Below are 72,089 nucleotides of genomic sequence, written 5' to 3'. Positions count from 1 at the left end.
TCATGCGACCTAGGTGAGCCCTTGTTTTGTGTTAATTATAAGCCAGAGTTTGATTATATTGAATAGATTTATATTGTGTAAATTCTTTTACTGGCTGTATTTGGTGTATTGTCTGAATAGACAACGAAAACTGTTTGATTTTATTGTGTAAGTTGTTTGGTTGATTGTGTTATTTAACTTGACTGATTTCGTAGTGTAGATGATTTGTGATTATATTGTGTGAATAGTTTGACTTGATTGTGTATTGACTGTTTGTGTTGTGTAAATTGTTTGACAGGACTGTGTAAATTGTGTCACTGAATATATTGTTTTAATTGTATTATGAACATTGACTGTGTCAAAAAGATTGTTTGACTGATTGTTACATATAAAGTGATGGTGTTATGTAAACTGTTTGAATTATGTGAATTGTTTGACTGATCGTATTATTACACAGTATTCAGCTGGTTGTATTATGTAAATGGTTTTGGATATCAACAGTAAAAAATCATAACACAGAAAACAGACGCTAAGATCTTCTTCATTCTGGGAAAAATCCTCCTTTTCCATGTCAACTAAATCCATGTTGGAGAGAAGTTCAGATCTGGAGGGTAGAGTCTTGTTGATTATTTGGTAATTTTGTACTTCCCCTTTTTTCTTCTATCGTTTCCAGTGATTTCAAGCTTATTGCACGGGGATGGATAAAAGAGAAATGTATCATTTAGACAGGTGCTTTTTTCTGAAAGCATGAAAGGAGTTCTTAATTAAAAAAAAAAGTTTAAAAACTTTTTTTTTTCATTCATAGTAACTGGCTACGTTTAACCTCATCACCATCACTTAGCGGTCCTGGCTGTACAATTCAGCACTGTTTCTGATTTGTTTGGTTGTTGGTTATTTTTGCAGACAGTGTATTTCTGAAAGACCATGTCAGATAGAAAAGAAAAGAAAAAAAATCAAACACAAAATTCATACACTGTATGTCTGGTTTCTGTTCACCAGCATCACTGTTGTATTTATTGAAGTCTGCATGTCCTGCTGAGAGGTGCACTCTGTAGATTTTTCTAGGGTAGTGATGATACTTACGATGATGATGATAGTAATGGTGACAGTGACGATGATAACGGTAATGATGATTTTCTCCAAGGAATGGGAGGCAGGGTGACAATCTGTAAGTGGCACAGTGTTAATGCATGGCAGTTTTGCGACTTGCTTGCTAAAGATTTTTTTTTTTTTTTTTTTTTTTTTTTTTTTTTTTTTGCTGTTCCCTTAGTCTGCGCCATTTCAGTGGTGTTTCTCTCACGCCGCTTTTCCCCATCCACAATTGCTTGCTAAAACTTTTAATGCTGTTACAGGAATGACTCTCTGGTTCTTTGCTCTGTTTCTTTTTTTTTTTTTCTTTTTTTTGTAAGCTCAGATTTTGGAATGTTCTTTTCCAGTAGGTTTCTTTAAGAAAGATAAAAGAAATAATTAAAAATATGCCTGAATGTGCATGTCTCATTCACACTCAGTTTTACTTTACAGCATTCTGCCAGTTCATTAATTCGCCCGGCTTGCTGAGTTTGAGAGAGATTCGGGCAAACAGGGTCAAACCAGTAAGCAAAAAGACAAAACAAAACTTTCCAGTACTGTCATGAATGATAAATTTGGATGCTGAACTGTTCATCTACATTTATTTCATTGGCACCAGAATGTGAAGGAGAGTGTCAGAAAATAAAACTCCTGCTCTGCTTTGCCTTCATGACAGATTGCTTCATCACTCACTGTATCCTTGTTTCACTTTAAAGGAAACATCAGTATATAGTGATGAAGGTTTCTGTACTGACACCAAACTCTGTCCACTTGTACATACAAATGGACATGGTAGTTGCAGACCATGAACGCAGAAGAAGTGAACTCTGGGAACTTGGTCCAGTGCCATCGCAGCATGCCTCAGCTGCTTCCAGTCAGGCATCTTTGTGCGTCACTGCTTTTCTGGTTGGAAGCAGGAAGGCGGCAGATGCTTACCTGCCAATACAGTGTCCATGAGAGTCTTTGTTTAAATCCTAGTCTCACCCTTTCTCCCAAGTTTGTCTGGAAAATCAAACTGAGCATCCAGTAATTCGTATGAGATGATAAACTGAGATCCTGTATGCAGCACACACCTGGCAGACTGAAAAAGAACCCATGGCAACAAAAGTGTTGTCCTCTGGCAAAATTCTGTTGAATAAAACCCATTTTGATTGGCACACAAATATATATGCATGCACTCAAGGCCTGACTAAGCACGTTGGGTTATGCTGCTGGTCAGGCATCTACCTATGGATTTGGATGTATTCCTGAGAAACTGAAACTGGTTGGTTGCAAGTAGTTGACTGTGGTGGCTGTTGAAGTACCACTCCCTGCACCGTACAACAGAACAACCATCAGGCCAGGAGCAGAGAGTTTGGAGAGGGATGGGGAAGAAGTGAAGGTCCCACTTGTTCTCTGCAAGGAATGGAATGGTCCTTGTAACAATGCATGCCTGACAGAGGATGTCTCATTCGCACAGCAGTTCATACCCTTGCATAGATGTTCAGGCAGACAGGTATTTAATCTTCAGTGATGAGTCATGTCAGAGAAGGTGGGCAGTCTGAAGCAGGTGATGATCCTGCTAGGTGTGTGGTAGGTAGTGGTGGTTTTCACATTGCTGTGACTGGTTATTTGGTTGGGAGTTGCTGTATTGTGGAGTGGAGTGGTGACCTAGAGGTAACGCGTCCACCTAGGAAGCGAGAGAATCTGAGCGCTCTGGTTCGAATCACAACTCAGCCGCCGATATTTTCTCCCCCTTCACTAGACCTTATGTGGTGGTCTGGACGCTAGTCATTCTGATGAGACGATAAACCGAGGTCCTGTGTTCAGCATGCACTTAGCGCACGTAAAAGATCCCATGACAACAAAAGGGTTGTTCCTGGCAAAATTCTGTAGAAAAATCCACATCAATAGAAAAACAAATAAAACAGCACGCAGGAAGAAAAAAGAGAAAAGGGTGGCGCTGTAGTGTAGCGACGCGCTCTCCCTGGGGAGAGCAGGCCAAATTTCACACAGAGGAATCTGTTGTGATAAAAACAGAAATTCAAATATTTAGGCTTGTTTTCTCACAAGGAGTTTGCCATTTCCTGTTAACAGAATGAACTTGCTTTTTTCCCCCTCCATTTTTTCCTTTCAGGTTTTTTTTTTTTCTTTTAATGAATGAGAATGTTTTATCTTCATGATTACATTCTTTATAATGACTTTTTAACTGTAGATGCCGAGTGAATGATATGTGTGTGGTGCGTGTATATATGTATACAGTTGCTGGTTGAATGCCTTTGCAGTGCGCTGTCAGTAGTTTCATTATCTATAAGAATACTTACAAATAACAGGATAAGACTGAGTGAAAACACAGAACATGCAAACAGGGAAACACGCACTGAACAAACAGGAAACCATATATAAGTAGATAACTAGTATTTTTCACAGAGACGATTTAGTGTACACAACATTCAACAGGTACTTTGTACATATTGTGACGAGTTATGATCAGTTATGATGTGTGTGATGAGAATTCTCACAGATCTCTTTGTATGCATATTTTAAACATGAAAACAAAACATGTTAAGAAAATTCTTAAATATTATATGTTGAGATTGTTATGTCATTGGATTGACGTTTGGTTCTCTCACTTTGGAAGAAAGGTATTGAATAGTTCTCTTCTATAAGACTCATGGCATGTATACTCTGTCTCAAAATAGGTGCGTTATTTTTGGTTTCTTTTGCATCTGAAAGTCCAATGAAAGAAGCTGTATTTATCACATTAGTATTAGTGATAATGTAGATATTTTGTCAGCAACCATTGCAAAAATATGTTTTCTTACACATATTTGAAGTGTATGTGTGTGTCTCTGTGTGTATGTGTGTGTTTGTGTGTGTGTTTGTTTGCATGTATGTTCCTGTGTGTTCTTCAGTTTATGATATTTTGATTGGAAGTGATATTAGATGGGGGAAAAGGTCATGTTGGTGTACATGTGTCTGTGAGGGGATGGAGGCAGGTGGGGGTAGGGGGGTGGCAGCGGGGTGAAAGGTGTGTGTGTGTGTGTGCATGTGTGTTTCTTTTATTGTTTTAATCAAACACAGCAGAACGAATGTAAAGGGCCTCTAGGCTTTCAAGTTTAACTCTGAACTACTTCAAACATGATCACATCCTCAGTCAGTTTATCTTCAAATATGACAGCAGAATCACAGTCATTGTAATTGATCAACGTAGAAAAAATTTTAGTTGCTCACATTGAAGAATGATGTGTACAGGCATGAGAATCACAGGATACTTTGATAATTAATCAATTTCTTTATTAGAGCCCAAATCTAGATATAAATATAAGGCTTGTAATTACATTTTTGCCATTACACTTGCTTGGACACTACATTAAATGACTGGTATTATTTCTGAAAGGTGACCCATGCCATCATTTGTTGATATGATTCCAAAAGGCTTTTTCCAAAAGACAACAGCCTTCTTGGAGACAAAATGGGAATATTTAACCCATTCAGTGCCCACAAGACATCACCTGACGTCCTGCTCAAAGTGTTGCCATAGTTCTGTAAGATGTCCACTGACATCCTGCATCTTTTTTCACTTTTCCTTCATCAGGGTTGGTACAATGAACATAAATAGATTCTGAATGGTTTGTTTAATGTGTCTGGATTATAAACATACTATTTAAGTGAGCACTCATCAGCTGGAAGACACCTTTCTTCTCAATAATGATTTGCTAACTGGACCACATGGAGCAAATGTGTAAGAAGGATATGCCTCACATGCCAAAAAGGTATCAGACTCTTTGTCAAGGGAAGACAGTGGACCTTTAGAAGGTCAGCATAACAAACATTGAAATTCTGAGTTTATGTCTAGGAACTGTAGAAAAAATGATAGTCAGGCAGCATGCATGTGCACACACATGTGTGTGCGTTCAAGCTTGCATGTGTGGATGCATTTGTTTGTGCATGTGTTTGTATGTGTACATGGGTGTATCTGATAATCATAATTAAAACAGACATATAAAAAAGTTATTGGTAAATAAAACTTAAGTACAGATATACTTTTGCATAAAATGATTTATTCCAAAACAGCTAAATGTATCTGGAGGTCAGCCGTTGGGTGAATTAAACAGAGTGGTTTCCCTCTCTTGTGCACAGGCGTGGTGATCCCCCTTTGAGCGTCATCACTCAGGATTCCATGACAGTGGAAGAAGTTGGTAGGTGTGACTGTTTGCTTTCCATGTGCTCGCTGTTGATCTCTCTCTTGATAACAATATAATGATGATGATGATAATGATATAATTATGATGGTCCTTTATACATGCTTTATCACAAATGTCTTAAAGCACTTTGTCTTCGGTCAGTGTATTCATCTGAATATGGGCTCTGGTTGCCAGAATGGCAGAGTAAAAATAGTCATAGGTGTAAAAGCCCATTTATAAGTTGGACTGAATGTGAGAGAACAAGAAAGAGTAAATCTGGGTACTAAACCACAGGGAAAATTGACAGGTATGGTCACTTTGTGACAGGGTATAGTAACATCTCCAGTCCTTACCACAGGGTATGATAACAGATCTGGTCATTTTGTCACAGGAGAAAGTGACAGAACTGGGTGGTTTACCACAGGGTAAAGGAACAAATCATGCTACTTGCTCACGAAATATAATGGTTATTTTATCACAAGTTATAGCAATATAATAGATCGGGTAACTTTGTCTCAAGGAATTGAACATATATCACTACTGGCAATATATACTAACCGGTATGGCTACTTTAACAAAGGTACAACAACAATTTAAGATCTGGTTTCTTTATCACAGATTTCTTCACTTTATGACATGTTACTTCCTCTGGATCTATGTCACACACTAAGTTTGATAACTTTATGAAAAGAAAGTTGAACCATATCTTACCACCCATTTCCCTTCTGAAGTCTGTAGCTTATGTGTGTTTGTGGGCAAGTTTCTTTTTTGTTTTATTTTTGGTGTGTGTGTGTGAGTGTCTGCACATGCATGTGTGTGTGTTTGTGTGTGTGTGTGTGTGTGTGTCTTGGGGAAGAAGCTGAACAAGTGTTATGTGTTAGATAACTGTCTTGATACTTGGGCACAAGGTGTGACAGGTGATGTGTTGCTGTGGCAGAACACCTGTTGAGGAGCACGCTACACAACGGGTTCCCAGTGGTGGTGTCCCTGGAATCCCAGTACCTGGTGGGATTCGTGCTGCGGAGGGATCTCAACCTGGCTATTGGTCTGTTTGTTCTTCGCTCTTTCTGTTGTTGTCTTTTGGTTGCTTTCTCTTGTCTTTCTTTGTGGTGGTGGGGGAAGGGTAGTGTGGTGCGTGGTGTATGCATGTGTGTATCTGTGTGTTTGTGTATGTGCGCATGTGTGTGGGTCTGTGTGTGTGTGTTTGTATGAGAATGTATTTGTGAAACAGTGGTGAACTGATGTGTGTTTGTGTAGTTCTAGTAACACTGCCCCCTCAGGCTGTCATGATACATGTTTGTGCATGTGTGTGTGTGTGTGTGTGTGTGTGTGTTTATGAGTGTCGTAAGAGTCCCCATATAAAGATGAATCGATGCTGGTGTGTCGTGCAGTTTTTCATGTCATATGTATGTGTTTTGTGTGAATGTATGTGTGAGTGTGTGTGTGTGTGTCTGTATGTGTGTGTGTGTTTGTGCGTGTCTGTGTGTGAGTGTGTGTGTGTGTGTGTTTGTGTGTGCGTGCACTGTGTGTGTGTGTGTGTATGTGCACACTCTGTGTGTGTGTGTGTGTGTGTGTGTGCTGTGTACAGCGAATGCTCACAAGACCACAGAGGGCTTCAACAGTCACTCCATCCTCTACTTCACAAGTCATGTACCTGTCGGCAGCCCTCATGATCCCACTCCCCTCAAACTTCGCAGAATTCTGGACTTGGTGAGCTTGGTTTTTTCTTTAATATATGTATATACATAATTAATAGAAAGATTATGAAATTGCAAATAAGTAAATGAATAAATTGTATTAGAAATAGTAAAAAAAAAAATTAAACAAATGAACACATGAATGTGCTTACAAAGGACTTAATATGAGTTTGTTAAAATGTGTTCATAAATGACTCTTTCAGTAAAGGAAGGAATAAATTAGTTACTAAATCAGAACATTCATGCAAAGACAGTAGAATGAACAGATGTAGACATTGAAGAAATCAGAGTACAATAAAAAGGAGATTATTTAGACCTGTCTGTGGTGGTAGTTCATTTCCTTGCTGACATATGCCATGAATAAATGAATAAGTTCCATAAGTTCAGTTCATGGGTTACAAACTGGTGTGTGTGTGTGTGTGTATAAAGAGAGAAATAATAGATAGATATAGATATGCCAGATTCACCAGATTCCATCAGGTCTTTCAGTTGTATGTCAAAGCCTGGTTCTCTGCATGACTATGCATTATACAAGAAAGATTCAGTATTGTTATTAATATTACGGTGTGAATGCAGGCCCCGATCACCATCACAGACCAGACCCCCATGGAGACTGTCGTGGAAATGTTTCGGAAGCTGGGACTGCGGCAGACACTGGTGACACACAATGGGTCAGTGTTGTCTGTGTGTCCATTGTTTTTTAGGATGGTACAGTGTATGTATATGATATCACTTACAGTGTCATCTCCATTGACTGATGGTTAGTAGAAATGCATAAAGTATCTTGAAGAACTGTATCATGTGTTTAGTTTACAGACTGTTAGTAGAAATATCTTTACTGGCTAATGCACAAAGTAGCTATTACTTTCTTGCAGATATGTCCTGTTTATATTTTACATATGGTTACAAAGAATGACTTTATTGACTGATGCTTTGAAATGTGTGAACTATCTATTATTTATTAGAACTGTACCGTTTAATTGTTTTTACAAATGTACTCAAAGAATGACTGTACAGAATGATATTTTAACTCACTCAGTACGACCAGTCCTCTCTTCTCCTCTACACGGACCCTTCGGATGTCCAGTGGGTGTCTCAGTGACCCAACCTTTAGCTTCCATTGTCAGAATTGTGGTATTCTTTGTCAACATTCACCTCTTCAGTACAAGAGCCTTCCGCTTGCAATATTTTGATGGTGGTAATTGGGGTGAAACGCTGTTAACTTCGTCTCTTTCGCTGTTCGTATGGAGAGAGTTAAAATGTATAAGAATCTGTCACTTCATTAGAAATGTTTTATATTTGTTTTACAGACGGTTGCTGGGGATCATCACGAGGAAGGACGTCCTGCGTCACATCGCAGAGCTGGAGAACCAGGATCCGGAGAACATTCTTTTCAACTAGTGCATCGCCACATTGTCATAGCCCCCTCAGTTCCGTTCAACATCTGGTGCATGCCTGTACTCAAAATTCCCCCTAAAATCTGTCTCGGTATTCATCTCCAAATCTGTTGTATGTCTGGTACAAGTCTGTACTTGAAATTACCTCTTAGATCTGTCTCAATATTCCCCCCGAAATCTGTTTTAAACGTGTACTCAAAACTTCCCCTAAAAAAATAACAACAGTCTATAGCACTTGAGACAAGTCTATCAGCCCCCAGACTGCTCTGTCACCCCTTATCCCCTTGATTGCCAAACCTTAGTGAAATGAGATCAGTTTGGCACACATCCTAGGTGTGTTTACAACTTTTTGTATGATTTAAAGTGCTATACCTGATGTTCATGAGCAGAAGTAAGGCAATCCCAAGAAGAAGTTTAAATAAAGAATGGTGACTTACAAACTGACCCTTTAGTTCAGTCTTACCTCAGCAAGGTGACAGCCCTTCATTGACAAGCGTTCTTGTTGGTGGCTGTCAGTGGGTTAAACTGGTTTCTGCCCATCACCACACTTCACCACAACAGGTCCAATGTGGAGTTCTTTTCTAACCCTTTTCTAGCCCCCCCAGTGCCAGTCTGTCATCTCTTAACCCCAGGTCTCTGCCTGTCACTGCACTGCATCGTAGCAGTTTCAGGGTGGAGTTCCTTTCCCAGTGCAGGCTGTGCAAGTGGCCAGATTATCACTTGGACATAGACATTCACTCAAATTGAAATGGTGGGTGGGGGTTGTGGGGGGGGGGGGAGTCTTCTCAAGGCTCAGTGTGTGTCCCTGCTCAAAATTCTTAAGCCTGAGGTAGGACTGGTGTGGAAATCGTTGCTGGGTCAGTGTGTGTATGTGTCTGTGATCAAGGTTGTCTCACACACTCAGCTTCCCCACACCTACCTTCTTTCCCTTCCCAACCCTCACCCCTTTCTTTTATTTTTGTTTGAAGTCTAACATCACCAAACAATTCTGATATATGACAAATCAGTGAAATAAGTCTCTTACACTATTTTCTTGTTGTTTTTTTCCTGGACTGATGTCCCATTGAAATGATTTCAGATTTAGTTGAAATATTTTGAAGACTGATTTGTGATTTGTTTGCAGTTCTTATCTTTGTCTCTTTTCTGATCTATCAACATCAGTGGTAAAACTTTGATTGATCAGAAAAAATCTAAGTCTGTATCTCTGCTGTACTTTTAGATTCTATCTAAAACTCATGTTCTCAGCTCTGATCAGACTTGAGACAGATATTCATAGTAAGGACATATTAAAAAAAAAAAGAAAAAAAAAGATAGTTCTTGTGTGATCTGTAGTTTGCCTTAAGTTGGTTTTTTTCTGTACATTCTGCTGAAAACAGTCCCCCCCGGCCCCCTCCCCGAAAATGGAGTATGACTGCCTACATGGTGGGGGTAGAAACGCTCATACATGTAAAAACCCACTCTGGTATAGGAGTGAATGTGAGAGTTCAAGCCCGCAAACTAAGAAGATGAAGAAGCAGAAAGCAGTATATTGCTTAAAAGAGATAGAAAATATTTCAAGCATCAAAATAACTGTACTCCCATACCCCAGAGATATCAATATCCCCTTTCAACTTTTTTTTGTTTTGTTTTTGTCATTGTTTCAGCTTTTTGTATTCTACATGTGGCAAAACAGTGAGGTTATTAGATGAAAGTGTCAAAAAGATAATTGTGTATTTGAGAGCTCTGATATACTGTGCAAGGAAGGGACACCTCAGGGAGACAATGAGAATTACATATTGAACAACAACAAAATATGGTGACTGTTTCTCTTTGAAATAAGTGATAGGCACACATTACAGCTGTTTGCAGCTGTGTGCCTTTGTCTTTATTAAAAGAGTAAGATTTACCATTTTTCTTTGTTGTTTAATAGTTCAAGAAAGGCTTGGCTTCATGATTCTAGTTTGATTTTTGTATTTGTTTTCAATATATGCTGTGATGGTTGCTTTTGACAAGTGCCAAGGAACTGCCAGTACATATTTGCAATACAATGAGGCTTGCTGTTCAGAGCTTTGTCTCTTGTAGCCAGTGGATGTCCAGTTTTATAAACTTTGCAACAGCTGAGAACTGTACTGGTACTTGAACATCCAAATCTCGTTTAATCAAGAAGATAAGCAGAATCATCCTCCAGCTCCTCTCCCTTGGCTCCTAGCTGCTAGCCATACTCATTGACCACATGCCCCCCCCCCCCCCCCCCCCTTTTTTTTTTTAACTTTTCGGGGACCGCATTTTGGTTGGATTTTGGTATTTTTACTCCGCTTTTGATAGATGTGATAGATGTTGAGATTACCGCTCTGCCTATTTTTTAATCAACTCTTTTCCCATATGTAGCTTTGCTTTCTTTCTTGTCATTTGCCTTAAAGATAAATGTGTGTGTTGTATTTTTTATCAACTCAGCTGGTCTGTCTATTTCTTCCAAGACCTGAGCGGAGATGCAGACTGAAAGGAGTGACACACAAGGAGCTGGAAGGACATGGGGGACAAACTCTCTGAGAGTCAACACACTGCCGTTGTGTGGTGTGGAGAGTTAGCCAAGCGGTGGATGCTGTGTACATTCATGGCATTTTCATCCTTCATGCCTTTGTGTGTGGACACTTCTTGTCAAGTCTAATGGAAAATCAAAAAGAGCGCTAGCAGGAGAATGATACATGTTTTATAAATGGACATTCTAATGATGTGCTTGCTGCCACTGAAATTTATCTATGCATTGGTGAATATGTGTTCCCAACAGTATTGTATATATATATATATATATATATATATATATGGAGAGAGAGGATGACTTGGTTTGTCAATCATTGGGGCAGAATTAGTAAAGTATACATGAGAGGCTGTTTTAGCTGGATTTACAATGGATCTGTCATACAGGTCTGATGGCATGGATCAGGTTGTGGCTTGGTTATCTGGAAATGATTGTGTGATCAGGATGGATTTGATTAGGTCAGAATTTGTGTGTGTCACCAGTGTTATGTGTTTTTATTGTTGTTTATATTTTAATTTTGGCTGTAATACCTGTGGTGTCCCTTTACAACCCCCTGTGCAGGGGTAAAAAAAATCCTGATTCTTGATGTTTGCTGCATTTGACACAAAATGTGTGTGTTGTTTCCATAGGTATGATATTTTCTCCTTGCATTTTTCATTCTTCTTGTTTGCAGGTGTCCATGTGAACACACTACATCAGTTAAAGTTCTAAGCTGTTGATGGATCGGAAATGATAATCACCATGATAAAGGATTTGTGACCTTTGCAGCATAATAAACTTATTTCCTTTCTTATCTTCCCTCTTCAACTTTAAAAATTGTTTCAGATTTCTTTACAAAATATTGACATAATTATGATTTGCATATTTATTTAGAAATATTGACGGCTTCAGCATAAAGCATCATCACTGGTCACTGTCAAAAAGTATAATTGTGAAAATTCAGTACACACATTGTCTTCAGTCAGTATCTTTTGTTTGTTTTCACACATTGTCATCAGTATTGGTGTCTTTAGTCTGTTTTGCATAAAAGCCTCACTTGCATTCTCATTCTCATTGGTATCATAACCCTGTCTTGCAAAGAGGCCTGACTTGTCATGGTCATTGGCACCATTGCTCCCATTTTTCACAGGGGCCCATGTAGCATAGGACCTCCATGATATACCTCAATTTGGTGAAGACCTTGGCTTTTATGAGGAAGTTGGCAGAATCGTTAAGATGCTTATTCACCAATACAGTGTCCATGAGGGTCTTGGTTTGAATCATGGTCTCACCCTTTCTCCCAAATTTGACTGGAAAATCAAAGTAAGCATCTAGTCATTTGGATGAGATGATAAACCAAGGTCCCGTTTGCAGCACGCACTTGGTGCACTGAAAAAGAACTCATGGCAACATAAGTGTTGTCATCTATCAAAATTCTGTAGAAGAAATCCACTGTCAAAGTTCTGTAGATGAAGTCCACTTTAATAGGTACAAAAATATATATGCATACACTCAAGGCCCAGACCTGCCTGTTGGGTTATGCTGCAGGTCAAGGCATCTGCCTGGCAGATGTGGTGTATCGTATATGGATTTGTCCAAATGCAATGACGCCTCCTTGAGAACCTGAAAAGTTTCAAGGCAAGTTGCACTGGCTGCCACAAAACTGTTACCAGGTCCAGTTGTGGTTCCCTCTCCAGATCAGTCTTCCCTTCACAGTTCTGATCTAGAGCCCACAACATACAGTGATAGAAGCATGAAGGTTTTCGTTTCTTGATTTTGCCATGTTTCAGTACCCAAAATGGCTTTACTTACAAAATCATTTATTTTTTGCTGAGTGAGTTTTGGGTCTCCTCCTCATGAGACTTTTTTTTATGGTAACTTCAGTTTTTTTGCCGAGTGAGTTTTGGGTCTCCTCCTCATGAGACTTTTTTTTTATGGTAACTTCAGTTGTAGGGGTGTTACGCTTATGTGACATGATACTTTTGTTGCTTCATAGGTCGTGTGATCAACACATGCAGTGTGATGGTGAGAATTTCTCAAATGGATTCAGCAAGATTTTTAAGTTTTTGCCCTTTTATTCTATTGTCTAGTGATGCTGTTTGGCTGCATAGTGAGATGTGACCAACCAAGTGCCATTTTCTCCTTGTGATGTTGGTGTCCAGAGGCTTTCATGTGTTCCCCCCTGTCAGTCCATTAAATACCATAAGGCAGAGAATGAGAAAGGAAGACAAGATAAATGAATACAAAAGTTATACATAAAAAAAGAACAAGAAAAAGAAGAAGAAAATATTTAGAGAGAGTGATAAAACAGAAGGTATTTCTAGCACTTATTTTTTCCCCAGAACGTCGGGATATGATTTATACTTATACTGGAAAGAGAGTCCAGTATTTCTTTGAAAGGTAGCACGCAGGAAGTTATTTGGCTACTATACAAAATAACTTACGATCAACATTTATATAACTGTAAACGTTTTTTTTAATAATATTTATACATGTCGGGTTGCTCGTCTGCTTTTTCTTGTGAAATATTCATCCTGTATATTCTTGGTGATAACCTCACCCCTCTGTGATTGCCCTTTCACTCATGAAAAACTAAGGAAAGGAATATCTACTATACATCTGGCCAAAATTTAAAAAAAAAAAAATCACTGAAGACCAGGATCTGTTTCATTCAGCCACTGAAGAGAAAGCATAGATCTTCTTGATGCTAGCATCAGTTCTGTTGTTAAACTATAAAAGTGATTGCTGGCTTGCTTGCTGGTCTAAATAAGCATTTACTTTCTGCTTTCACTGTAGACAAGCCATATGTGGCATCTCTGGTCAGCAGTGGCTGCCTTGCATGATTCTCAAAGCTGCTGCTTTTATTTTTTCTGGGGATGCCAGTCTCCATGGCAGAGACCTCTTTTTTCTCTTTTTTAAAATCTTGCATCCAGTGTTTTCCCAAGATTTTTTTTAATGTCATTGATCATTGAGTTTCTGATTTTCTGAAGTTCTGCACAAGATTCTGGACACACAGTTCTGGGGAAGTTCAAGATCCAGCCATTGTGACTGAGCAAACAGTGGTGATTTATTATTTTCATGTGTGTGCAGAAATTCCTTTTGTTATTTTTCACTTTTTTTTTTCCTGGTCATAAGCAGTTGTGTTTATTTGGTTGTGGTGTACTCTGAGCGGATTTTGATGTCTGAACGTTTTCTGGTAAGTCTGTGTCTGGTCCAGAATGCAGGCTCTGGTCTGAGTGTGATAAACCATCAGTTTAGTGGCATTATCATTCTGCGTTTGAACGCTGCATCTTTCTGTGAATGACAATGATTTCAGATAACCCACAGAGCCAGTATCACAGAGTGTTTTTCCCACAATGCTGCAGAATTTATAAAAAAAAAAAAAAAAGAGTTGTCAGTATCCAGTCACATAGATCATGACTGAAGGTCTTGTCTTTCTCTCTGCTCCTTCCTGTCTGTCTCTCTTTCTGCGTGATCGCCATACGGTGTACTTTTCATCTCGTTCTAGGGGCCTCTCTCTCTCTCTCTCTCTCTCATTCACTTGGGAATACAAACATGTGAAACATTTATGAATGTTTATTTTTTTGTAAAATTAACATTCATCTGCACACGTGTATATATCGATATGTTTATATATATACATAAAGCATATACATTGTGTGTGTGTGTGGAGCATATAGATATATATGATTATATAAATATATACATATTACAAATGCATGCATCCACACACACACTAACACTCACTCACACACACACACACACACACACACACACACACACACACACATTTGTGTACACTTACACCAATAAACTGACTGCTGTTGTGTTTTTCATTTTTATTGAAAGTTTCACCCCCAAATCACATTTTAGGGAGTGGTGACCAGTTCACATTCTGCATTTTATTGAAAATACCTGTATGTGTGTGTGTGGTGAATTTTTTTTTTTTTTTTTTTTTTTTTTTTTTAGAAAAGGATTTGGCATAACCACAGTACATATTCTTGGAAAGAATAGAACAACTTGTGATCTTTGCAATCTGATATTTGAATGGCCATAATTCACAGCTATTTACTTAGATTTTGTAAGCTTTCATATTATTGTCACATTGAAATAATGCTTTGTGGTACTTTAATTCGTTTTTTGTGTCAGCAAGATAAGTAAATGTCTGTTGTACTCACATGCTTACGCATATGCACAGGCACGCATACACTCAAACACAGACAAATAGGCACTCACTCAGATGTTTTATATACAAACAGTATTTTCCATGATGAAAACATACCTTTCGGTTGATTCAAGTAAATTGTTAAAAGCAATGATCCAGTGAGTGAATGAGTGACAATGATATTTTGATGCTGCAGGTTGAGGTGTACTTTGTTCAAGTGAACATTCAAAACACACAAAAGATGTTGTGCTCAGTGTGAGGGAACGAAACTCATGGTACAATAATAAACAGGAAATGCAGCATGTTTTGACCCCAAAGTCATTTTCAGGCCGAATATGCAGAAAACATGCAGCTCTTGCATCTTCCACAGACAAACATAACACAGAACATAACACAGAACCAAAAACAAATGTAGAACACTAGATTTTCAGCTTTTTGGCTGATATTTGAAACAGCAAAGTACTCCATTCTTTCTGAGTTCTTTTATTTGATTTTTGTGATTTTTTTTGTACCTGCAGAAGACCAGAGGGTTGTGTGTTGTTTCGTGCCTGTGTTCCTGTCTTGGTTCTTGTGTTGTTCAATGTGGACCATCCTAGGGTTGAAATGTGTTGTTTTATACCTGTGTTCCTGTTCTAGTCCTTGTGTTGTTCAGTGTGGACCATCCTAGGGTTGAAATGTGTTGTTTTATACCTGCGTTCCTGTTCTAGTCCTTGTGTTGTTCAGTGTGGACCATCCTTGGGTTGAAATGTGTTGTTTTATACCTGTGTTCCTGTCCTAATCCTTGTGTGTGTTTTTTGTTTGTTTTTTTGTGTGTTTTTTGGGGGGTTTTTAAGGAGAAATCAGAGGATGCGTTCAAGTTCTGCAAATGTGCAGGGCTGTCTCAGCATCCTAATCCTTGTGTTGTTCAATGTGGACCATCCAAGGGTTGAAATGTGTTGTGTGTTGTTTTATACCTGTGTTCCTGTCCTAATCCTTGTGTTGTTCAGTGTGGACCATCCAAGGGTTGAAATGTGTTGTGTGTTGTTTTGTACCTGTGTTCCTGTCCTAGTTCTTGTGTTGTTCAGTGTGGACCATCCAAGAGTTGAAGTGTGTTGTGTGTTGTTTTGTACCTGTGTTCCTGTCATAGTCATTGAGTTATGTTCAACCTGTGGAAGATCTAATGGTTGAAACATATTGCATTGTATTTTCTACATGTGTTCCGTCCTTATGCCTCATACTGAATACAGAACATCTTAGTGTGTTTTGGAATGTCCTGCGGTCATCGCTTTCCAATGAACCACGTGAACATTGTTGAAGGAAAGCTTGAGTTGTACACATTTCGTTTGGACAAGCTGATTTATTGTGATATATCCATACTGATTCATATGTATACGCACTGCACTGTGCTTTATTGAGTTGTTTTGCGACTTGTTTATAAAAATGTTTATTTGGCATCGATTAATTGTCACTTTGACACTTTGTTTGCGGAACTTGGTAATTATATAATTTTGTTTTGTTGTACTTATAACAGCTGATTTACTGGCTGATTGTCTGGCAGGATCTCACAGCCACATACTGCTGATTTGGCATCAGTAGTGCAGGATGATTGAAGCTGAAAAACATGTTTTATTCCGTTGAAGATTTTAGTACCATTTTTATCATTGTTGATCATATATATGTATATATTAGTGTGTTTCCTTTTCAGGACTTTGCGGATAGTTGCATACTGAGGGCTGTGATTTAAGAAATCATGACAGGGATTTGGGTAAATTATGACTGTTATTTTTGTTTGTTTGTTTTCATGTGCTGCTATGTTATTTTGTGTGCTGAATAAAGTCATTGATACAATATACTGTTCAGACTAGAATGGAGTTTGCCCTGTAATAAAAACAACAACAAAAACAAGGGTGATTTTAGTTTTATTTCACAATAACATAATGTTTGATACCTTCAGAGTTTTACATATGCTTATATTCATGCACACACATATGCACGCATGCACACACACACACACACACACACACACACACACACACACACAAGCACAAGCACAGACACACACACAGATAAATTTTTGTACATCTGCATACATGCTTATTCACACACACAGTACATACAAACACACACATACAGTGCATTGATTCGTATGCTCTATTTAATATGCCAATTTTATACCTTTGCTTGTATTGCCTGTTTGTGGGCATTTTTTTTAATATATTTTTTGATACATCTGACACTCTGTAATCACCTGGCAAAACAAAAAAATAGGCCCATGTTTGAATTTGTGCTCTTTGGCATGCTGTAATTATTTGCCTCATAAATCCAGATGTGTATTTTTTCCACTTTTTTCCCCTCCTTGTAAGAATATAACTTTTAAGTTATCCAGAATGATTATCTGGAATTGTCAGCCGAGACAGAAAGGCAGTGAAAAAGATGTTTGGTCTTTTATAATTATCATCTTTGATTTGTTGTTGGAAGTCCTGCTGTTTTATTTGTGTATTTATTTTGTGCTCATCTGGGTGAGGAAAGCATGCGTGTGTTTGTGTGTGAGAGAGAGAGAGAGAGAAGAGAGGAATATGTGAGAGAGAGAGAGAGAGAGAATGTGTGTGTGTGAGAGAGAGAGTGAATGCATGTGCGCGTGTGTGTGTAGAGAGAGAGAGTGTGTGTGTGAGAGAGAGCAGCTACAAATGTGACGTACAGTAAAACTTTCTTCTTTCTGTAAGTGGACACATTTTTTTTTTAATAACTTTGGCTAGGATTGAGATGGGTTGACAAACCAGGAGGGGGCTGTGAATGGGGGTACTAGGGATGACTGGTGTGGAGGTAATGCTACTGGACTGATGTGAATGATGGGGCGGGGGGGAAAAAGATCGTGTTTGGATTTTTCTCCAGTTCAGTGCCTGGGCATGTAAGTCTGTCTACATATGACCCATACATTACTTCACAACAGTTTCAGTGAATATCATTTTTCTGATTTTGTTGGAGGTATTTTTTGGATGCTATTTGCTTTTGTATTTTTGCTTTTAAGCAGGATCTGAATTCTGACTTCATAATCATTAAAATTCATTTTCAAGGGTAATAGTGAATTGGGAATAGCCATATTGCTGTGAGTGGATTGTAATGTGCTTGTGTGTCATAAAATATTGAAAGCAGAGTTGTTGTGGTTTTATGTGATGCTTTGTGCTGGGAGCTGTGATGGTTACGTAATCCAGTTCTGTGTAGATTCAGTGTCCTCCCTTTGTAACTTAATGCACATTGGTTATGTTACATTAAACAAGAGGCAAAGCATTCTTGATTCATGTGTGATTCCTGCTGTTTACAAATAACAAAAATGAAACATACATAAAATTTGGGGGAAGGGGGGAGTGGTGTTACAAGTTAACACATACGTCGATATTTTTGTTCAGCATCTGAAACAAGCATTTGTTAAACCCAAAGTTGTTGGCTGGAAACCGAACAGTGCCATCAAAACAGCCCATGACGACCAGCATTTCACTGTTTTACAGTCAGGACACAGATCTATCAAAGTTTCCAACTTCCCCTGGTTTCATCATGACTTTGTGGCTAAATTACTTGTAACAGAAATTCCAAATGCTTGTGGACTGCTTTCCTTCCTATTAACATTTAAATTTCTACAGTTAGATGAGTTGTAAATTCATTTAAATTACTACAGTTAGGTGAATTGTAAATTGTATAAGTTGACCCAAATTATGATTTATGCTCATAGTCAAAAAAGAAATTATTGCAGATCTGTTGAAACATTGTGCTGGTTTGTGTCTTAGCCATTATTGGATCCCCTAATATACAAATAACTTTTAGGTGTGTATCTGTCAAACTTTTCACCTTTTCCATGGTTTTACCATTTAGAAACTTCATGACGAAAGTAGTTATTAGTATGCTGAACAATTATTACAGTGATAGATATTCCAGGGAACATGATGGATGAACAAGTTGTAAATCACTGTGGACTGGAATTAAGTCATCCAGTATAGCTTCATCACTGCCATAGTTTGGCAGGTGTGTACGTGGAGAGAAAGAAGCATCATTCTTTAATGGTTGCTGAAATGTAGACTTGTTACCACTGGCCTGCAGTTGGCCAAATATCTGAATTGTGAGTGCTCTTCAGTTTAATGAGTGTACACGCTGAGTGATAACAGATTACTGAATGAAAATGTCTGATGCAAAGTACTGCAAAAATAGTTGTGGATTGTGTAGCCTGGGAAGAAATGCAGATGATGAACATCAGAAAGTTGTCTCTCACAGTGCAGACTGTGTACCCCGTGAATGCTTTGGCCATGTGACTTACAGCATTGTTCTGTATAGTAATAACTGTTTGTCCAATGGTGCTTTTTCGCATCTTTTTTTATTTTATCAACACAGTTTTAAGAGATGAAACCTAATAGGGATAACCAGTTTTACAGAGGATGACTGATGCTGTGGAGATTCAAGCCATAGATTTTTATCCCACAGTGTTATCTGCCTAGGAATTGTGTTCCTGATTTGGGTTATTTTTGATCTGGGTAACTAATACATATATATTTTGATGCACTTGTGTAATGAACCAGACTTCACAATGCTATTGTCACAAACACCATAAAACAAAGTATGGTGGAGTATTGAATGAAAAGAATGAAAGGTATAAGGAAGAAAACACAAAGCACAGGTTTTGAACACTTTATTTATTTGTGATTCAAGGCTTAATACAACCTGGAACTCTTTCCACTACATAACTGTCAAGTAATATGATTACACATCATACTGCTTAACAGAACAAGACTCGTCAAATCTAACACCCAAGCTAGTGCTTTAATATGAACTTAGCAGTTTCCCAAAAAAGTATAAACGCACAACCACATTCCCAAGCGGTTCTTTCAAATTTACTACAAAAAAAGATGATACCATACCAATCAGTCAAGAGGCAAAAATTAAAGTTTGGAAAAAGGGGAGGGAAAAGCATTTCAAGTTGTCTCAAAGGTACCACCACAGGATGAAAGTGAAAGTGCAAGGGCTAAAAAAAAAATTAACAATTATAATATTCCACTGTGTTAGTTGCTTTGCATGCTTGTTTTTAAAAAAAACCCATAAAGCAGTCAAAAAACAAGAATATGAAAAAAAATCAATGATCACCAAAAAGAACGACGTGTTACTTTGACGTGAACAACATTGCAACAAAAGCACCATGATGATGGCAGCAAGGTTTTCCTGTGAACATCAAATGTGCACTCCTTTCAAACAAGACAGCCTACGAAGTATGAGTTGAACCTGCAGCAAAAGGCCATGAATGTTCCTGTGTAAAGTACTGACGTGGGGTGTCCTGTCCCTCTATGGTAAAATGTTGACATCCCCAATGGTTTGCTTGAGAACTGCAGGTTTCGTATTTGTCTATAAAAACATTGAAGCATACTGAAGCTATATATTGAACCTGCACTGCACTCCATTTTTTTTTTTAACATACAGAGAGGAAAAACAACTGGAAATGAGATATGTTATATCATCAAATTATTGTGTGCGTTTTTTATGAGGGATGGGAGGTGAGATCAGTAACTGAATATCAAATAATTTTTTTAAGTGAGATTTATGATTGAAATCATGTTGTGGGTGTGTTTTTTTTTGTTGTTCATTTTTTTTTTATATAGCTCTCAGCTCAAAAATCAGACTGATGCGTTCCCTGGTTATATCAATATTGCTCTACGCCTGCGAGACTTGGACCCTGACTGCAGACATCGAGAGAAGAATCCAAGCTGTCGAGATGAGATGCTTTCGTAGACTACTTGGCATCTCCTACAGAGACCACATCACTAACACGGAAGTGAAGAACAGAATCCAGCAAAGTATTGGACCCTACGAAGACCTTCTGTCCATAGTGAAAAAACGCAAACTTAGATGGTATGGACACATCTCCCGATCATCTGGTCTTGCCAAAACGTTCCTGCAAGGCACCGTACAAGGAGGCAGAAGGAGAGGACGGCAGAAGAAGAGATGGGAAGACAACATCCGGGGGTGGACAGGCTTGACGCTCGGTGACGCCCTGAGGAAATCAGAAAACCGTGAAGAGTGGAGAGGAGTGGTGGCCAGGTCAGCAGCGGTGCCCCAACGGTCTGAACCCAGACTACGGGAGAGGTAAAGAGTGATGTCAGTGAATATCAAATCATAGTGGGGCTTTTTTCATAATTGGAAAGTATCAACTTATTAATCTGAATAAAATGTTACCACATTTTCCAATAAGTGAGCTTTTAGAAAAAAAAGAAAAAAAAAAGAATTAGTACAATTTTAGATACACATACCAGTGGAACATTCAGAAGATTAACATAGTGATAAAAAATTTGAGTGAAAAGCTTATAATGTTTCCCAAATTTATCACACTGTTGTGGAATGTATACTTTTAAAAGCCACATGCATATGTTTACACACACATCACAGACACGCACACACACAGTATGCGCAATATGCAGATATGCGCAACATGATGATACATGCTATCTCCAAATTATTGATTTTTTTTTTTTTACAAATAATTATGGATTTCATGACAGGGGTTTTTCTTTTTTTTTAAGCTTACAGTCATGACTGTACTTCATGATGTGAATATTAATTTCCATGATATGAGCAATCAATAACACAACAGCATCAAATTGCATCATAGAACAAATATTGAAAAAATCTCCTTGGCTCTTCATTGTTGCTGCTAGGTAGCTAACCAGAGTTGATAGGATTCTCCTGAATAAATCTTAAACAATACTGAATGGTCAGACAATGATAATTATGTATTCAGATATTAAGAATTTAACCATGCATATAGACCTTTCAGGTCCATGTAGATTTAGACACTGCATAGATTACAATAAAACACCTTATTCCAGAAGCCAGGAATTTCCTGCAATTTTCTTCACCCGAACTCATGGATATGCATACATGTCATCTTAGACAACATCAACATAAAATTAACAATAATAAATAGCTTCAAGAAAATAATGGCTGCTCCCAATCCCAATGATTTGGCACGAAAGACAAACCAAAAATGCATAATTTTAATACTCCCCACTAAAATGTTACAAGCATAAATATTCACAACACCTTTTGAAAGTATATTTACAAGCTTTCAAAATCTTCACTAACAAGAGTAAAACACTGATAACCAGAAATATAGAAGACTAGAACCATCTGGTTTCTGAACAAGACAAGCTAAAACAATGCACTAGAAAAAATTTTTATCAAGACTTACCGAGAATTGTTCCTCAAGAATTACCAGAAAGTCATAAAAAATAATGAAAAAGAATAACAACATGGAAAACACAGTACGAATTATTCCTAAGAATTCTCCAACAACAATTACCCAGAATATCATCACTTTTTTTTCGTTTTCATAAAAAGAAATGAAAACAAAAGTGAGAATTTCTTCTGCAAAGTTGTCCCCAGTAATTACCAATAACATAAAAATACCAACAAAACCTGATTTAATTCAAGAATAAAATCAAGATGATTTTTCCTAAGAAATCTTCCCCCAAATTCCCAAGAAAATTATTCAAAAATAAAGCACAAAAACAAAACTGAACATTAAATATTTAAAAGATTTCAACACACTGAAGGAATCAGGTAACAGAGACTTGACAAACCCTGAAAGACCTGGTGGTGATGGTTTGCACCAAGAATAAGGATGAAAAATACTGACAATAATCATTAAATTTCATTAACAATAACAGGACATTTTAAGTGCCTAGCCAGATAAGTCTAAGCCCTTTATGAATCTGAATTAAATTCAAAATACAAAACAACATTTAGACTCTTCCATTGCCCTCTGAAGAAAGGGAATAACGAAAACAGACTGACAGAGATTGAACAGAAATGCTGTTAAACAGTGCATAAGGAGGTTCTGCTTGTCTATTGCTTTCCCAGTACTGAATGTAATGTTTTTTTGTTACTGCATAGTGTCTACACATTCAATCTGTCATTCTTGAAACGCTCTAATGGCAAGATTCAGAATTCTGATTACACTGGCAGAAAAAAAACAACAACAGATGATTTTTCAATCTCTCTAGATGATTATACAATCTCTCTATCTTTTTTCAGACTGTTTCAGACAAACAAAGGGCGGGCAATTTTTTTATTATCATCTCATTTTTAGGTTGCATTTTTTCTTTGGAAATGTTGCTGTCAAGGCACAATATGTAATATGTTTTTGTATAAATCTCATAAAATGTTTCAAAAGGAAAATGAAAATATAATAATACTAAATATTATTACCAATAATAATCATATCAAATATATAGTCATAAAAAACTAAAACACAACACAGACCCAAAATCTTGTACTCTATTTTCTTGAAACATGGGTTCCTTTTTTTCTTTTCTTTTTTTGTGCTTATAACTTGCAAGTTTTTCACATGTGGATATGTATAATTAAGTTTTTGTCTGGCTCTGTGTGTGTGTGTGTGTGTGTGGGGTGTGTGTGTGTGTGTGTGTGTGTGTGTGTGTGTATGAAGTGCACAAGTTTGCAGAAATATACTTTTTTTTTTAATGTGTGTGTGTGTGTGTGTGTGTGTGTGTGTGTGTGTGTGAAGTGCACAAGTTTTGCAGTAATATACATTTTTTTAAAAATGTGAAGCATGAAAATTTAATTTTAAAAAGTAATAAATACACCGTCTTTTTCATCTGGTCTTTTCATAATATCAACAATCTTTCAACATTTACTGCACCTGTTTGAACACTCTGTACATGATTTCATGTTTTGGTTTGCACCTGGCACAAGTCACAGTGCAAAAACGCACAAAAAATGCATCCTCACACTCATCTTCTCTCTCAGAAAAAAAACAAAACAATAAAAACCCATAGGCACACAAGAAAACATTCTGTCCTGCTCTGAGGCACATGACAGAAAGGTACCACCATCACAAGCCCTGCCACCAGCTGCTGTTCACCAAAAACATAATTTCAGTGACAGCAGAAAAGGCACGCCGACATTTATAAAAGCAAGCAACACATGTCGTTATCCCCAACTTACATTCCTCTGACCTTCTGCCATGCATCGCACTTCCTGATGGTGGTGGTGAGTCAAATGTATGTCAGCTGGAGGAATCTGGACACCTAGTTGATAAAAGTAAACCAGCAGCCAGTAACATATGTATTTGGAATTGACACACCACTGTAGTGGAAACAGGGTTCTGATCACAAAGGCAAACAGAATAATAATAAGGCATTCTCAGTTATAAGGCCAAGGGGTCAAGTTCAAGAGGATAAAAAACATTGTCTTATGGTCTGAAAATTACCATATATGGCAAATAGCAACTTGGGTATTTGTTATTTTCATTTGCACGTAACACCAGGCCAACAGATGTACAAAAGGAAAGCTGGAAGCCCCAAGAGTGTAGTATGTATATAATCCTTTGGGTGTTGCTGGAAACAGAATTCCATATCAGTGCACTTGAAAGGGCAAGAATAAGCAGTGTTGACATCTGCTGAAATACAATTTGAACAAAAAAGCTGGCAAACAGATAATAAAATGGCAATGAATGAAATGCACCTCTGTCTATTTTCAAATACTGATAAATGACTAGCATAATGACCAACACACTATGCAGAAACAAACAACATGCAATGCATCATCAACAAACACTTCTCTTACTGTTGCCATTTCCATAAAGATCACACACAAGTTCTTCTCTGTAAATCAACAAGAAATAAGTTCTTTGTCAACAAATGTCAAGAGATCAACATTCTTCTAAGACGCTACACCTTTGAATACTGTCTTTCCATTTTCATATTTCCATAATTATGTAATTCTTACCATTATGACTTTCCTGAAGATCCCCATTTATTGAACATTTTGATATAAAAGTTTTATTAACAACCCTTTGCCTTGTTTTCTGATTTCATTTCTATATTAACAGAAAATGGGAAGGGGCTGAAAAAAAAGAAAGAGCTTAAAAAAAAAAAAAGAGACAAATCTTTGTGAATTAAAACATAATCCAAATGAATCCCATAAAATGTTTATGGCATGTTAATATTGCACTCACAACTCTGCTGAAAAAAGCTGGTTCAGTTTTTACAGTATTGCACATCATGATACACCGACTTTTCTACAGACATAACTCCACCATACATATCGATACAGAAGTAAGATATATTGCACACTGTACCTGTATGTAAAAACTGTGACTTAAACGAAATTATGCAAAAAGAAATACAACACAACTTTCTGAAATCCATATATAAATAAACCCTACATTAAATGTTTTGAATATGGCATGTAACATCCATGCTCTTACCTATAATCACAATCAGTTGATCCAACCATTAATAATACTTCAAATTGGATAACACACTCCCCTTTAGAAGTGAGAAAATCTTAAGAGCCTGGTTTGCATCATGCATAAGAAAACAGCATCTGATACCACACTCAAATATGTTCTCAGTGAAATAACTTGCTTTGAAAATTCCACCTGATTATTCTAGTAATTCAATGCATTCAAATTTCCATGGAATCTGATTACCTATAAAGATACAAATATTCAAAAAGTTACTGAAGCAGACTGAGGCATTTGATAGTTCTACAGATTTAGTCTTCTTGAATGTCAAAAAAACTGGAAAAAGCTTTTGATTTCTTCTCAAACTTGTTCTTCTTTAACAGATGAGTATTCTCCAAATTGTTCTCTATCAATTTCCAGAATGTGGAAATGGAATGTCCAGAACTTGGAACTGGCATTCAGTTATCCACCATTTTTGTTCTCCACAGATTTTAACATCATGAAATAGCATCATGATCATTTTTCAGGCATTTGTTCTTGAATTTCCCATATTGAAACTGGTACGAAATTATTTTCAAGATTTTTCATTTTCATAGAATTTGCAAATCCACTTCTCAAAATGACATCTGGCTCCAAAAAAAATTATTCTCCTTTAAATTTTCAAAGCCTGTAATAAAAAATACGGTTATTCTCAAAATGTGTTGTCGTTTAAATTTCCCATGCCTGTAAATGTCATCTGGTTATTCTCCAGACTTGTTTTCCATGTCACCTTTCTGAACAGTACACATTCTGACCCATCCTTCAAAGCTGAGTAAACAAGAAATGCTGAGCACTGACTCAAGCTGTCATCAGCCAGATTCTTCCTGCACCACCTATTACACAGTGATACTTTACTCAGACAGAAATAAACACCAACTAGCTGTAACTTTACTTCATTAAAAAACAAAACAAAAACACACACACCAAAAAACACCATATTAGCAAAATTGTATCCAAAGAATAGGAATTTGAAAAATGCCAAAAATTCGAGATTTCAACAACGATAAAATGTACAACTGACTGAGTAAAAGGATAGATACACAATACCTTCTCTCTCTCTCTCTCTTTCTCCCACTACACCCCACATTAAGTAATATTTTATGTACAACTCGTTGGCACAACAATAAGGATCATAAGTATTCAAAAGCATTGCAGTAGTTTTAACTATTAAAAACAAAAAAACAAAAAACGTTTATTCCTTAATCTAACATCACAGAAAAATAATATATTATCATTGCAAAAAGTCAAGAGTTATTATTACTGAAAACCATGACACTTCCTCATTATCTTTCACTGAAAACGGAACTTCTAACTTTCACATGAATATGAATTGAAATGTTGACCCTCAATTACAAGTATTTCTGAAGTGAGAATATTTGTCCAGTTTTTGTCTTATTTCAACTTTTGAAACTGTACACAGCCTACACATAATTCATGTAAAAAACACACACCAAAAATATAAATGTCAACATAAATTTCTCCATCACTAAGTTCTCCCCACCAAAATCCAGACTAATCAATGCACTAAACACCATACCAATGCATTATCATGACAATATGCTCCTACTAAGAGCGGCACAAAAATCACTGAGATAAATACACTGTATAAGCTGAATCCATTTCTCAACAGTTGCCACCACCCACCTATAAAACGATCTTACAAGTTGTCAATGCATCATAAATACATGTTAGAACATATAGAACAACAAAAAGAAGAGTTTTCATATCAAAGTCATTTATAAGTTAATCTTTTGCTCTTTTCGTTTTCCAAATCACATGAAATGCAGGACACACAACCTAACATCCGTTTTATCAATCTTCGTCGTCATCCTGGAAATCCTCCTCACGCATTTCGCCTAGCTCCTCCAATGATTCAGAAGATGCTGACATCTTGAACTCCTGGAGGTCAGCAGGGTCATACAGTGGCAGAGAAGCCATCATCTGCTCAGGGAAGAGCCAGGGTTTGAACTCCGGCTGATTCTTGCTCTTCCAGGCAGGGTAGTTCTTGGCTGCTTTATACAATCTGTTGGTCACCTTGGGGGCCATAATCTTGGTCAGTTTGTTGATGACCCAAGCAGGCAGGTTACCTGTAAAACAACATTCACTGGCACATGACTAAGACACTGATGTCCTGGACAGAACACAGAGCTGACATGTCCTGGACAGAACACATAGCTGACATGTCCTGGACAGAACACAAAGCTGACAGATTTCTTGGACAGACAACAAAGCTGACAGATGTCCTGGACAGGCCACAAAGCTGACAGATGTCCTGGACAGACCACAAAGCTGACAGATATCCTGGACAGAACACAAAGCTGAGTTATGCCCTGGACAGAACACAAAGCTGACCAAAGTCCTAGACATAACAGAAAGCTGAACGATGTCCTGGACAAAACAAAAAGCTGACAGAATCAGAGAATGTTCTGGACAGAACAAAAAGCTGAAAGATGTAGTATAGATGTAGTGTGGGTGTGTTGGAATGTGTGTGTTTGAGTGCGCGTGCACTTGATCTGGCAAGCATAGAGGGCCTTCAAGATCCCACCAAAGATAGATGGTCCACCAAAACTACAGAGCCTTATTGAATCCTTCCATGCCAACATGTACGACAGCAGCATACCGAACCATTTGATATATATACGCAGTGGCATAAAACAAGGCTGTGTCCTCGCCCCTACACTGTTTGGGATCTTCTTTGCTGTGCTCCTGAAGCATGATTTTGGCACTGCAACAGAGGGAATCTACCTTCACACAAGATCAGATGGCGGGCTATTCAACCTTGCCCACCTCAAAGCCAAAACAAATGTACAGGAGGCCCTGACAGACGGCTTCTCCCAGGTGTGCAAGGACTGTGGACTATCAGCCTAAAGCAGACAGAAGCTGTGGGTCAGGGTGTAGCAGCGCCACCAGTCATCACCATCGATGACCATGAGCTGGAGGTTGTGAACCAGTTCACATACCTCAGGTCCATCATCAGTAGCAACTTCTCCTTAGACAAAGAGATCAACCAGACTGGAAAGGCAGCAACTATACTCGCCCACCTCACCACTCAAGTGTGGGAGAACTCCGAAATCTCTGTCATGACCAAGTTTCAGTTTCAGTTTCAGCAGCTCAAGGAGGCGTCACTGCGTTCAGACAAATCCACATACGCTACACCACATCTGCCAAGCAGATGCCTGACCAGCAGCGTAACCCAACGCACTTAGTCAGGCCTTGAGGGAAAAAAATTTTTTTTAATAAAAAATAAAAAAAGATAAATACATAAAAAACGAACTACTAGTAATAATAATAATATGTATAAGGCACAAAAACTTGATGAAGTCAACTATAAGCGTACAAAAAAAATAATATTTAAAAAAAAAACAACCTAAAATAAATAAATAATACTAATATATTTTTTTTAAAATTATATATAAAAAAAAGATGGCAATGTAAAACGCCTGCTTTGTCAGCACAACAAGGGAAGAGACTGAATGCCTTCCACTTGAGGTGTATCCGCCACATCCTTGGCATATTGTGAAAGGACAAAGTGCCAAACACCTAACTGCTGCCTAGTGCTGGCATCCCGACCATGTTCACTCTGCTCAGACAGCCCAGGCTTTGCTGAGTTTAAACAGCATAGAGTCAATTCACAGTTGTGACATGTGTGACAGAGACTGTCATTCGCACACTGGCCTGTTCAGCCAGAGGCAGCAATGTACAAGGAGGGCTGACATGACCTAGGATTTATCCATGGTCAACACTGACCGACAGAGGCCTATGATGTGTGTGTGTGTGTGTGTGTGTGTGTGTGTGTGTGTGTGTTTATGAATGCATGAACATAAGTATGTACATGTGTGTGTATATTTATGCCACTGTGTGTGTATGCATGTGTGTGTATGCATGTGCAAGTGCAAGTGTGTGTGTGTGTGTGTGTGTGTGTGTGTGTGTGTGTGTGTGTATGTGTGGTATGTATGTATGGATAGTATGTATATATGTAGGTATGTACATATGTGTGTGTATATGTATGCCTGTGCACACACACACACACACACACACACACACACACAACTCACACACACACACACACAAACTGACACAAACACCAGCATACCCTTTGTTCACACATGTGTGTGCTATCAGATCAATGGTAAGGATGGGACCCAGCAGTCTGGCCTTATTCGATACACTGATGTCAAAACAACACACATAGCATGTGTATTGATCCACCTCATTGCTCCTAGCCCACCTGACTGCACCAGTACAACCTTTTGAGTCAGGCGATAATATAAAATGTTCGCACTAAACATCGCATAATCATTTCCGATACACCACCTCACTCGGTGGGGCAGTGGGGAATGGTGTGGTGTGGTGTGGATTGGTGTGGTGACATGTGGTGTGGTGTGGTGTGGTTACAGTAGTGTTTCGTTGGTGTGGTGGGTGATATGGTGTGTGTGTGTGTGTGTGTGTGTGTGTGTGTGTGTGTGTGCGCGCGCGCGCACGTCTATGTGCGTATGTGTGATTGTGTTTATCAGTGTGTGTGTGTGTGTGTGTGGGCACGCGCGCGCGTGTGCACACAAATGCGCGCGCATACATCATGTGTATGCGCAAATGTGTGCAATCGCCATGCTCAAAATCAGTCCAGTATACCTTTTGGGTCACACTGTGACACATAGGTCAGCTGACAGCTCTTGTGGTCAACATGACGGACCAAGTAGCCTGTCAGAAAGGACACTCCTCGGATCACCCCCTTCTTTGTCGGTCGTTTCTGTAGACACATTCATTTCTCCTTCCACAATATCATCAATATAAGAACTTCAGCTGGGCACTCAACTAAGTGAGCTATGTACAATTCTCAATGAAGTGCAAAGACTTAAGAAACAGCAAGTTCCATTTCAAGTTTAAGGTTAAAAGTACCAGACAAATCAAAGCATGTTTCCAACATTAATTTGAATAATGAAGGAGCACAAAAGAGCAGTTGAAACACCTTAATTCTATGCTTAAAAAAGAAACAGCATATGCCAGAAAGGAAAGCAGGATAGCAGCTGTTATTTAGGGGGCGTATCACATGAGCGATTAAAAATATATATATATTGTCTGAGTGCAACCTGGGTAAGGTAAAGGCAGCAGATATCATAAACATTAATCCCCTACTAACAGCTGTCCATTGTGACCCCCTCAACAACATGTGTCACAGGAGGCAAGGCTGATCTGCCTCGAAGCAAAATCTGCAAACCTTGCATTTTGTGCTGCTGCTACTGCTGAAGAGTGATGGGGGCAACTTCATGTGTCCAGCTGTTGATCTGCTGACAGCATTTTTTTCTTTTTCTTTTTCTTTTTTTTGTGTTTGTTATGTTGAAAGGCTGTGAGTCTGCCTGCTCCACAGCTTGTATCGCACACAGCTGCTGCTGCTTGCTGTGGGAGAGAGAACTATCCTATGCAAACAGAATGAAGGGAAAGAAAGGTGGAGAGGTGGCAAGGGGATTTTAGGGGGGTGGGGGGGGTTAGGGGTTGGGGTGTGTGGGGGAGGGTGAGAGGAGACTGGAGCAAGGAACTTAGACTGAGGGGAGAGTGCGAGATGAGGCAGTGGAAAAGAGACAACTGAGAGAGAAAAAGACAGGGAGAGTGGGGATGGGAGTCGTGGAGCGAGAGAGACACAGAGAGACACAGACAGACAGAAACACATAGAGAGAAAGCAGGAGAAAGAGAAAGAGAGAGAGTGAGATTCATCAGACTATTAATTAATTTTAATGTACAGGACACTGTTCTCATCAGGCCATAACATTTCCTTGCCAGTCTGCAACTGAGGTGACTAGGTGCTATAGGTGCTATATATGCGACTAGGTGCTATGTAAGTATCCATGTCATATCATGTCAGTCAGTGCCTAATATTCCTCTGGTATGTAACCACTTGACTCACAGACCTATACAAAACCCTTGCAGTACTATCACACACTACTACCAACTTTGCCATGGAGATTGGCATTTATAAAGTTAACTTTAAAACTGTGCATTACTTGTTATGTTTGCACAATACCACATACAGGCTCAGAACATTTCCTGGAAACTTAAAACTTTTACTTTTATTTGTTATTGTATATTTCAACATATACATACATCCCATAAAATAAAGAAACAAATTACAGGACTGTGAGTATGACCAGTAAGAGACAGATCATGGAGTAACAGTACATTCAATAAGTACAATCATGCATGTATAATGTTACACAACATAGTATATATCATATATGTAATATATATTTTCTAATATCTTCATATAAAGTGATACAAACAGTGAAAACAAACGTCATCTACAGCTGAGAATGAGATACATAACTCAAGCTCAAAGAACAAAAAAAAACCACAAAAAAAACAAGGAAATGCCCCAGTAATGGCCACCTGTTTACCTGAGGAAAGAACAATTCAAAATGTAAATGAACAGGGACAAAAAGAAAAAAAAAAAGCCATGAAACATCTGCTCATTTCAGCCAGCTCCCAGCAATACAAGCAAGTGACGTGGTGGTCTGGTGGTAACACGTCTGCCTAGGAAGTGAGAAAATCTGAGCATATGGATTTGAATCCCACACTTGCCAGTAGTTTCTCCCCCTCCATAAGAACTGGAGTGGTGGCCGGACTATCATACACATAAGATGATAAGCCGAGGTCCCGTGTGTTACATGCACTTAGCATGTAAAAGAACCAACAGGAAGAAAAGTATTTTATTTTCCGTGGCAAAATTTTGTAGAAAAATCCACTTTGGTAGGAAAACAATTACAGACAGAAAAAAAAAGATTAAAAAAAAAAGGGGTGTCGCCGCACTCTAGCAACACACTCTACCTAGGGAGAGCAGCCTAAATTTCACCCACAAAAACCTTTTGTGGCAAAAGAGTAATACAATACAAAACACAGTACCCTTTCCCTCTCCCTGCTACCTGACTTTATGTATCTCTCCCCATTCTTTCACCCAATCAATGAAGAGTGTGGCATACTCCACACTAAATGAGGGGTGGAGACAGCCACACATTTATATGAAACACCAAACAGATGTTGGGATGAACATAACAACAGCTTGGGAGGACAAGCCAATATGTATGAGCTTTGGGAGTTTTTGCCATTTATTTGTTTTGTTTGATCTAAATATCCTGCATTTACAACAACAACAAAAACACATATATATTTTCATATATCACCTGTTAAAACTTCTTTCACACACACAACACCCACCACACACAGACACACATACACATCTGCACATGTACATACACACAAAAACTCATCCTTACCTAAACACAAATATCAATCATTTTTTTCCTCGTGTACTCAAAACACACACACACACACACACACACACACACACACACACACACACACACAGAGCCCAGCTTACACACGCACACTATGATCTGAATGAGGACAAAGACTGAGCATGTCAGACAGAATAAGGGAGTTTGTTCCAGATGACAGGTCCAATGAAAGAGAAAGCACATTCCCCATGGAGTTTCTTTTGCCTGTTTGGTATGCGGAAAATGTGAGTCTCCAGGAAGAACACAGAGACCGAGATGGAATACAGATATGGAGGAGTTCCTGGAGATAAGGAGGAGCAGAGCCAGAGATAACATTATAACAAATAGTGGCAATCTTGTACTGAATTCTGAAAGAAACAGGCAGCCAGTGCAGTTCTGCAAGGATGGGAGAGATGTGGTAATGTTTGCGTGCCTTGTAAACAAGGTAGGCAGCACAATATGCATGAAAAAATTTGCTTCTTTAATTTCCTTAGGTTCTTGTGAAGTACAATTCACAAAAATACCATATAAACACACACTTTACAAATTAACTTAATAAGTTAGGTTTTAAGCATGAAAGAATTTATGTGACCTCACAGCAACTTAATGACTTAACAAGAACTCACAGCATGGTTGACGGAATGATTGAAAATGATGTATTCATCTCCATGATTCAACCATGAACGTTGAGTGACAAAGTCTCGGTTCTTCAGCGGGGCTGGGCATTTAACTGTAACAGGAATAGTCAGAATTATATATCAACATACACATCAAGAGGATTTAAGACTCTAGCAAGGTTGCATATGTTGGAAAGTGGAATAAATTATCCCCAACCTTAACCCACCAGGTACACCACGTGGGATTCAAACACAGACCTTCAAATTGAACTTGAAGTCTAATGGTCAAATCACTTGGTCATTGTGCATGGTGTCACTTAAATGAATCTGTGTGTGTGTGTGTGTGTGTGTGTGTGTGTGTGTGTGTGTGTGTGTGTGTGCGTGCGTGTGCGCGTGTGTCTGTGTGTGTGTGTGTGTGTGTGTGTGTGATCGGGTGTGCATGGGTCCACACATGTGCACATCCACAAGTTTTTTTGTAGAATAGAATAGAATATGTCTTTATTACCAAGTGTACCGGGGTCACAAGGTATGTGCCCTTTCTTTGTTGTGTCAACTACAATAAACAACAACAGCCAAAGACACAAAACACCTAAGAAAACAAACAAACAACAACAAAAAATAACCAAAAAAAAAAAAAAAAAAAAGCCAAAGAGAAGTCACAAAATGCACTGACTTGCATAGTAGCCGATGTCGTTGTTAGGGTTGATGGCACAGATCTCGTTGCCTTCTGACATGGTCCGATCCCAAACCTTACGGTACTGTGGATCATGAAGTACATCGTACACTACTGAGGCAGGCACATCCTCAAACAGTGTCCTGATCTGCAACAATAATACTTCATGAATAATCAATAAACCTACTTGTTGGGCTTTTTTCACTCACTTTTATTTGCTTTTATCTTTAAATATCAGATCATACAAAGCACACAAAAAATGTAACACAAGCACACACACATACACCACACATACACAAAAGCACACACACACACACACACACAAACACACAAAAGCATGCATGCACACACACATACACACACACACACACACACACACACACACACACACACACACACAGAGAAAAGCATGCATGTACACACACACACTCACACAAAAACATATACACACACACACATACATGCACACACACACACACACACACACACACAGATGCATGTACACAAACACACACACACACACACACAAAAGCATGCACACACACACACACACACACACACACACACACACACACACACACACACACACACACACACACACACACACACACAGAGAAGAGATAGCAACCATGGAAAAATAAGAACTTAATCATCCAAACCAAAACTTTAAAAATCTACCTCAGACCTATAGCACAGCTGTAGATGAACGTGAAAAAGCACAACATACATCATGATCTTTTTCCATGAGATGGACGGTACAAAGCATAAATGATTTCCCGCACGCTGTCACCACAATTCTCAGAATGGGGGAAAATCTTAACTTGGAAAAAAATAACATTTTTGTATTGAGATTCAAAATTAGTCAATTTTGAAAACTTATCATAATATACGTTAGCAGCGCTCAGTCTTATCGGTTTCACAGGATCAATATAAGACTAATAATCATTCTCACTATAACACTGCAGTACATCATACATCCTTCTCTCAGTCATTCATTTGTTCTCTTGGCAGTTATATCATCAGCAGTGTGTAAATTTTGTTAACTGATGGGACTCACACTCACAGCCTTGACCAACATCTTTCTCTGTCAAAAGCCATGACATATGATACAGCATGACCAGTTAGGCTCATGAATGTGGCCACTAATTGAGAAATCTGTATACATCTGTTACTTTGTTAGCTTTGACTTTCACAGGAAGATATATATATGCATCTCAACATTCTTAGTATTAACTACTATGTTTCAGCAAAAATACATAAAATCTCTGACGCTGTTAAAGTGAGGCACTGATACAATTTCACAATTTAGAAATCAGTTGTAAGTCTTGCAACAATTTCTTATCTGTATCTTACTTTCATAAAATTTTTAATAATAATAATAAATTCCTCATGGGGTTGGTTAAGTGAAATACCAATGGCATTGTTCTGAGAGCCTTTCTTTTTTTTCTGTATTGATGAGCAGCAAATCCTAACTAAATCACTATGTGCTTGTAATGAGTGTAAAATGGGGTTTTACACATGTTTACTGCCAAGGATGTAGCAATAATTCATTTTTGGGAGTGCTTGTGTGGCATAATCCATAAACTGCTGACAAGGATTATGGGATACTTCACAATCACATACATATATTTCATCATCTACAAACACCAGGGAGATCAGCAAAACTTATCTCCACCCTTAATCTACCAAGCACTGCTACTACTGTACTAGATTCAAACCCGGAACCCTCTGATTGAAGTCCCACACTCTAATCACCACACTCATAAGAGAGCTGTTATTTAAAATAATCATATCAAACTGGCACAAATCATCACTATTCACAAACACACACACACACACACACACACACACACACACACACACACACACATTTTAAAATCAACATCTCAAGTGGACCAAGCAAGTAATACTAATAGTATGGACAAGATCAATGACAGACATGTGACAACACAAGACTAAGTCTAGTTGTAAGCAGGCAAACCTCTTGATTAATACATGATGGACCAACAGTTGATGAGCATTGATTCAGCCTTTCAGGCAATTTCATAAAACATAAGTCTCAATTAAGATTTGTTTTAGTTTTGTAGACTCATATATATATATATATATATATATATAGAGAGAGAGAGAGAGAGATCACATTATATATATATATATATATATATATATATATATATATATATATATATATATATTCACATGCTTCCTCACAGACAATCTTACAGTTTGTTACACTCAAGAAATCAGCAAGTTGTTTTCCGCAAATTCATATATAATTGTGCGTGTGTGTGTGTGAGTGCACATCTTTCTTATCAACAGATGACAATTGGTAATGGTTGAGATTTTAACCCATTCACTACCAGCAAAACTTCTGCCATGGAATTCTATAAGCTGCATTTTTTTTTTTTTTTTTTTTAATCAAAAGTACACACAACATCATCTTTTTTCTGAAAATAAATTTACCGAACGTTCTACTGAAAGCATTTTGACAAAAATCAATTATGATTTTGAGCTGGCACACAGACCATTTCAACCTTATCAGACTTGGGGTATGCAGCAATATGTGCCATACTCTGACCAGTCAGTGTGATCGTCTGCTGACGGGGGTGGCAGCTGGTCAATGTTTTCAGCCACACATCATTCCATGATGTAGCACAAAAGTTAGGAATGTGTTCATGTTTATTCATGACTGGACTGAAATATAGTCGTCTTCTGGACTGGAAAACAGTTATGACACTATTTCTCTTTCTGGCTGAAGGAAAATTTGGGAATGTCCAACGAAAAGTTAGCTCATGTTGGCAATCTGGCCAAACTACAGTATGACAGGTTAACCCGTCAGGTAGGCAGTCAGCAGGTTAACCATTTTAGACGAGAATGTGGTCTGTGCCAACAATCTTCACAACAATACTGAGCCAGACTTCTCCTTGTTGCCAATGTTCCAAGTGAATGATGGGGCAACATGCCAGTAGCTGTACAGAAAACAGTAACTTACAGAACCCAAGGTGAACGCTCTTTCCTCTTTGATGCTGGTCATAACTGGAACAACCTTCCACATCATACCTATCTATCTGACTCCGTCTGTGTGTAATTATTACTATCATCATCATTATTGTTATTATTATTGATGATGAATATGGGGTACAACACTGGGAAGTTAAAACTTTCATGCTTTTCTAAACTCTGAAAAACGGATCTGCTCTGTGCTATTAGACTTATCTTCATGTTTTATAACCAGGCATAATCTATGTCTATTTATTTGTTTATTGGGAAACATTCTATTTTCGTTTTCAATGCCTCTGCTTTTGCCTGAAACTGCACTATGACGTGACACTTGAGGTCAAGGTCGACAGCGTGCGAGAACGAGACGACCGCAGCAGACGAAAATCTGAGAACGCTGGGCAGTTGCATACATCCATCTTTACCTTTTGGAAAAAAAAAAAAAAAAAAACGAAAAAAAAAGTACTGGTTCAGGGGGTAATCGTTACATTTCCCCTCCACATTCATAATATAATATAAATCACAAATTCTAATCCATGTGTTTGAAAGATCCTCAAAATTGTGTTCTAATAACTGGTCACAGCATCAAAAGAACTTATCTTGTCTGATCTACCACTTCAACAATTAAAATGACAAGTTCGAATATACATCAACGCACCTTCATCATGTTGAAATTGGAAAGTTCATTCTTTTTTGTCCACACCATTGTTTTTCGTTTGGTGATAGCCAGGGTCCATCCACCACTGTCATCACAAACTTGTCTAAAATGATTGAAATCAGAGTCTTCCGCAATTTTCACAGTTCCTACTTCCATCGTTATTCTCTGTCAGCACTTTGCTACTAGATAAGAGACGCTATATCTTTTTTTTCTTTCACAACACCATGGAAAATAGTATTGCCAGTTTCCGAGTGATTTTTTTTCTATCTGGTGAACGTTCGTTGACGTGCGGGGACTAGGCCTACCTGGGCGGACACATATCGCGAGTGGCCACGCTGAGGCCATAAACCGTAATGGATTCACGCATTTACGACATTGAGCATCACATACTTCTTTTCCTTTTATATCTCAAGTAAAACATAAACGTTTCTTTAACCAAAATTTGACTTTAGCATACTTTATTGGATTTAAATTAGCTGTCTTCTATTTCTTAAAAACACCGTTCCATCCCGTCATTTTCACGTCTTTCTTCGTAACCTTGACCTCAACCTTGACCTTACGACCCCCCTGCAAGAGTGGGGAAGGCTGGTACATTTGCACATTCGTTTCCTACTGCGCAACCGCGCGCACTGAATTCTGTCAACATGGCTGGGTTTGCAACTGGAGATTCGAAAGTGGATACTTTATTGCAGCAGTGGTTTGACTGGGACAAGGTATGTAATGAGATATTGCTGTTTGCAGTTATGGACAAACGGATTTTGTCATCTGTCTGTTTGTAGAAGTAATTATTAGACTCCCAGTCCCAGTGTATTCATGGATTAGAGCCATTGTTCAAAACCATATATGATGCAATGAATGTGGTGTGAATATAAATGGCAAGTTTATTTTGTCAGACTTTACGGGTCCCAGGTTCAGTGCCAGGTAATTTTGTTTTTTAAGAAAAATGATTCAGGGGAAATAAATGTTTAAAATTCTGGTACAAAAACAAGGTGAGACACATCATACAGAAAGAAAGTAAACATTTTTATGAAGGAAAATAAAAAAAATAGATTCTGAAACTATGAATTTTTCCCCAGTTTGTTTTGATTGTATTGATAACTGTTCAGGCATTAAAAGTGAAGATAATCATAATGATATTGTGTAACAAAAAGTCTATGTTTATTTTACGAAGATAATGATTTTTGTGCAACAAAGAAGTCTATTTCCACCTCCATAGAATGTCATCCAAAAAGAAAACAAAACACAGCTGAAGATAGCATGTCTTTTGTCAGGTTATAACTGTTGAAGAAACTAAAACAGGCCATTTTTTTTTTTTTTTAAATAATAAATGAATAAATAAAAATCACAATATCCGGGCTATGTAGACGAGCTTATGAAATGATGTTGATACAAAGAATTAAGAAGCAGAGAAGGAAAACTGGGCATACTTTATGAAGAAGGCATTCATAGAAAAAGGATTTATAATTGTGTGGTTGTGCCAGGGTGTAGGGTATGAAAATGGATTTACTTCTGAACTTTAAAATAGACTGATTGCTTCGTACAAATAGAACTGGCATTCACAAATGGAATGCAAAGAAAAATATAGTTGGTTCTTTTCATTCAAAAGTATATTCCAAACAGAAAAATTTGATATTATTATTATATCAAACAAGGAGCACAAAACGAACCTAGCCAGATTTAGACTGAGAACACTTGGCTTTAATGCCAATAAAAGATGGTTTCAAACTAGCACATCAGCAGTCTCCCTGTCCAATGTGTAACTCAACTTTTGAGAATGAAAACCATTTTGTGTTTCATTATTAGTCTTAACTCTTATTATATTATTTGTAATAAATGTATGCTTTTTGAGAAAGATGTGTTGTGGTAAAAAGAGAAGATATGATAATGTTGCTTAGGTCTAATGATGAAGATACCATAAAATCATTGTCCAAAAATATTTCTGAAGCATGGGATTTTTGAAAGAAAATGATTTATAAACAGTAGTTCAGATGCCCAAATATGAAAATAAAACAAAACAATCTAAGAATCTTACAAAATTACGTTGTGACTGTTATTATCCACTCTCAGAAGAAGAAAAAAAAACTATTACACTTACAGGAGATGTCATTGGATGATGATTTGATACATATGCTTGAATGTGTATATGTGTATGTAAGAATGTTCATTCATTATGGCATTGATCTTTAGATCAGAACACTGTGTGTGTGTTTGTGTGTGTATGTATGTGTATAATTGTTGTTTTTCACAACAGCAGGTTCTTCAGATTGCATAGGTTCTACTTAACACAATAAGTGGAGTGATGGCCTAGTGGTAATGTGTCTTCCTAGGATGCAAGAGAAACTGAGCGCGCTGGTTCAAATCATGGCTCAGCCGCCGATATTTTCTCCCCCTCCACTAGACCTAGTCATTCGGATGAGACGATAAACCGAGGTCCCCTGTGCAGCATGCACTTAGCACATATAAAAGAACCCACGGCAACAAAAGAGTTGTTCCTGGCAAAATTCTGTAGAAAAATCCACTTCGATAGGAAAAACATATAAAACTGCATGCAGGAAAAAATATATATAAAATGGGTGGCGCTGTAGTATAACGACTCGCTCTCAGCCCAAATTTCACACAGAGAAATCTGTTGTGATAAAAAGAAATATAAATAATATTAAGTGGAATGTGAAATAGTGTGATATTGCAATATTCCTTTGTAGAATGAAGCCACTCGGAAGGAGATCAAGGCATTGGCAGAAAAGAATGATGTCAAGGAACTGGGGAAAAGACTTGGCAACAGAATGGAGTTTGGCACTGCAGGTATGGGTGTTGTATCATCTGTATTTTTTCTATTATGACCATGATGAAGATGACGGGGTTGGGGTACACTAACCAAATGGTTAAATAATTAGACTTTAATTCTGAGGGTTATAATATTATTATTATACCTCAGCTAGATCTACTGCATCAATACTTCTGATACAGCAGTAACACACCAGAGTGACTTCCCTTGTTACTGCTGCCATGTAGCGGTAAACATCAACAAAGCCAACGTCCATAACAAAGCCCTAAACTTCCCCTTATGCAGCAGGTGTGGCAAACTGAATCACTGGAAGTGGAACCCAGAACAAAAACTAGTTCCATACTTTGCCAAGATACAGAATGTAGAAGGAAAACCAATTTATTCAGCATCGTTCCATCACACATCAGCAACATGAAATTAACGCTAGCCAAGCTGGTGACGATGAAGATGACCTACCTGATAAAATGGATAATCTATATTTTTCTTCTATTGATGACAAAATGGCCTACAACAGAACATATTTTTTTGTGGATATGCAGATGGCCCTTTGGAAGTATTCCCTGTCTATACTTAAAGTGGACACTTGAGCACAAGAAAACACACTTTCTCTGTGCATATACAAACATATCTTTTGTGAAAAGATATTTGGATAAAGAAGGCTATCCACAAGCGGGCACTACCAGAGTGAACTGCACCATCCTCACAGCATACAATGGGACAATCAGTCCAAAGTATGACTGTATCAAAACTTTTATGTGAACATGAGAAGATAAGGCTTGACGCAGAATTCTGTATCACAGATGTATCTGAACCAGCTATTCTTGGACTGACAGACAGCCTAAAACTGAAACTCATCACTGTCAACTGTCCTACCACCACACTGCCTAACAAGCCAGCTTTACCTCCAATCAATGGTCATGAAGATCTCAAACGGCTGTATCCTGACATATTTCAAGGCATTAATGATTTCAAAGTGGAATGCCATATCACCCTGCAAGACAATGCACAACCTGTCATGTAAACCTTGAGAAATTACCAAGTTCAGCTTGTTCCAGAAATCAAAGAAGAGCTATACAAGAAATGGAGAAAATGGATGTCATCACATCTGTCACAGAGGTGACTGACTGTGTGAACTCCTGAGCCTTAAACAGAAAGTTTAGCAGAACACTCAGAACATGCCTTGACCCCAAAGATCTGAATAAAAACATCAAGAGAACATACCATAAGATGCCTGTTGTTGAGGAGGCAAGCAACAAACTCAGTGGTGCAGCAATATTCAGTATACTAGATGCCAGACATAGATATTGGTCCATCAGGCTTGGTGAATCATCCGGCAAGTTGACTATGTTCAACAGCCCATGTGGTTGATATGCTTCAAGCAACAACCTTTAGGGTTCAGTGTCTCTCAAGAAAGTGGGTGAGATCCTCAAGCAATGTCCATGAACAATTGGTATCACTCTATGGCAAAGATGAGAAAAACCATGACTTCAACCTGCATGGCAAAGATGGGAAAAACTATGACTTCAACCTGCATCATCTCACTGAAGTGGCAAAAAGCAAAGGACTTGTCTTTAATCCTGATAAAAACACTACATAGAAATGAAGCAAATCAAAATTTCTGGCATGATGTATGACGCTGATGGAGTACGTACATCTAGATCCAGAAAAATGTGCGGAAATAAAGAATTTGCCAAACCGAGAACTATCACTGAGCTCCAGCAATTTATTGATATAATTCAGTACCTGGCTCCAACAGTCATACAAGTAGATGCATCTCAGTTTGGAAAATCTGAAAAAAAATTAAAAAGATACCTTTGCCCAATTCCAACAGTCTGAAAAAAATATAAAAAATACCTTTGCTAAGTCTCAACATTCAAGAGAAGACGTGATGCTCACTGGGCCACTCTACCCACAATATATAATCTAGAATGCCAACAATAGGTCATCCATGCATGCCACCAAAAGAGTCTTTATACCTAAAGAACAACTAACAGCCTAACCAAGCCCTGGACACTCTATAAAGATGTGAGTTCAAGTTGAAATCTAAACAATTTTAAACATTCAAAATGACGTAAACAATGTTGAAAATGGACTATCATCATCTAAGGGGAATAGAAACAAGCTATCCGAGTATATTGAATGGTTCATTGTAGATTTTTCCCTTAACCTTTTTATGACAACAACAGTGACAAAAAAATAAAACGGCAAAGAATTCCATCATTAAACAGATATGTTCAATACAAACTTCCTAACATGTCTACAGACTATGTAAATGTTACTCTTTGACCAGTGTAACAATGTGAAGTATTCAGGGCCATTGTCAGCACAACCAGTAAGAGGTTAACCAAGTTCTGTTGGTTTTTTTTTTTTTTTTGTCTTTTCTTTTTAAAAAAAAAAAGAAAAAAAAAGTGTGTTGACTGTGTGCAAGGACTCCGGGCCAAGATGGGAGCAGGTTATTCCATGATGAACGACCTCACCATTGTACAGACTGCACAGGTACAGTGTGGGTGGATTTGACTTGCATGTTTAGTCATTTATTTATATACTTAATCTTACATTTATTTTGGTATACTATGTACCTTAAGCCAGTTAATCTTACATTTATTTTGGTATACAATGTTCCTGAAGCCAGTTAAAGGCATTTTTGTTTCTCCCCCCCACCCCACCACTTTTAAAAAAAAATTTTCTATAAGGCAGTTAACTGATTTATTTGTTTGAAACTGATTTTGTTATTTTTTTTAATATAGGTAAGTATATATCTGTAGGGTTTGTTTGTTTTTTTGGCGGGGGGGGGGAGAAGCTTTGCAGGGCAGTGGTGTGCACATGTCTTTGTAAACATCTCTTAAGAACAAATTCCATCGAAATTTTAATGCATTGACGAATCCCTGGCAATCTAAGGTAATGTTATACAGAACTTTCAAAGCAGCTAACGATTTGTCATATTTTGCAATTGCTTTCTTCACCTTTCATGTCTTCTGTTCCGGGGAAAGGGGGCGTGGGGGGGGGGGGGTGTGGGGGGGGGGGCATATGCTTCATTCTGTGTCCACTGCCGCATTCACTTAACTCAAGCTCACATGACAGGCAGACTCGCACACAAGGTTTGGTATCTGACTTCACTCCAACCCAGGGATAAACAACAGGACAAATTAAAGACACTCCTTTAATTTTGTTAAGCAAGTCAAAGAAAAATAAACAAGCATGTCCATATTTTTCCTCCAGTGATAAATCATATCAGTAGTTCATACTCGGGATACGCAGTCACAAATGTTCCATTCTGCCTTGCACTTTCAAATTAGGCTTTAACAGTGTTCATGAATCTTCACATTTAAAATTCCATTTGTTTCTTTGCATGATTGTGTTGTCATTTGGTACATCCAATACTTGTGGGGTGTCTTATCAGCTGAATAACTTTGTCCAAAAATGGGTGCTGAGTGGAGTGATGCCCAAGAGGTAACGCGTCCGCCTAGGAAGCGAGAGAATCACAGCTTAGCCGCCGATATTTTATCCCCCTCCACTAGACCTTGAGCGGTGGTCTGGACGCTAGTCATTCGGATGAGATGATAAACCGAGGTCCCGTGTGCAGCATGCACTTAGCGCACGTAAAAGAACCCACGGCAACAAAAGAGCTGTTCCTGGCAAAATTCTGTAGAAAAATCCACTTCGATAGGAAAAACAAATAAAACTGCACGCAGGAAAAAATACAAAAAAATGGGTGGCGCTATAGTGTAGCCACGTGCTGTCCCAGGGGAGAGCAGCCCGAATTTCACACACAGAAATCTGTTGTGATAAAAACAAATACAAATACAAGTTACTTCAAAATCAGCTTTCCTAAAGCTGGACAGCACCAACATAAAGGACTTACATTCTCTCTCAGAATATCAAGTGTCCCATGACACAGACCCCAAGGTGTCCACCAGGTCACTCCTATGACGTACACTACAGTGCACCCAGAGTGGAATGACATAATTTTGGTGCACCTTACTATGCATCAGTTCATGAACACATATTGACCTCAGCACCAGAAGCAGGTGCGCCACTAGCCTTTCTCCACAGTTCCAAGTTCAGACCTTACTACAGTCAAGCTGTACAAAAAAATCTTCCCCCCTCATGCAGACAGCACATCAACCAAAACTCTGTGACATTTTGTGTACATATCATAATTTTTGTTAGTGTTGCTTTCATCATTGTCAGACTCATTCTGTCTTTGGTAAGCTCATATTATGGTCTCACATATGGATTTAGAATAACACTTTCTTTGTATGTGTTTGTATATATATATATATATATATATATATATATATATGTGTGTGTGTGTGTGTGTGTGTGTGTGTATTTGCTCATGTGCATGTATGTTTGTTTGACAGGGCCTGATACAATATGTATTGAAGGCTAACCCGAAAGTGAAAGAGAAAGGCATTGTGGTTGGTTTTGATGGACGATACAACAGTGACAAGTAGGCATAATAATTGTTGTTATTGTACTTGTGTGTGTGCATGTTTGTGTGTGTGTTGTGGGAGGTGCTGAATGTGGGAATGTGTGTGTGTGTGTGTAATGTGATAGCTGGTGAATGTACATGGGTGTATGTGCAGATGTGACTGTTTGCATATAAGTAAGTGTGTACATATGTATATTGGTGTCTCTTTGTGAGTATTAGCATGGGTAATCCCGCTGAGTGATGCTTAATGTTATTGTATGTGAACGTATGTTGTTTGTTGTTTTATGTTGTTGTTTTTTTGTTTTGGTTTTTTTAGAGGGTGTGGGGGGTTATGCCTGATCAGTGTGTTGGGTTATGCAAAATTTCAGGCCTCTGCTCTCTCTTTTTTCTTTCTTTTTTTTCCAGCAGATGTGTTGTAGCATGTATGGATCTGTCCACACTCTGATACTTCCTTGAAACTGAAACTGATATTGTACATGTTTGAGAAAGTTGTGGTTGAATTTTTCTGTTTTCTGAATTTACGCTGTTTTGGTAATTGCTTTCATAAGGGTTTGTGTGAGTGCATGTATGTATGTGTGTGTGTGGTGTGTGCTTGTTTGTGAATGTGTTAGTATGTGTGTTTGTGTATGTGCATGTTTATGCATAAGCTGATTTTTTCCATAGTAGATGGTGCACTGATGATTTTATGTTTTACTTCTGAATATAAATCAATTTTATATTGTTCCAGTATCATAAGTATATCTGTTGGCATTGTGTGTTCACATGTGTTTGCATGTGTGTGAATGTGTACATATGTGAGGATGTTTTTATTTCAAGACTCTACTGGTTTATTGTCTGTTCCAAAGGAAGACAGGGAGCTGTGGTTTTGTAGCATGAACACTGCTCCCTTGCCCTAAAAGTGCAGGCATTTAGAGATATCTATGTTCAATCTGCGGTCTTTCAACTATGTTCTTTTGAATTGCTTGCTAAGATCTATTTTTAACCCATTGGTGCTTTCAGGTGTGTTTGCTTTGAATTGTGTTTGAAGTGGCCACATGTGAATTTTTTTTTTTTTTTTTTTTTTTTTTTAGGTTTGCCCGGACTTTCTTGCCACATGTGAAATTGTCATGGCACATAATGTTTACAAACAAAAACAAAACAACAAAGAAAGAGAAGAAATTTAGCATGACCATCATGATACCTTTAAAACTGGTTAGTGTTTCAGAGTGAACTAAAATGAAGTGAAAGGTTTTAGAATCTTTTTTTTTTTTTTTTTCATCAAACTATTTTAGTTACACTTATTTTAAATGCAGTTGGCTGTGGGCTTTCCAAACAAATGCACTGTGAGAAAAAGACTGGCAACGCGCACACATTCACAAACACATGTGCACACACTTATGCATGGCATACAAGCACCCACAGTCACTCTGTCTTACTAAAACACCCAAAACACACACACTCACATGTAAGCAAGCATACAGATGAGTGCATGATGCATATAATGATACATACATACTATCACTCTCTGTCACTCAGAATGAACACACACACACACACACACACACACACACACACACACACACACACACACACATTTTTTTCCATTACATATTATGTGTATGTATGTATGCATAGAATGTATATAGAGAGATAGATACGGATATATATATAGATACATAATGATACATGTATTTGAGCATGTATATGTATTGCATTCACAAACGTTATAGAAAGTTGTAATTAATTTAACATTTTTTATTGTTGCTGGAAGAGCATTTTATACAGTTTAACTGAGAGGCAGATCAGGTGAGAATGCTGAAAATACATGTAAAAGAAAATATCACTCTTATGATATGATAACCATGTTGAAAAAGACATACTGCCATATTGGCACAAACCTGATAAATAGTTGAAATATTATGTATTGAATCAGATGAGCTTAAAATTGAAAAAGCCAAATGACCATATTCTTTTTTCTTTTAGATTGGTTTAATCAAACATTTTCTGTGTTTTTTTTTGTTGTTTTTTTGTTTTTGTTTTTTTTTACTGTATTTTTGTTGTTGCTGTTGTTGTTGGTTTTTTGGTTTGTTGAGTGTTTTTTTGTTTTTTGTTTTTTTGTTTTGTTTTGTTGAGTGGTTTTCTTTTTGTTTTGTTTTTTTAATAGATTGGGGGAGTGGGGATAAATGTGGGGGGTTGGGGGGGGGGGCTGAGGGGGGGATGTGAACTATAGGAATTTCTGTGTTTCACCAGGTGGGCAAAGATCTCGGCAGCGGTGTGTATTGCCAATGGAATTCCCGTCTATCTCTTCTCCAAAGTCTGTCCGACGCCTTATGTGGTGAGACCTGCCCATCAGTTTGTTTTTAATTTTAGACAGTGTTGCTGGACATGTTATCTTTTCTTTTACTCTCTTTGTTTCTGCCTTTATCCATTTCCTCTGGTGCGTGACATCATGGTGCTAAAACATTAATAGTTTTGATAGTTCTTTGTGGACTGCTCATGCTGGGATTGTGACAGAGTGAACCCAGATGTGGCTGTGTTTGGGAGGTTTGCTGTGAGTGATATTGGGGTATTGCCACTGAAACTGGAAGAGGGACAGCTTTTAAAAGGTAATACTAAAAAGCTAAAACAAACAACAACAAAAAAGAGGAGGAAAGAAAAATCCCTGTGGGTGTGTGTTCAGATCATTGGAGCTGCCATTCAAAGCACTTGGCCTGCTAGCACTTGACCTGCATAGCAGCTGTGATATGAAGCACTGACATGACATACATACATGACACTGTTAAAGCAGTTCAAGGGACGTGGCTTGAATTTGTCGTTGCTGTGGAAGCAAAGTTTTATACACATGCACAGATATTCGTTCACACACACATCCACACACATGCACATACACACACACACACACACACACACACACACATATCATCTGTCTAAAAACACTTAGTGAATAGACGTTAAATTGAAGAAGAAAACACACATATCATGTATGTATGCTCACAGTGTGCACACATATGCACACATGATGGCAGGCACACACATACACACACACACACACATACACACACAGGCAAACACACAGAGACACACGCATACAGAGGCGCGTGCACACGCACACACAAACACACACACACACACAGGACACACACACACACACACACACACCACACCACACCACACACACACGTACACACAGGTAACCAATCCCAGGTTAAGACCTATTTTCTATTCAACTATTATCAAGAGTCAAATGGTCCACACTGTTGATATATGTGTGCCCGCCCAGACTGAGAACCAAGATTTAAAAAAAAAAAAAAAAAAAAGCCCAGATTAGTTTGACCTAGTTATAAAATTGGTCCTAGGTTTAGGTCAAGTCCTGGTGATCAGAATTAAGGAGAAAGAACAGCATGACGAAAGAAATAATTATCAACAGAACAGTATCTTTTCGTTTGACAAATTTGTCTTTTGTTTCTCTGTTAACGTGTTTGCTGTCTGTCTGTCTGTCTCTTTCTCTTACTCATTATGTGTGTGTGTGTGTGTGTTTCTCTTTTAATCTCTCTATCCCCATTCTTCTTTAGCTATGCAGTAGTGTAACTGTTGATTTACTTTTCATGTATCCAAGATTTGTAATGTATATGCTGGTTTAGTGCATTGACTTTTTTCCCTTTTAAGGGCTGGATTAAAAAAAAATTTTTTTAAACATTGTCCTACTCTGTTATGCTTTGAAAATAGAATTTAGTCAACTCAGTTTTCTCTCTATCTCCCCCTCTCTCTGTTACTCCTATAATCTGTCCCCAAGTCTATCTTTGTATGTGTTTCTCTCTCTCTCTCTCTCTCTCTCTCTCTCTCTCTCTCTCTCTCTCTCTCTCTCTCTCTCTCTCTCTTAATTTCATTTTTCCATACTACATCAACAGTATGAATAGATCGCTTAACATCAGCAGTAATTATCATTTTTGCAAAAATATCAACAGTTTTCGTGACAGAAATTGAATTGTGTAAAAAAAGATAATGTAAAAAAAAAAAAAAGAAAAGATAGATAAAAAACAGAGCAAACATAAATTTTCGTCAGGTATCAGTGTGTATTTGAGCTTCCATACATTTTTTTCTGTGTGTATGTTTGAATGCATACACATTCAGGTTTGCAGTGATTTGACATGTTTTGCCTGATGACCAGTTAATTCAATTAACTTTCTCCATTCTGATGCATCACTGTTTTATGTGGGACGTTAAATCCTCTCTCTCTCTGGAGGTATAAGTTAACACTGTCGTTTGTGACTGTGCATGCGCAGGTATTGTCATATTGTTTTTTGATGTGTTTTCTTACAGAGCTTCAACAGAATTTAAAGAATTTAATGTGGTCAGTGTTTTATTGAAGCGGTAACTTGGTCCAACAGCCTCTCTCTTTACACACACACACACACACACACACACACACACACACGGCACACCACACACACACACACACACACACACACACGCACACCACCACACACACACACACACTCTCATACACGCGCGCACACACACACACACACACACACACACACACATGGATATAATTCTATACATGTATTTTCAGCCATTCTGTATCAGACATTATGGGGCAGCATGTGGAGTGATGGTGACAGCCAGTCACAACCCGAAACAAGACAACGGTTACAAGGTTGGTTGCTGACCCATTTTTTCTCTTATCTTTTCCCCCTGACTTTCTAGTCATGTAGTCATTTATCTGGGAGGTAAAGGCTTGGTCAGGTAAATGGAGTGAATAAGCTCATGGGGAAGAGGTGGGAAGGGTGAAGGGTGGGAGTGTGGATGTTTTAGGTGACAGCAAGTGTTAGGCAACAAGACTAGACAGTGAACCAGCTTTGGATGAAGTCTTGAAACACCTCAAGTTCAAGAGAATTTGCAGCACCTCAAGCTCAAGAGAATTTGGCTGGGGAAAATGCATATTTTTTCGCAGCTTATGTGCTCATGGCACAAGGGATGCTGCACCAAAGCTCATCTTGCAGGTAGCATAGCTAGTCAGGGGGAGGAAGGTTACAAGATGCCAGGCTTGTGGGAAGACATCTGGTCATGTCAGTGGACGCTATGCTGAGAGCCTTGATTCTGTGGTGAACGGAATTGCTTGTGTGGTCAGTCAACTGAGACTTGGTCTTACTCTTAATGCTGCGCTGTTTTATCAGCAGTTCCAGTTTTATCTGTCTATTCTGTGCATGCATGTGTGTCAGTATGTTTGTCACCATGTGTGTCTGGGGTTGTGGGGTGTTTCATTGGTTACTGGTGTATGTTTTTGTTTGTGTGTGTGTGTGTGTCTCGTAGGCAGAGGGAGGGAGAAAGAGATCAGTTTACCAAGTCATGGTATGTAGGCATGGTAAACTTAACAATGGCATTTTCTTGGCTGATGCAGGAGGTATGGAAACTGTTAGATATTGATAAGACCTTAAAAAGTTTTAAAAGTTTTAAATGTTCTGTGAAATGATTTGATTCTCTGTGTGAATGTGTGTGTTTTTTGTGTGTGTGTGCTTGCATGTGTATGCGTTTGTGCATATTGTTCAGAATCCATTGTTTTGACATTATTGCTTTTTTTTTTCAGGTGTACTGGGAGAATGGAGCACAGGTTGTGTTGTTTTCTTTATTTTCTGTGATAAAACACTGATGCATACAGTGACACATAGACATCTTTTAATGTACATAATAAATGCATTCACTTACCCATACATAGATACAACATACAATCATTCATTCATTGATACAGACATACATATACATTACACACACATGCACGCGCGGAAGCACGCGCGCGCGCGCGCACACACACACACAGATGCCCTGCACACATGCATTCATTAATGACATGCAGACAGATGTATTATACATTAATAAATATATTCCAGTATATGATCATTTTGATAACGTCATATTTTAATTTATCTCACATATACTTTGAGCACATGATCTTTGATGCATGAATCACTATTGTTTTACTATAGACATGTTACAGATATACTTCATACAGCCTTCATATAGAGGATCAGGTATCAGTCGTATTTCATAATTATGGTCCGCCAATACAGTAATGAAACAAAGTGATGATTATTTCATATTGTGCTGCATCAAAAGTAACGGCCATGGCATAATGTCTGATCTCATTTTATCTATTCAATCCTAAACTTAAAATGAAAGTCATCACTCATCCAAATTAATTTTTCATTTCATTTGTTGATATAGCCAGCAGGGTAATGTTGCGTATTGCTGACATCCCTACAGATTTTCTTGTCGGTTCATAGAAACATAATTCTGTTTGTCAGCGTTACTCATTGTCATTGGTAACACAAAGTCATCATTATGTTGCAGATAATTTCGCCTGTAGACAAAGGAATCTCCAAGTCCATCCAGGACAATCTGAAACCATTGGAATCATCCTGGGATATCTCTGTTGTTGAAGGCCATCCACTTTGCAAAGACCCTTACAAGGATGCTCTTAAATACTATAATGCAGCTCTTGATCCTGTATGCTATCATAGGTTGGTGTTTTTGCTGAACATGTCTTCATCTTTTCTTCAGGGGTTTTTTTTTTTCATACACCTAATCAGTTGGTAATGGATGAGGAGGGTCTGGGCATGGACTTAAACTGTAACTGTGTAAGCTCCTTGAGGAGTCTGGGCCTGTAGCAACACATTACCAGCTGCCGGGGTACTTGGCTATCATCATCCCTTAGTTGGATATGTATCAACTGGACATTGGAGCAATGGTCAGTAGTCCAATAAATGACTTTGTCTTACAACAGACAATGAGTGATAGTGACACACTTGCAGTACAGACAATATGGGATCTCATATGGATAATTTTGTGCGTTTATTGATCATACAGTTATCCATCTCCGATCCCTATAGACTGTACTTCAAGTCTGTAGTTATTGACCATTAAGGTGTCCATCTGAGCACCTCAAGAAATTCCCTTGACAATTAATTTGGTTTTCTTCGGTTGTCTAAAAGTGATATTTTGTATTGGATTGATTATGTTTTTAATGTCTCCAGAGAAGAGAACTGACAATACAGTGGGGCAAGTTGTCTATCCTAGATGCTTTGAAAGTTGTGCTTTGAGTTTGCACTTTATCAAAATTATTTTTTATATGATGCGCTAAGGAGCTGGTGCTGTGATGAATTTGTACTTATCGTCAATAAATTTTATCTGAGATGCTTAGAAACCTATGCTGTGAGTTCATACTTATTGATGATAAATTAACCTTAGATGATTAGAAACTTGTGCTATGATATATTTATTATGAATTTTATCCTAGATGCTGAGAAACTGTGCTTTGAGTGTGTACTTATTGGTGATAACCCAGTGAGTTTGGTTTATAAATTATCCAGGCTTCTGCTCATCTCTCTCTCTCTCTCTCTCTCTCTCTCTCTCTCTCTCTATCTATCTATCTTTTTAGGCCAGATACAGATATATAGCATATTTGGATCAGTGCACACTGTGATGCCACCTTGAAACTGAAAATAGATTGATCCTGGATGGTTAGAAACTGTTGAGAGTTCATACGTATTGATGATGAAATGATCCCAGATGCTCAAAAACTGTGCTGAGTTCATGCTCATTGATGTAAACTCATCCCAGATACCTAAAAACTGTTCTGAATTCATACTTATAAATGATCAACTCATCCCAGAGGCTTAAAAACTGTGATAAATTCATACCTATTTATGATAAACTCATCCCAGGTGCTTAGAAACTGTGGTGACTTCATAAGGTGCAGGGTGTCATGCTTGCTTGCATCACTTGTTTTGACAAGAATGTTTGTGTGTGGCAGAGAGGACAATGCCAAGAGCAGTTTGCGTGTGGTGTACACAGCCATGCATGGTGTGGGTTACCCTTACGTTCAGGCAGCCTTCAAAGCCTTCAGCCTTCAGCAGCCTGTACCTGTGGAGGAACAGGTAACATCAGTTGTGGAACAGCTGCGGCTTTCGTTGTAGCCATATTTAAAGAGACGAAAAAGTAGACCAGAATATAAAGTTCTGTACAGTATCGTGACAGTTCAGGGGAGAGTTTTTTGTTGTTGCTGTTCAGAATTATCAGATGAGGAATCTGGTTTATGTGTGTATGTACATGGATCTTCACATATGTGCTGTCAGGATAACATCTTTTTCTGAAAAGTGATGTTAGACTTTAAAAGGGAAAGAGTGAGTGAGTGTGTGTGCGTGTGCATGTGTGTGTGTGTGTGTGTGTGTGCGCCCCATGGAAACACAAAACTAATAATCTCTGTATATATGTGTGTGTTGTCTCTTACATAGAACTAGAAATCCATAGCTCTTAACGTCAGATTTACAACTGAGGGAACATTAAAGCTGAACTGTACAAGGGTGTGGTTGCAGCTTTTTACCTGATGGTGTGCCATGGTATGTTGACAGGTTGAACCTGACCCGGAATTCCCCACAGTGGTGTACCCCAACCCTGAAGAAGGCAAAGGAGCTCTGGTCAGTGCTTTAGACTGCACATCATTATGATCATGACCATAACATTTTTTTCTGTGATGTGTTTGATCATGTTTTCGCCTTACACTGCCTATGGAATTGCACCATATTGTAGTGTGCAGTATTATGTTGTATTGTACAGTGTTGTAGGAGGCACCAAGGTAGAGTCAGTTAAGCTTTGGACTTCTGATACTGTATTATCAATGTCAGTGTTTGAGTTCCCGTTTTGTTTGTATTTTGTATTTCTTTTTATCACAACAGATTTCTCTGTGTGAAATTCAGGCTGCTCTCCCCAGTGAGAGCTCGTCGCTTTTCTACAGTGCCACCCTTTTTTCTTTTTCTTTTTTTTCCCCCCCTGCGTGCAGTTTTTTTTTTATTTGTTTTTCCTATCAAAGTGGGTTTTTCTACAGAATTTTGCCAGGTACAACCCTTTTGTTGACATGGGTTCTTTTATGTGCGCTAAGTGCATGCTGCACACGGGACCTCAGTTTATCGTCTCATCTGAATGACTAGCGTCCAGACCACCACTCAAGGTCTAGTGGAGGGGGAGAAAATATCGGCGGCTGAGCTGTGATTCAAACCAGCGCGCTCAGATTCTCTCGTTTCCTAGGCGGACGCGTTACCTCTAGGCCATCACTCCACATGGTGTCATGTCCTTGAGAAAGGTACTTCACTCTGAATTTTACAACTCCACCCAGGTGTACTGACTTTGGTTTGGGAAGGCAAAAACAGCGGAAGGAGAGGATTGGACCATACTATTCTTTGCCAAGTCCTAGACACAGTGGATGTGAATTCACTCCTGTTAACTGCTGTGGGACCATTAACTTTTACAGTATTGCATTGTCCTGTGCTGTGTTGTGTTGTGCTGTATTGTATTGTGCTGCATTGTGTTGTGTTTTACTGAATGATGTTGTACTGTATTAAACTAAGTTTTATTGTAGTGTAGTGCATTGTGTGTGTTTGTGATATAATTTACTATATTGTATTATACTTTATTGTACTGTAATGCACTGAAATATACGGTGTTGTATTTTACTGTGTTGTACTGTTCTGTGCTGTATTGTACTACACTGTATTATGCTGTATTTTACTGCACTTTAATCTGCTTACACTGTGTGAACATTATTACTTCTCTTCTGATTAGATATTTGTGAATTGTGTTATCAAAAGTTTATGGGGTTTTGTATGTGTGTGTGTGTGTGTGTGTAATTTGTTGTTGTTATTGTTATTAATTTTTCTTCACACCGTATGCTGTTTGAGCCAGTTGTATGTGTGTGTGTGTTTGAACATATGAAAGTTCATGGCTGAAAGAGTGCATATCTGTGTGCAGTCATTATCAATAAAGAAAGCTGATGCAGTTGGCTCACCTGTCATCATTGCTAACGATCCAGATGCTGATCGACTGGCATTGGCGGAAAAATTACCCAGGTATACTGAAGTAATTGTTTTTTTGAGTGAGAGAATAATGGGGATTGTGTGTGTGTATGTGTCAGTGTATTTGAGAGAGGTAGACACAGAGAGAGAAAGAGAAATTTAGTGAAATGTATAACTTATTAGGCAGTTCCCCCCCCCACCCCCCCTCCCCCATCCTCCCATGAGCCTGTTATAAGCATTTAGAGTTGAGTTGCTCATTAAAGGCAAGAAATGTGTATGTTGATGTGATGCTGGTGATGTGATGCTGGTGACGATTATCAATTGTTAATCGATGGACATTACATTTTGTACCTGAACCCGCTTTTGCTGTACATTTTCTCTTTTATTATCACTCTTTTCTATGCTTCTGTCATGGTTTTCTTTTCTTTTTTTCTGTTTTTCCTTGTTTTATGCACTTCCAATCCATTCACATCTTTTTTGGTATAGAATTCTTTCTACTTTGTAGACTGCCTCAAGACTTCATAAATGGGCAGTTTTCTTATGTTGTTTTTTGCTCTTTTTTTTAAATTGTTATTTTTATTTTATCCCTTTTTTTATGCCCAAGGAATTAACCTGTGTGTATGTTTTTTGTTGTTGTTGTTTTTTTTATCCTCTTGTATGATAATGTGGCAGAACAGCACATGCTAGATGTATTCTGCAAATTTTATTTGCTGTAGTTGTGCCCAATTTTCTCTTCTTTTTTTTTTTTCGTCCAAATTAAGATTTTGTTACACATTGTTTTTGTTTTGTTGCTTTGTTGGACAAATGTTTCAACCCTGGTAAAGCCCTGTGGGGAAGGCTGGCTTCTCAGCCAGACTGAATTAGAAACTGCTTTAGAAATGAACTGAAGGAGAATGGTTATACCTGGAGAAGGCTAGCTATGACAAGACAAAATAGGCAACAGTGTTTTGGTTTTAAAAGAGACGCCATGTGGTTTTCTTTTATGATAGCTTTTTTTTTTTTTTTTTTTTTTTTTATTTGATTGCATGATTCTTTCTAGATAATTGGGTTGAATGAAAAACTGATATCAGAGCAAGAGAAAATTAACAGCTGGATGTTTGTCAATGTCAACAGTTGTTGGAGGCAAATGTTTTGGGTTTTTTTTTTGTTTTATTATTTTCAGTGTGCTGAGGGAGATGGTTTTTGATATGATTGGCTGGATGTGAAAGTAGACCAGCTGAGTTGGTTAGAGAGGAGAGTGGTTGTCAACTGGAAGGATGTTTTTCTGTTCTCTTTCTTTTCTTTTTTTTTTTTCTTTATTCTTTGAGCTGTCTCTGAGATGGAGTTGCTGTTTTTTCAGTTGAGTGTGATTGATGTTGTTAACAACTCTAGTCTAGCTTTTTCCAGTCTTCAGTTTTTCATGAAGCGTGACTCTTGAGTTGGACATGCGTGATGGTTGCTCACATTGCTGTGAGTTGTGGACTTTCTGTTTTGACATAATAATATCAACCACCACAATGACCATTTTTGATTTGGATACTTATTACTTATATGAATGCTGAATTCAGTATAGTTCTGTGGCATCATCTTTGTTTCAGGAGTGAATTTATTAATCACAAGTGAGCTGTTATTTAGATACAATTAGTGTGTGCCTCTGTGTTATATGATTACTTAAATTACATGATAAAATAGTTATTTTGGATGTTTTACATGTATTTCTGGTGAGAATGAGACTGGATTTAATACAAAAAATAGCAGTCACTCCCTGTAGTTGGGAAGAAAACGGTCAAACATGTCGGTGGCTTTATGTGCAGCAGGGCAAAAAGAAGATGAAGTGAGTAGGCTAAGCTGCTTTGTGGTTTCAGTGGGGAGTGGAAGATCTTCACAGGCAATGAGCTGGGGGCCTTGCTGGGCTACTGGTGCTGGACATCCTTCAGACAGCAGAACCCTGATGTGCCAGGTGGGGGATACTCTGTGCTGACTGGGTGCAGTTTAATGACCTGCTGGCTGCTGCCTTTAAGGTCCAGAGCTCTGTGCTCTGTGGGCTGTTCATTATGATCTTCATAGGACAGGGACTAACTCGGTCTTCATCTGTTTGTCTGTGTCTCTTTATCTTGCGTGTGTGAGAGAGAGAGACGGAGAGAAAGAGAAGTAGGGACTGAGAGTGAGTGTTCATGAGTGTGAAAGTGTCGGTATGCACATTGAACTGTTGTACATACTGTGTGGTTCATTATTTAGTTGTTGTTTTATTTATTGTGGCCCAGTCTTTTGTTATGGGACAGAAGCCCAACACATAAACTTGTGTCATTGTAATTGTGTCTTTTTTGTCTTCTCTTTCCCTCCCTATCTCTACATGCCTCCTCTGATTCTAAACACAAGTTGTGTATATATGTGTGTGTTTGTGTGTTTCTTTCGGCCTCTGTCTCTTCCTTACGGTTTGACATGATGATAGTGGCACTGCAAATGCTTCTGTGCATTGTACAGTGTATGTGTTCACCAGTGTTGTTTCCACAAAATGGGTGTACCAAAATAATGCTTTTCATGCAGGCAGTAATGCGTGTGTGTGTGTGGTGCAATACTATACCATGCCACGACTTTGATGTAGGTATTCTAAATGTGTCTGCAGGTGGTTAGATAAGCATGTGTAAGCCAGACATATGACCTTCACCACAAAAGAGTCAGGTAAAACATATCGGTCAGCATAGTGGTGACCACCTGACTGTACAAGTTGTGTGGTGAGCAGGCAGTGAAGTGTACATGGACCTAACTGTACAAGTTTTGTACAAGCAGTAAAGTATACATGCACCTGACTGTACAAGTTGTGTGGTGAGCAGGCAGTGAAGTCTACATGCACCTGATTGTACAAGTTGTGTGGTGTGCAGGCAGTGACATTTACATGCACTTAACTGTACAAGTTCAGTGGTGTGCAGGCAGTGACATTTACATGCACTTAACTGTGCAAGTTCATTGGTGTGCAGGCAGTGAAGTGTACATGCACTTAACTGTACAAGTTCATTGGTGTGCAGGCAGTGAAGTGTACATGCACTTAACTGTACAAGTTCATTGGTGTGCAGGCAGTGACATTTGCATGCACCTAACTGTACAAGTTCAGTGGTGTGCAGGCAGTGAAGTGTACATGCACCTAACTGTACAAGTTGTGTGGCATGCAGGCAGTGACATTTGCATGCACCTAACTGTACAAGTTCAGTGGTGTGCAGGCAGTGAAGTGTACATGCACCTAACTGTACAAGTTGTGTGGCATGCAGGCAGTGACATTTGCATGCACCTAACTGTACAAGTTCAGTGGTGTGCAGGCAGTGAAGTGTACATGCACCTAATTGGACAAGTTGTGTGGTGTGCAGGCAGTGACGTTTACATGCTAGCCAGCACAGTGTCCTCCAAGATCCTGCAGGCCATAGGCACGATGGAGGGGTTCAAGTTCGAGGTCAGCGCTCACTGTCACACACACACACACACACACACACACACACATGCACGCACGCACATGTACAAACACCAGAAATAGGCAGAACACACACACACACACACACACACACACTACACTACACTACACACCACTGCACTTCACTCCCCTCCTTACCCCCTTATACCCCCCCCCCACACCACCCACACACCCCTGCACAAACTGATACATATTTGTCTAATACATTGCCAGACATTTTTGAAGTTATGAATTATGATCATTCAAACCATCAGTCTTTGCCATGTGATTGCATGTCTCTGATATGATTTTGTCCTGTGGTTGGATGTTGACATATGAACAAAACTTGCAGGAGACGCTGACAGGATTCAAGTGGATGGGAAACAGAACGGCAGATTTGATCAAGGAGGGCAAAACTGTGCTGTTTGCATTTGAAGAGGCCATTGGTGAGTTCAGGAAATGGGAAAAAGAACACTAATGCGTGTTCATGCTGTCACACACTCGCTTCAGCACACAGATATAACCCCAGCCATATGGCAGTGCAGCACCCTGCCACAGCAAATTGTATACCTACACTTGCTATCTGGTACGTTTTGAGCAGAATTTGCCAGAGCTGAGTGTATTTTGCAGTGCTGTTATCAGTCATGTAGGAAATGCTATGATCAGATGGGGGAAAAAAATGTTCACCCCTTTTCTCCAAATTGGTTTGAAGATAGACTCTTGCACATGAACAAAGTGGGTTGACCCATTATTATCTTGACCAAAGAGTGTTTATGTTCCAAAATTTCAGCCAGTTATAACTGACTTCTCATTCAGACCAGGTCGAATGGAAGTCAAATCACCATTGCGGAATCAGCAGTGCTGCAACACCAAGCTTTGTTGTTTTTTTCTTTTTCTTTTTTTAAGTATTTCACCACAAGAACTAGATACAATCCATGCTGAAACACAGTTTGCTTTGTTTCTGTTGGAGCATGTTACACCACTCAGTGTGGTGGGCCATTCTGGAAAGTTGTTCAGCTATTGTTTCTGACAAGCACAACCAACAGACAATACAGCTGTGCAAGAACAAAGACAATGGTGATCTTGAAATGTTTGGCACATCGGTTTGATGGATTGACAGCAGAATATATGATTAGTGGGCCTTTTGTTACGTGCACATTATCGTGTATACTGGTGTGCTACTGACAAATGGCATTTGCTACTGACACATTGTCCAAAATGTTCCTGACAAGTCTTGTGGGGGCTTGGCAGGTCTATGTCCCACACGTGTTGGTGAATGACATATATGAATATTCACTCTGTCTGTCTGTGTGTTGTCTTCAGTTTAACATCTAAAAAAAATGGAGGGTGTAGGGATTGTGGGAGGGGGAAGAAGTGCGTGTGTGTATGTGTTGAGGGAGGGATAGGGAGAGACAACGCTAGGGAAAAATGGAAATGTTATAAACACCAACATCAAACAACTATAACAACTATAACAAATGTCCAGTAGGACTACGCAGCAAACCTTCTGCAATAACAAATAACATATTGGAATTGTTAAAAACACATTCAAAAGAACTTTAGGTGAAGTCTGGGAAAAAAAACATTTTAGATTCTGACATTCAATGTGTTTGTGTGTGTGAGGTTATATGTGTGGCACTAGCGTGCTGGACAAGGATGGAGTGTCAGCAGCAGCGATGATAACTGAATTCGCCAGTCAGCTTTATGCACGGAACCTGACCTTGGAGAAACAGCTTGAAGACATTTACACAAAGTGAGATCATTGGTTTCCTTCCTCCAGATAGATATATAGACAGATGATATATAGATATATAAAATGTATGTACTTACAGAGGATAGTATATAGATATGTAAAATAATGAGAGAGAATGGAATGATTGAATGAATGAATCTTTATTTTTCAGTGGTAGAGATATTAGCCCACTGACCTACTTGCAAATCTGCCATTATTTTAAAAGACATACAGACATATAGACATGTAATATGTATTCTCAATACATGTATAAGGAAAGCAGAGAGAGTGAATCAACTTGAAAGTGGAAGAAAGCAAATGCAAGCAAGCAATTCTTCTTTTCTTTTTACGTCATCTTTGAGAAAATAACCATGCAAAGTAGATTTATGAAAAAGAATTCTGAAAAAGGTTAACTCCTTCTGTGCCCCAGTATGGAAATTTCTGCCCTCTTCCTGTGTATACAAAACTGTCCCAGGACAGAAATTTCCGTCCACATCTTTGTCGGAATTTTCCTTTCACAAAATACATTGGATTCATTTGAAATTGTCACAATTGAATAGTGTGTTCATTTTTCTTTCAGAAAAGTATAGATATATATATATGTGTTTTCTTTTAAGAGTTTGCATGCTATGTACTTTAATATTATTTCCCTATACGGTAAATAGTTGTCACTGAACATAAAATAGTCTTGGCGCTGAAAGGGTTAAAATGAAATCAAGGGGAATTAAACCCATTGAAGACATCTGACTGAATCCTATCTGATGAACAGAACCATTTGTTCTTATGCTTGACATGACTGGAGTTGTGTCGGATGTCACACCCATGGAGCTATCTAACCCCTCTGGTGTTTGGCCAAGTGATATGATACATACACATGGCTCACGCAGGTTTGAATACATGTTTTTTAAGCAGGTTTTTTTTATCAATGAAAAAAGTAACATTTGATGTCCTTGAAAGTCCTTAAAAAAAATGATAAAAAAAAAAGAAAAAAAAAGACCCAAGTTGAGAAAGGTTAGAATTTTACTGTCTGTATTATCTCTGTAACAAACAGTTATCCATCATTTCTGTCAGTGATAAAGCACAGTCGTACTCTTCCACTTGAATTCAGAATTAGAGTAAAATGAGGATTAAAGGAAACCTGATCCCAAAAGGTTTTTTCCCAACTGAAATCACACACTTACTATTGGTCTGTGAGACAGCAGGTCATGGAATGGACTTTAGCTAGCACTTAGAATATGTGTGTTTTTCATGTGGGTTCCTGACAAGATAGTTTTGAAATGTTTAGGTTGTTAATGTTTTGAAATTTTGTGATGAGAAATGAGTTTGAAGTGTGAAGGAGAACACAATCTTCACCATGCTACTTCTGAGGCAGTAGTACTGCATACAGGTCTTTTGGACATGTCCTCTTTTAGATATTTTTAGTTAGTTTTCATGAAAATACAGTGTTTGCTCTGTGTGTGTGTTTGTGTGCGCGCACACACACAGTTTTGACTAATAAGAAATGGCTGACAGCTTAGATTTTTAGTTCTGACATATGATATTAGCAATGTAATATATTGAATATTTACCATGATGGTTACAGAGTTTAAAAAAATTGATTGAGAAGAAAGTTGTTCACTGGTTTTTTCTTAATCCTATTGGATTTTTTCTTAATTCTGTTTCTTAATCCTGTTGGTATTTCTCTACCTGTCTCTCTTTCAAGATCATTTGTTTTATTTCCCTCTCTATGTCTGTTTTTCCCTAACTGAACTGTCTTCATGGTTTTGAAGGTGACACCTTTGTGCAAACAGACGTTGAACTAGAAGAAGCAAAAGCCTGTTCTTTGATCTGCTTCCCTCTTTGTTTCTCTGTCTCAATCTCTCTTCTCTCCTTTTAGATTTTAAGCCACTTGGTCTTTGTCTTTTGGCTGCATTCTTGATATTATTAAAGGATATTTCTGTTGCGTATAAACTGTAGAGCATAACTGTACAATGAAAGATTTCAGAGATATAACAGTACATGTTTTTTGGGGGGTTATTTTTTCATTTTTGTTGTGCAGGTATGGGTACCACTTAAGCAGCAACTCCTACTTCATCTGTCATGAACCAGCAGTTATCGCCCGCATGTTTGACGAGCTGCGCAACAAGGGGGGAGAGGGCAAGGTGAGGAGAAGGACGGCAATGTTTCATGTCGGTCTTGTCTGTTAGAGCTGCTCTTTCCAGTGGTTTAACAGTTGTCGGTTGTTTCTTCCTCTTGTCTTTTGTATCCTTATATAAATACATACACATACAGAGAGAAGGAGATAGATATATGTGTGTATGTGTACACTTACTAAAAAAAAAAGGAGTAATAAAACCAGCCATACCCAAGCATATTCCACACATGTACCAGCATACACATGCTCATTTACATGTCTGCATTAGGTCATGACATAGAAATGATTAAGTGATGATCAGTTGATAGGTAGATTGTGGGGCAGGCTGTTTATGTGTGTAAATGTTTATTAATAGTAGATATATATATGTGTGTGTGTGCATTTGTGTATATATTCACATCTATACTTTTGTATGTGTTCAGTACCCAAAGACATGTGGTCCCTACAAAATCAGCCAAGTCCGAGACCTGACAGCGGGTTACGACAGCAGCCAGCCAGACAAGAAGCCAGTGAGTAACAAACGGTTCTCTTTTCTCTTTTCCTCCATTCTTCTGCCTAATCTGACTCTCCTCTGCTTTGCTGTCCATCATGAGTCATTGTTTTGTTTTCCTTCTCTTGTTTCCTCTTGTCTCTTGTCACCTTTGGCTTTCATTCTGTTCTTTTCCCCTCTCTCTTGGTTGTCTCCAAACCCATTATGTGCTTCCCACATTTGTGCTTTTGGCTTTGTTGTATGCCTGTGTACATCTTCCACGTGTAGTAATTCATCCATCGATTTCTGACAAACGGATGGGAAAGTTACCCTGTTAGTGTTCAACACGGGTACCAATGTCATCATAATTGTGTTTCTTCCCTTATTTGTTCCCAGTATCAGTTGAGGTGTACCTTTTTCTGTTCCATACCAAAATAGTCTGCTGGCAGTAACTGTCAGTAGCAAATTTATTTTCAGTTTAAAGGTACACTGAAAAGCAGATGTTCAGTATTTTTGTGGTTCATGGTCTGCTTCATGTATATATAAGTTCTGAAACAGCCAGTAACACACACACACACACACTGTTTTGTTTATGTGTGTGTGAGCGTGTGTGTGTGTGTATATCAATAACTATATCAAACAATTGTCACATAATTACACACAGTCACACATAATCAAACAGTTGTAATGTCATAGCCAAGGGTGAAAGGAAGGAACCTGCCAAAAATCTCATACATTTTCAATAAATGAATGAGCAGTAAAAGTCCAGTGAACCTACTCAAGAAAGCACAATTTTGTCTGGCACATATGATCAGCAAAAGCGTTACTAACTATAGCTTTAAAGGGGTTAGTTAGTAAGGGTGGGGCAGCAGGGGGATGTTTTGCAGTGCACATTTTTTGGGGTTTTTTGTGTTCTAATTTTTTTTTTTTTTCGTTTAGGTGTCGTTTTTACAATGTACAAAAACATAATGCTGAACAATAGGGATACTGTAAATCTTAGTACAAAACACTTTCTTTTTTTTTTTATCAATGGTTCCAGCTGCTTCCAGTAAGCAAGTCCAGCCAGATGATTACTTTCCAGTTTGAGAATGGCTGCGTGGCCACTTTGAGGACCAGTGGCACGGAGCCCAAGATCAAGTACTACACCGAGCATTGCCCTGACCCGAGCAAGGGGTAAGAGAGTTTCAGTTCGATTCTGATGATTCTGTCCAGTCAATTCCCTCCCACCAAGGAGGTCACGCGTTCACTCTGGTAGGCTGGTTTGCCTCTCTGTCAGCAGGATTATGCAAAAAGTTGTGAACATATTTTCCTGGAATTTTTGTGGAAGTGTTAACTGTGGTCAGAGACCCAGGCTTTGACACACAACTGACAGAAATGGACATGAACAGATTTTCTATGCGTCAATCCAATGACTAAGCAGAGTTAAGGGAGAAGTAGTTGTTAGATATGGGAAAAGGACTTTTAGATTTTGGTGGTGATCCAGATTGGTATTTGGATCCAGGGAATTTTGGAAGTATTCTTCACAATTGAAATATCTCATGGAATCTTTGATGGGCATTCCTGAAACCTTGTGGAAAGACCAGCTGAAGGATAGGGATCGGTAAGAAAGATTGTAGTGGTGGATATAGTTTTCTGAAAAATAAAGGGAGATTTATTCTGGCGCGTTGGGTTACACTGCTGGTCAGGCATCTGCTTAGCAGATATGTTGTAGTGCATATGGATTTGTCTGAAAGCATGACATCTCCCTGAGTAAATGAACTGAACTCAAGTTCTGGGATCTATGAACAGATCAGATAATGGAGGTATATGCTGTGTAAAATGCTGTTCTCTTGTTCATGACTTTTTTCTGTGTTTCCCTTGTCTGTCAGTATGAGTTCAAGGCTGTAGTTTTTGCTCTACTTTTATGAATACTCTCTATCTCTCTCTCTCTCTCTCTCTCTCTCTCTCTCTCACCTAATTTTAGTTTTACACAAGAAAGCTGTACCTTGAACCTAGTTTCGGTCTTGCACATGAAAGCTGAATACTGTCTTTTTCAGTGATTTAACTTTTGTGGTTTGGCATTGTCCACAGGTTAGACCGCGCTGGGGCAGAACAAGAACTGGAAGACATCGTGCATAACATCAAGAAACACTTCTTCCAGCCTGAAAAGTTTGGCCTGATCTCTCGCCCTGACGCTTGAAGAAGGAATATTCAGTACCATTATTCAGTGTGACTGTAAAAAAAAAATACTTCAGTTTCCCTTAAGTATCACCAAGAACAAACATGCCCACTGCATTCCATGCCCTTACGATGATAAGAACACACAAAGCAGCCACTGGGCTGAATAGTTACTATGAAACAAGAGTGTGGGGCAAAGTAATGTACACTCAATATTTCAGTCACTAACACAGCCGTTTTAACTGGGAATGGGCTCATAGCTGTTACAACCCGGAATGGGCTGTGGTGATGATTGCAAAAAAAAAAGAAAAAAAGTAAGCTTAAATCAACCTTCAGATACTGATTTTATTAATATAATATTTATAATATTATATGTATATATTCATGCAGTTTGATAGTGATGGAAAACAAATGCAGATAACTAAGCAATCCTTCTGTTATTTGAAAACAACTTTGCAAAGATTTGAAGAGGAAATGGTGAAATGGAAACTTGTCAAAGACTGCAATTAGGGGGCTTGTTCAATGGGATAAAGCCAATTTTTACGCTTGAAACCTTGTGATTATATGAACGGAAAAGTAAATGACTATGAATAATGGATAACTATTTTGTTTGTAAACCCCATTTCACTTCATTGTGGATGCTTTAACATATATCCTGTAGTTGTAGAGGTTGAAGTAAAGCTGTTGGTTTTGTGATCTTTTTTTCTGGCAGACTTCTGCGGAAATCAATTTCATAGCTGCCCCCTCAGAGCTGGATGTGTCTGACTCAGTCATGTCCATACAATCAGCTGTCCACATGAGAATGATGGAGGGCTTCATTTTGCACAAATGTCAATCTGCTGATGATATTTCGTCAACTGCTTCTGTAGTGTGGTCTACATGAGAGAAGTTGTCCTACTTCAAAGAAAGAAACGGATGTTTCAGTAGCTCATTGTGTGCCTGCTTTCCAATTTACCAGTTTTCAAAAGAGATTGTCTCCGCTCCATACCCCTCTCCCTGTTTGTCCTCTAGTGTTTCCCAGGTGTTTTCAATTTCATAAGATTGTAAGACTTTTCAACACAGTAAAGCGTGATCCTCCACCTTCCCTCACCCAACAGTCATTAAAACTTAGTGGGGGGGGGAACCTCGTACCCATTTTTCAACATATATCCCACAAATTTTGTTGTTGTTTTCTTTCTTATTTTAAATTGGAGATGCAGTGTCTGCCTTCTAAATGTATAGCTGATTTTCCGGCCTTCTCTCCATTTTTTTTTTTTTTTTTTTTTTTTTTTCCACTTTCACCCCTGCAGTTTAGCACAGTAAAGGCACATAACAAATATTCTGTGTAATATGTTTTGCTGTTTCCGCACATTGTGACTGTGAGAGTTTCATTTATCAGTCAATCAATACATCCCTCTTAATCCATTATGGATTATTTACATTCCACATGACATATAAAAAGAGTAAATAAAAAGATAAAAGTAGACAAGTACGACTAACCAATAGTGACAACAGACCCCCGCATCAAGTCCTGCAAGTCATCAAACACCATCCCAAACATGATGTAAAGATTGATTAACGTGATATTTGATAAGATAGTTTAGACTTATTACTCAGTATGATGTAGATTAATGTAGCAGAGCTGTGTAGGTATACACTGGAGTCCATCCATTATCAAAACATATATAAAAACCTTGATAAGGGGAAAAAAAAAAAAAAAAAACTCTGGGTGTATACAGATGAATATCAGTTCCCCAACCAGTCTGAAGTTATCTGTTAACAGACCGGATCTAAGATTTTGAAACAACCTCTGACTTGTGTTTTAACCAGATTCCACTGTGTGTTTTTTTATAACTGGATCGATGCATGTTTTTCCCTCCCAACAAACAGATGTACAATATACTATTTCATTTACCATATGGACCATTGATATTCCGGTTTCGATCTGACTACACTGGAGTTCACTATCTCAGTCAACCTTGCGCCTGAGCATTGCTAGGGCACCGAAATCCTTCCATTGAAACAGTTTCCACATTCCTGCACATGCATAAACCACAAGCAAAGGGAACTAACTTGTATAGTATTTCTGGATGTGTCCACATGTATCATTGTGGAAGAAAAACTGGTTGAACAGTATGTTTTCTGCAGGATTTTTTTCAGCATCACTATTACAGGGAAGGTTGCTGAGGCTGTAAACTCAATAGGGTGGAATGGGTGAAGCCCATGTGAAATGGGTGAAATAGAGCATGCAAAAAGAAAAAAGAGATTGCATGTATGTCCACATGCTATGAGTATTCAGGAAGGAAAGTTATCACAACTTGTTCATTGAAGATCTGAAGAGTTATTTTCTTTGATGACTCATGCAGCCAGAATAATTTAAAGTACTGCACAAGACAGGCATTTAATGTTTAAAAAAAACCAAAAAAAACAAAAAACTTACATGTGTTATGTGCCATGACACACCCTTAAGCTCACATAAGGTGAATTCACTCCCATTTGCTCTTTTTTTCGTATTCTTCAACTGGAAATTCATCCTGGTGAGTTATGGAAATGATTATTAAATACAATTGGCAACATCATTCCATTGGGGTGTTTCTTGGTTTATTTTGTTTATATTCTTTTTTTTTCTTATGTTAATACTGTTTATTTGCTTTGTTATACAAAACTTTATCATTGACTTTTGAAATAACACAGGTTTGTTGTTGTTTTTGTTTTCTTTTACAGTTAGTCTTTTTCTTGCTGTAGAGAAGCAATCTGCAAACAATTGTAAAACAAAAAAAGCGTTTGCTTGTGTTCCTTAAAAGTTAACTGTTAACTTTGTTTTCCCGTCCTTTTTCTTCTCCTGCATTTATTGACTACAAGTCTTTTTTCCCCCTTTTCCCTCTCTCTCTCTCTCTCTCTCTCTTGTTTCTTTTAATTATTGTTGATGTTTCATATCTGTCTGTGATTTGAAGAAAGTCTCACTTCAAAACCCAGTAGTGCAACAAAATCAGCTGTCATCATACCAGTGTGTATGATGCTTCTATCAGTTACTTCTGGTGACAGGGTTTTCCATGTATTTCTATACCATGTGAGGAGATTTGTATCACAAACTGTATTGACTGCCAGATTGCCAGTGAGGCTTATTTGTATATATGTATGCTGTAAGTTGTGCTCACATGCGGGTGTGTGTGTGCCTATTTATTTGCAGTGTGTTCCTATAAAAATGTTTATTCATGAAACCATACAAGTTATTTATAAAAACATTGTATTCATTGGTGTGTCCTGCAAAGACATTTTGGGGGTGATCAGTTTGGTTGTTTTATTTACCGTGGATCAGATTCTGTTAATTGCTGTAGTCTTTTTTGGTATAACCTGTTAAATATGTGCATCTGCATGCAGTGGATTGTTGTAGGTTGTTTTAAATCAGAAAATAGAAGGAAAAAAAAGTCATGTTTATGGTATATCATTGAGACACTGTGTCCATAACCAGATATGTACTGAAATATATGAAAGTGTATAATTTGAAAGATGTAGTGTAGTGAAATATCTGACTTTTGGGGAATGTATACTTCAAAAGTGGACAGATTTTGAGATAACATTTTTCCTGAAAAAAATAATTATAAGCCATTGTAAAAATAAAATAAGTCAATGTTAGAATAGCTTTTTTGTTCGGGAATGTTTTTAATGCATGATAGCTAGATGATTTAATGCATGATAGCTAGATGAGCAGATCTGAACTAGTATTATTTTGTTTTTCTTCAGGGAGGTTTCTTTTTGTGTTTGTTTTTTGTTTTTTTGGTTGTGCATGTTGGTTTTATCTTCTGCATTGGTTTTACTTTCTTCATCATTCAGTTTGATGTCTATTATAAACATTTTATCCAGTACCTTTTGAGTTGATTGCAGCAAACATGGGTAAGACTAACAACACTGCCAAAATGTTGTGAAGCAATTTTTTTTCTAACAAAGATCTGGTTTTTGTTCTCACAAGAGGCAATTTTTATATCAGATAAGATCAGGGTTTAGGGTTGCCCAATGGATTCTGAATGTATACAATTATGAGCCGGTGTCAAGGTGAGAAAACCTTGAGCTATATGGAAATTATGTAGAAAGTGAAATACTCTGTGATGGACAGGAACAGGATGTTTTTTTTAACATCTTTTATGAGCAAGAATGGAAGTCCTATATGCTCAGTATTTCCATACAGAGTGCATAACAAAAACTGGGAAGCAAAAATTATTGTGATTAATTGTTGTCCCCAATGAAGTAAAAAAAAAGTTTCCATGTATCAATAAAACTTTACCCAGACTATTTCACCATGGCACCTTCCTTTTCCTGGAGAGAGTAACCCAGGTTTTTTTTTATCTGTACAGGGTGTCAGATGTTTCTTGATAATGTTCAGTGATGAAAATCATCTTTTTTTTTTAAGTATGGATTTGGTTTTTCTTTGTTGTTGGGTTGTTGTTTTTATATAAGGCTGATGTTCCTTTTTTTCCTTAGTGTGTTTGTTAGCTATGTTCGATTGTTTGCATGCATGTTCATAAGAAGGGAATTACGCCAAAAGCATGTCAGCACTTTAAGTTTTTATTTTACTGATTAGCTGGTAGGCTAGACTGGTTCTTATTTACAGTATCATTAATTTATTCATGCATTTTGGCACAAGGATGTTAATCAAAAGTAAAAGTAGCTGATTGAGATTCTAGTTCTCTCCTTTATTTCAGATTAAATGCTGCCTTTTAAAAAAAAAACGATTGTGTTGTTTTAATAAAAAGAGAATAAATAAACTTGTCAATTGTTTTGAAAGTAATTTACTCAGTTGCAGGTTGTGAGTGAATGAGTTGCACCAGTTTGAGACGAAGACACAATTTGTGGATAAATATATACATATGTGTTTGTGTATGTGAGCATGCATGTATTCTTTTTTCCATACCATTCTCTTTGCTGATCAGATTGACCCACACCCAGATTCTAACATGTATAATATGATGCACAGTATGACCTCCAGCTTATCACACCAAAGTCTACAGAAGCAGCCCAGCTCTTTGGTGCCACCATCAGCCAGAGCAAGACCCAAAATCTCCCAGCATGCACACTGACAATGTGTGGTGGAGAACAGTCAATATACTTGGCACCATCATCTGGATAAAGAAGTCACAACAGGTTAGCCAAGCCCTGGACCATCTGTGTGCCTAGGTTTTCCATCACAGTGTCCACTACAGACCAAGCTGAAGGTCAGCAAAGCTGTGGTCTTCACTAGCTTTCTCGCGGACGTGAAGCTTGGCCTGTCTATGGAAAGTACACCCATCACTATGAAAAGTTCCACATGTTATTGAGGTCCGTTGTGGGCATCTGTTAGTAGACTGGATAACAACTGCAAAAGTTCTGGAAAATCTAGCATCACAGGTATTGAAATGATGGTCCTGCATGTATAACTCCATTAAACTGGACAGGTCATTTGCTGGGACTAGTAGTGTCTTTTCAAATGGTTGAGATAAAGTCAAGAAGAGGAAGACTGTATCAAGGAACATCTCCAGCATTGTGGCACAGCCCGAAAGACACACAAAGCCTCTACTAGTGACAGGATACACAAGTGTGCATGTAAAACAAAATACATCTTGCCACTGCCACAGAGAGGACAAGACTGGCACAGTATCCTCTGGGCACATCCGACTTATTTGTGAGCTGCACATGAACCCACATGAACTGATGGTGCACAAATCGGCCATTATTGACTACAACAGACCTCCACATGTGTATGCACATTATGACACACATGATCAAGCATACACATACATTCTTTCCTTAATTATCTTCACTCTGGCTGAAGCATAAGGCACCAACAAATCCAGTCATTTTGGTCTTGAGCAAGCCAGCCGATTTTGTTCCAGGCCTTGCCTGCAGTTTTCATCTTAACAGTTCTCCATGTGCCTAATGCCTAGTGGTCAGCCTCACCTTGTACTACACAGGCACACACACACGAACATACGCACATACACATACTCTTAATCATACACTCAATATTTCTTTCTGTTTTTTCATACAGCTCTTGAGTTCAGGGTGCTAAAGGCTCAAATGAGAAGACTGGGACTACACAGTCGAAGATCATGCATACTTCATTCATGTGTACGTCTTTGGGAGTGTGGCTCAAATTTCCTCACAAAAACTACAGGTGGCCCAGCTGACAACTGGAAATATAAAGAAAGGAAGGGTATATATAGACAGATACATAGAGATGGAGAGTACAATCTTGTCATGTAGTCTGAAAACTAGAATGGAACCCCATAGCAACTTCATCCTCTTTCATCATCATTATAGGGGGAAAATGATTGTCCCAGATTCTGTGGCCTTTCTCATGGAGAAACCAAGCCAGCACTCACCACCAAAATGCCGATAATTGTCAACATTTTGACCCTGCATGGGCATCAAATGGAAGAAGACAAATGAAAGAAGATCAGTTTCGATCACTCTCCACTCCTTAGATAGAGGTACTTGGAAAGGTCTCGAATGTCTGCAGATAAATGGTGGTTGTCATTTGAGGAAAGTGGTGGTGTTCTCTACTCTGAATGGGGTTGTCACTCAGTCTTTCTCCGTTTAGTGATATTGTCATCAATTTGGGGCTTAGGAGGTGCACCTACACCATGGTTTTCTGTTTGTGTGTTGAATCAGAAAATGTTTGATGGTCGAAGGTGAGCCTGGGCTTTGGAGTACAACAACAACAACAAAATGAAAACCGAAGTGGGGGGGGCATAAAGCATCACCCCTAACCTGAACCTGAACCTCTTCTTCTTCTTCTTCTTTCCCTTGACTACCGCCTTCATCATTGTGAAGATTATGTAGACTATAAGGGGGGTTTGCGTGTTTTTGAGGTTTCCTGAGGCAGAGGTTGCTGGGCCAGGGGATGGGGGGAAGGTATGGGGGTGGGGGAGGGGGGGGGGTGATCAGATTCGGGATTTGAAGCCTTCCAGGGTTGGGCTGAGGGCAATCTCAGCAGGAAGGCTGTTCCAGTTGGTTATGGTTCGGGGAAAGAAAGATTTTTGTCTGTACAGCGTCCTGCAGTTGGAAAGGTGGTACGCTGCTGGGTGCGATCCTCGGGTCCCCGTGGATGCTGAAGGATTTTGAGAGGCTTGTGGCATGTGTTGATGATAAGACTGCCGCTGTGGAACTTATAAAAGTTAACCAGTCTTGCCTTTCTCCTTCGCTCTTTGAGGGGGGACCACTGAAGAGTCTCCATCATGTCTTGCACACTGGATGTTTTCCTGTGTTGATGGGTCACCCAGCGAGCAGCCCGGCACTGTACTGCCTCAAGTTTCTTAATGTCCTTCTCTGTATAGGGGTCCTACACAGAGCTGGCATACTCCAGGGTTGGGCGGACTAGTGTTTGGTAGGCTTGCTGTTTGATGCGCTGGGAGCCTACTTTCAGGTTCCGTCTCAGTAGGCCTAAGGTCTTGTTGGCTCGGTTGGAGACACTGGAGATGTGGGGGGTCCATCTAAGATCAGAAGTGATGGTGATGCTGAGGTATTTTGATTTGCTGACTATATCAAGGGTGTGGCCACGAAAGGTGTACTCTGTTGGTAGGGGGTCTCTCTTCCGGCTCACTCGCAGTGTCTGACATTTGTCTGGATGGAAGCTCATAAGCCACTTCTGCTCCCATTCTGCGAGGCAATCGAGATCCTTTTGTAGGGCTTGCTGGTTGCTGGTGGAGGAGATGGTTTTTTTTGTGGCACAGAGTATCATCAGCA

At 38.5% G+C, this 72,089-nt stretch overlaps 3 protein-coding genes across 4 annotated transcripts in view; 2 read left to right on the top strand and 1 right to left on the bottom strand.

Annotated features, from left to right (window-relative positions):
- LOC143299129 (H(+)/Cl(-) exchange transporter 4-like) overlaps window positions 1–18,103 on the top strand; it is a 59,104-nt gene extending 41,001 nt beyond the window's left edge. The window contains exons 16-22 of one of the 2 annotated variants that reach the window (XM_076612257.1): window positions 1–13; window positions 1,124–1,147; window positions 5,170–5,228; window positions 6,151–6,258; window positions 6,802–6,923; window positions 7,487–7,581; window positions 8,221–18,103. The exon at window positions 1–13 is cut by the window's left edge and continues 83 nt beyond it. In XM_076612257.1, coding sequence (XP_076468372.1) covers window positions 1–13; window positions 1,124–1,147; window positions 5,170–5,228; window positions 6,151–6,258; window positions 6,802–6,923; window positions 7,487–7,581; window positions 8,221–8,311 — 512 coding nt within the window. In that variant the 3' untranslated portion in view covers window positions 8,312–18,103. The remainder of the gene's footprint in view (window positions 14–1,123; window positions 1,148–5,169; window positions 5,229–6,150; window positions 6,259–6,801; window positions 6,924–7,486; window positions 7,582–8,220) is intronic. The other variant, XM_076612258.1, reaches the window with a different exon arrangement.
- A 2,966-nt stretch (window positions 18,104–21,069) lies between these two features.
- On the bottom strand, window positions 21,070–37,852 carry LOC143299050 (START domain-containing protein 10-like). The gene is made up of 5 exons (XM_076612142.1): window positions 37,435–37,852; window positions 33,780–33,927; window positions 33,116–33,219; window positions 29,857–29,974; window positions 21,070–27,314 (listed from the first exon to the last, which is right to left on the bottom strand). Exons 1-5 carry the CDS (start codon window positions 37,588–37,590, stop codon window positions 27,040–27,042), a joined length of 801 nt encoding a protein of 266 aa, XP_076468257.1. The 5' UTR covers window positions 37,591–37,852; the 3' UTR covers window positions 21,070–27,039.
- A 163-nt stretch (window positions 37,853–38,015) lies between these two features.
- Window positions 38,016–69,133, top strand: LOC143299049 (phosphopentomutase-like). The gene is made up of 19 exons (XM_076612141.1): window positions 38,016–38,147; window positions 40,137–40,236; window positions 42,648–42,715; window positions 44,584–44,672; window positions 46,884–46,968; window positions 49,207–49,290; window positions 50,221–50,244; window positions 50,982–51,151; window positions 52,444–52,567; window positions 53,042–53,107; window positions 54,435–54,532; window positions 56,323–56,417; window positions 57,820–57,902; window positions 58,252–58,345; window positions 59,523–59,652; window positions 61,670–61,772; window positions 62,188–62,274; window positions 63,274–63,407; window positions 64,305–69,133. The coding sequence occupies exons 1-19, from the start codon at window positions 38,079–38,081 to the stop codon at window positions 64,411–64,413; spliced, it is 1,812 nt and encodes a 603-aa protein (XP_076468256.1). The 5' UTR covers window positions 38,016–38,078; the 3' UTR covers window positions 64,414–69,133.
- The last annotated feature ends 2,956 nt before the right edge of the window (window positions 69,134–72,089 follow it).

The sequence above is a fragment of the Babylonia areolata genome, chromosome 24 (genome assembly GCF_041734735.1).
Source record: "Babylonia areolata isolate BAREFJ2019XMU chromosome 24, ASM4173473v1, whole genome shotgun sequence".
Taxonomy (NCBI): Eukaryota; Metazoa; Mollusca; class Gastropoda; order Neogastropoda; family Buccinidae; genus Babylonia; species Babylonia areolata.
This window is presented reverse-complemented; position numbering and strand designations above follow the sequence as displayed.

What these genes read in the sequence shown, in the direction of transcription:
- LOC143299050 (XM_076612142.1), bottom strand. Translation starts at nt 37,590, where the DNA reads ATGGAAGTAGGAACTGTGAAAATTGCGGAAGACTCTGATTTCAATCAT. An exon ending in CCAATTTCAACATGATGAAG is followed by an intron (nt 33,928 to 37,434) that starts GTGCGTTGATGT and finishes TTATTGTTGCAG; the next exon opens with ATCAGGACACTGTTTGAGGA. An exon ending in GTCACAGTGTGACCCAAAAG is followed by an intron (nt 27,315 to 29,856) that starts GTATACTGGACT and finishes GTTGTTTTACAG; the next exon opens with GTAACCTGCCTGCTTGGGTC.
- LOC143299049 (XM_076612141.1), top strand. Translation starts at nt 38,079, where the DNA reads ATGGCTGGGTTTGCAACTGGAGATTCGAAAGTGGATACTTTATTGCAG. An exon ending in ACTGGGAGAATGGAGCACAG is followed by an intron (nt 50,245 to 50,981) that starts GTTGTGTTGTTT and finishes ATTATGTTGCAG; the next exon opens with ATAATTTCGCCTGTAGACAA. An exon ending in GATCCTGTATGCTATCATAG is followed by an intron (nt 51,152 to 52,443) that starts GTTGGTGTTTTT and finishes TGTGTGTGGCAG; the next exon opens with AGAGGACAATGCCAAGAGCA.